Source organism: Sapajus apella, unplaced genomic scaffold, assembly GCF_009761245.1.
Source record: "Sapajus apella isolate SASKATOON/1434 unplaced genomic scaffold, GSC_monkey_1.0 scaffold98, whole genome shotgun sequence".
NCBI lineage: Eukaryota > Metazoa > Chordata > Mammalia > Primates > Cebidae > Sapajus > Sapajus apella.
The window spans coordinates 621,526-693,614 of record NW_022437038.1 but is presented as its reverse complement, the minus strand read 5'-3'; the positions used below and the strand labels follow the sequence as shown (position 1 = coordinate 693,614).

General features: G+C 36.3%; 1 protein-coding gene and 1 long non-coding RNA gene across 2 annotated transcripts; both read left to right on the top strand.

The window, feature by feature from the left end:
• Positions 1–33,047: 33,047 nt before the first annotated feature.
• Positions 33,048–53,408, top strand: LOC116536114. Its single transcript, XR_004262482.1, has 3 exons — positions 33,048–33,117; positions 36,400–36,406; positions 53,398–53,408. It is a non-coding gene; the product is annotated as an uncharacterized LOC116536114 (long non-coding RNA).
• Positions 47,605–48,783, top strand: LOC116536113 (histone H2A-Bbd type 2/3-like). Its single transcript, XM_032257765.1, has one exon. The coding sequence runs from the start codon at positions 48,364–48,366 to the stop codon at positions 48,709–48,711; it is 348 nt and encodes a 115-aa protein (XP_032113656.1). The 5' UTR covers positions 47,605–48,363; the 3' UTR covers positions 48,712–48,783.
• Positions 53,409–72,089: the final 18,681 nt, after the last annotated feature.

The window sequence follows — 72,089 nt, the reverse complement described above, 5'->3', positions numbered from 1 at the left end:
ATATATGATATTGTCACAATTAAATAGAATAATACTTGTAAAACAAGCATCAGTAATGCTGCAGAAATATTTGGCTTAGGGTGTGAATATAATTTCTGGTGCTACACATGTGCTAGCCTGTACAGATTTATGTCCTGTGAATGTATAAATTGAATAAATCAATTTTTTCCAGTTGCGTCGTATACAGGAAAACCAAATTAACATGATCTTCATGTTATAGCACATGCGACACTGCATGCTATGACACAGGATGAAGTCATTCTTTGTTCTACTACATAAATAGATAATACCCAGTAATATTGATTGATCATTTACTATATGCCAGGAACTGTTTTAAGAACTATGAATTAATTCAATGTTACAGCAATATTCTGATATAAAGCTTCTCTATCAAATGAATAAACAGAAACACAGAGAAGTTAAGAAATATGTCTAATATTAGTGAGAATAAGAGCTAGAATTTGAACTCTGGAAGTCTGACTTCAGAGCCAATGTTCTTAATTACATTCAATTGCATATCATTCAGAAAGGGTTTCTAAACCTACTTATACATTATGCAGTTTTACAGTGCATGACCAACCAATTAAAAATAACAAACAATTTAAGGTATTTATCCTATTAGCAAAAAAAGAAGGCCCAAAAGCAGATGCATTTTTAAAATCATGTATAAGTTCTATCTATTAATTACAACAAGGCCTCTATTTGTAAACAATAAAAAGAACTAAGTTAAATTGTTACATGAACTTAAAAGTATAATGCAAATTCACATATATGATGATTGCTTATCTGAAACTCTGGTTTAGTAAACTACTTTGTTTTGTATACCTAATAATTCAAACCATCTCTAACATCTCATTTAAATGTAAGATGTATTTTCTTTGAAGAAGTCCTAATGAGATCTTGTTAAATCCCCTTACACAAGGAGATGCTTTTATGTAAATTCAAAGAATGACACTTCCTCTGAGTGTTCTACATTTTCTTGCATGCAACTTGTGTCAATCTCAAGCCATTCCAGTTTCTGAGGATGCATTGTAATAACCACATTCCCTTAAAAATCCAATGTCGGGAGGGATGATCCAAGATGGCCGTTTAGGAACAGCTCAGGATCGCAGCTCCCAGTGAAAGCGCAGAGGGTGAATGGACGCCGCGTTTTTATTGCCCACAGACTAGGAAATTCCCGGGAAGAGGTGCTCCACGGTCGCCAGCACGGCTGTTTCGGCCAGCGCGGCTGTGCCGGTCAGCGCCACTGCTTTGCCCCGTGCGGCTGCTTTGTCCGCATCCCGGAGCCGCGGTTCTCCATACAAAATACACCAGTCCGGGTGCCCTTTTGGCTGGCGATTGGAGCCACGGGAAGTCGCCCATTTGCCAGTTCAAAAAGGGGACTGAGCAGAGAACCAGGACAGTAGATTCCAGGGCAAAAAAAAAAAAAAAAAAGCGCCACAAATCTCAGTGCCGCTGTTTAAGCCAGCGCAGTGAGTGGCCGCAGGGGAAAACAAACAGACCCCGGTGCCTCTTCAACAGGCGACTGGAACACAAACTTAAAAAAGGAGCTGAGGCAGGGAGCCAGGCGATCAGGCTCGGCTGGCCCCACCCCCACAAAAGAACAGCAACCAGAAACTCTGGATTGAGAGTTTCACAGCAAGCGCTGCTGAACCCAGGATGGTCCAGCTCTGTGGGGGAGGGGCGTCCGCCATTACCGAGGCAGCCCGCCGTTGCCAAGGCAACCCGCCATTGCTGAGGCAGCCCGCCATTGCCAAGGCAACCTGCCACAGCAGAGACTCCGCCCCAACAGAGGCGGGCCACCATCGCCAAAGCAGTTCTAACTACACCCATATAAACAGGACTGCAGGGAAGTTCACTCGGCAGCGGGGCAGAGCCCACAGCAGCTCAGCAAAGCTGCTATAGGCTGACAGTGACTAGGCGGCCTCCTTGCTGGGCTGGGCAGGTCTGAAGGAAAAAAAAAAAAAAAGAAGGTGGCAGCATAATGGAAACTCATAAATAAAGCCCTAAATCCCTGGGACACAGCACCTGGGAACAAAAAGCAGTTTATGAGTTCTGCTGCAGCAGACCTAAAAGTACCTGCCCAGCAGCTCTGAATGAACAAGAACAGAGCTCGCAGCTCACCATTTGAGCTCCTATAAAGAAGAGACCGTCTCCTCAAGCAGCTCCCTGACCCCTATATATCCAAAAAGACACCTCATAAAAGAGAGATCAGATTGACACTAGGCAGGTATCCTTCTGGGACAAAGATAGCAGAAGAAGAAAACAGGTAACAATCCTTGCTGTTCAGCAGCTGCTGCAGGTGAACCCCAGGCAAGCAGGGCCTGGAGTGAACCTCAGCAGTCCTACAGCAGAGGGGCCAGACTGTCAGAAGGAAAACCAAGAAACAGAAATAACCTCATCATCAACAAACAGAACGTCAATCTGAAAGATTTGAGACCCAATCTGAAAGCCAGCAACTACAAAGTCGACAGGTGGATAAATCCTTAAAGATGGGAAGAAACCAGCGAAAAAAGGATGAAAACACCTGAAACCAGAACACCTCTCCTCCTAAAAGGGATCACAACTCCTCACCAGCAAGGGAACAAGGTTGGATGGAGAACGAGTGTGATGAAATGACAGAATCAGAATTCAGAAGGTGGGTAGTAAGAAACTTCTGTGAACTTAAAGAACATGTTCTAACCAAATGCAAAGAAACTAAGAACCTTGAAAAAAGGTTTGACGAAATGCTAACAAGAATGGACAAAATAGAAAGGAATATAAGTGAATTGATGGAGCTGAAAAACGCAACACGAGAACTTCGTGAAGCATGCACAAGTATCAACAGCCAAATTGACCAAGCAGAAGAAAGGATATCAGAGGTCGAAGATCAACTCAATGAAATAAAACGGGAAGGCAAGACTGGAGAAAAAAGGGTAAAAAGGAATGAACAAAGTCTCCAAGAAATGTGGGACTATGTGAAAAGACCTAATCTACGTTTGATAGGCGTACCCGAATGCGACAAAGAGAATGAATCCAAGCTGGAAAATACTCTTCAGGATATTATCCAGGAAAACTTCCCCAACCTAGCAAGGCAGGCAAACATTCAAGTCCAGGAAATACAGAGAACACCACAAAGATATTCATCAAGAAGAGCAACCCCAAGGCACATAATTGTCAGATTCACCAGGGTCGAAATGAAGGAGAAAATACTAAGAGCAGCCAGAGAGAAAGGTCGGGTTACCCATAAAGGGAAGCCCATCAGACTCACAGCAGATCTCTCAGCAGAAACCCTACAAGCCAGAAGAGAATGGGGGCCAATATTCAACATCCTTAAAGAAAAGAACTTTCAACCCAGAATCTCCTATCCAGCCAAACTAAGCTTCATAAGTGAAGGAAAAATAAAATCCTTTGGGAACATGCAAGTACTCAGAGATTTCGTCACCACCAGGCCAGCTCTACAAGAGCTCCTGAAAGAGGCTCTACACATATAAAGGAACAACAAGTACCAGCTCAACTAAAGGGCAAAACAGCCAGCTAGCACCAAAATGGCAGTATCAAATTCACACATAACAATATTAACCCTAAATGTAAATGGACTAAATGCCCCAATCAAAAGACACAGACTGGCAAATTGGATAAAAATACAAAACCCATCAGTGTGCTGTATCCAGGAAACCCATCTCACATGCAAGGATACACAAAGGCTCAAAATAAAGGGATGGAGGAAGATTTACCAAGCAAATGGAGAGCAAAAAAAAGCAGGAGTTGCAATTCTCATCTCTGATAAATTAGACTTTAAAGCAACAAAGATCATAAGAGAAAAAGAGGGACATTACATAATGGTAAAAGGATCAATGCAACAAGAAGAGCTAACGATCCTAAATATATATGCACCCAATACAGGAGCACCCCAATATATAAGGCAAGTACTTAATGACTTACAAAGAGACTTAGACTCCCACACAATAATAGTGGGAGACTTTAACACCCCATTGTCAACATTAGACAGATCAACCAGACAGAAAATTAACAAGGATATCCAGGACTTGAACTCAGACCTGGGCCAAGCAAACCTAATAGACATTTACAGAACTCTCCACCCCAAATCCACAGAATATACATTCTTCTCAGCACCACATCGCACCTACTCTAAAATTGACCACATAATTGGGAGTAAATCACTCCTCAGCAAATGCAAAAGAACGGAAATCGTAACAAACAGTCTCTCAGACCACAGTGCAATCAAGTTAGAACTCAGAATTCAAAAACTAACTCAGAACCGCACAGCTTCATGGAAACTGAACAACTTGCTCTTGAATGTTGACTGGATAAACAATGAAATGAAGGCAGAAATAAAGATGTTCTTCGAAACCAATGAGAATGAAGACACAACATACCAGAATCTCTGGGACACATTTAAAGCAGTCTCTAGAGGAAAATATATAGCAATAAGTGCCCACATGAGAAGCAAGGAGAGATCAAAAATTGACACCCTATCGTCAAAACTGAAAGAGCTAGAGGAGCAAGATCAAAATAACTCAAAGTCTAGCAGAAGCCAAGAAATAGCTAAGATCAGAGCAGAACTGAAGGAAATAGAGACACAAAAAACCCTTCGAAAAATCAATAAATCCAGGAGCTGGTTTTTTGAAAAGATCAACAAAATAGACAGACCACTAGCCAGATTAATAAAAAAGAAAAGAGAGAATAACCAAATTGATGCAATAAAAAACGATAAAGGGGATATCACCACAGATTCCACAGAAATTCAAACCATCATCAGAAATTATTACAAACAACTCTATGCACACAAACTAATAAACCTGGAAGAAATGGATAAATTCCTGGACACTTGCCTCCTGCCAAGCCTAAACCAGGAAGAAGCCGAAACCCTGAACAGACCCATAACAAGGTCTGAAGTTGAGGCAGCAATTAAGAGCTTACCACCCAAAAAAAGCCCAGGTCCAGATGGGTTCACAGCTGAATTCTACCAGACATACAAAGAGGAGCTGGTACCATTTCTTCTGAAACTATTCCAAACAATACAAAAAGAGGGAATTCTTCCCAAATCATTTTATGAGACCAACATCATCCTGATTCCAAAACCCGGCAGAGACTCAACAAGAAAAGAAAACTTCAGGCCAATATCCATGATGAACATAGATGCAAAAATCTTCAATAAAATACTGACAAGCCGATTGCAACAGCACATCAAAAAGCTTATCCACCATGATCAAGTAGGCTTCATCCTGGGGATGCAAGGCTGGTTCAACATACGCAAGTCTATAAACGTAATTCACCACATAAACAGAACCAAAGACAAAAACCACATGATTATCTCAATTGATGCAGAGAAGGCCTTTGACAAAATTCAACAGCCCTTTATGCTAAAAACCCTCAATAAGCTAGGTATCCATGGAAGGTATCTCAAAATCATAAAAGCTATTTATGACAAACCAACAGCCAATATCATACTGAATGGGCAAAAACTGGAAGCATTCCCCTTGAAATGTGGCACCAGACAAGGATGCCCACTCTCACCACTGCTATTCAATATAGTATTAGAAGTTCTAGCCAGAGCAATCAGGCAAGAAAAAGAAATAAAGGGCATTCAAATAGGAAAGGAGGAAGTCAAATTGTCTCTATTTGCAGACAACATGATTGTATATCTAGAAGACCCCATCGTCTCAGCCCCAAACCTCCTGAAACTGATAAGCAAGTTCAGCAAAGTCTCAGGATACAAAATCAATGTGCAAAAATCACATGCATTCCTATACACCAATAACAGACTTAAAGAGAGCCAAATCAAGAACAAAATTCCATTCACAATTGCCACAAAGAGAATAAAATACCTAGGAATACAACTAACAAGGAATGTAAAGGACCTCTTCAAGGAGAACTACAAGCCACTGCTCAACGAAATAAGAGAGGACACAAACAGATGGAGAAAGATTCCATGTTCATGGTTAGGAAGAATCAATATCGTGAAAATGGCCATACTGCCCAAAGTAATTTACAGATTCAATGCTATCCCCATCAAGCTACCAATGACCTTCTTTGCAGAACTGGAAAAAACCACCTTAAACTTCATATGGAACCAAAAGAGAGCCCGCATAGCCAAGTCAATTCTAAGCAAAAAGAACAAAGCGGGGGGCATCACACTACCAGACTTCAAACTATACTACAAGGCTACAGTAATCAAAACAGCACGGTACTGGTACCAAAACAGAGATATAGACCAATGGAACAGAACAGAGGTCTCGGAGGCAACACAACATATCTACAACCACCTGATCTTTGACAAACCAGACAAAAACAAGCAATGGGGAAAGGATTCCCTGTTCAATAAATGGTGTTGGGAAAGCTGGCTAGCCATGTGCAGAAAGCAGAAACTGGACCCCTTCCTGACACCTTACACTAAAATTAACTCCAGATGGATTAAAGACTTAAACATAAGACCTAACACCATAAAAACCCTAGAAGAAAATCTAGGCAAAACCATTCAGGACGTAGGTGTAGGCAAGGACTTCACGACCAAAACACCAAAAGCATTGACAACGAAAGCCAAGATAGACAAATGGGACCTAATCAAACTCCACAGCTTCTTCACAGCAAAAGAAACAATCATTGGAGTGAATCGGCAACCAACAGATTGGGAAAAAATTTTTGCAGCTTACCCATCTGACAAAGGGCTGATATCCAGAATTTACAAAGAACTAAAACAGATTTACAAGAAAAAAACTAACAAGCCCATTCAAAAGTGGGCAAAGGATATGAACAGACACTTTACAAAAGAAGACATACGTGAGGCCAACAAACATATGAAAAAATGCTCATCATCACTGGTCATCAGAGAAATGCAAATCAAAACTACATTGAGATACCATCTCACGCCAGTTAGAATGGCGATCACTAAAAAATCTGGAGACAACAGATGCTGGAGAGGATGTGGAGAAATAGGAACACTTTTACACTGTTGGTGGGAGTGTAAATTAGTTCAACCATTGTGGAAGACAGTGTGGCGATTCCTCAAGGACATAGAAATAGAAATTCCATTTGACCCAGCAATCCCATTACTGGGTATATATCCAAAGGATTACAAATCGTTCTACTATAGGGACACGTGCACATGAATGTTCATTGCAGCACTGTTTACAATAGCAAAGACCTGGAACCAACCCAAATGCCCATCGACGATAGACTGGAGAGGGAAAATGTGGCACATATACACCATGGAATATTATGCAGCCATCAAAAACGATGAGTTTGTGTCCTTTGTAGGGACATGGATGAACTTGGAAACCATCATTCTCAGCAAACTGACAGAAGAGCAGAAGATCAAACACCGCATGTTCTCGCTCATAGGCGGGTGTTGAACAATGAGAACACATGGACACAGGGAGGGGAGCACTACACACTGGGGTCAGTTGGGGGGAAATAGGGGAGGGATGGTGGGGGGTGGGAAGCTGGGGAGGGATAGCAGGCGGAGAAATGCCAGATGTAGGTGATGGGGAGGAAGGGAGCAGATCACACTGCCACGTGTGTTCCTATGCAACAATTTTGCATGTTCTTCACATGTACCCCAAAACCTAAAATGCAATAAAATAAATAAATGGGAAAAAAAAATAAAATAAAATCCAATGTCTCCAAACCCAACAATTAGAATTTGAGAGGTTTTATCGTAACTCTAAATCTCTGAATCTACTTCTTCTCTACATTAACAGTACTCAAAATTGCAGTGAAGAGAGTGAAGAAAATGCTAACTTTGGGCTTTCAATTGTCAAAAATATGTATTTTCTTTATTTTCTATTGTAAACCTGTAATATCTTGGCTGTGAGTTTATTTGAGACTTTGGAGGTGTTATTAAACCTAATGTTCTGAAATAGTACAAGTGAAAAAATGTAAGTACATATATCTCTATTTGCATTGCCTTTTCCTTACTCCTGATTTCAGCCTGGTCTGGATTATTACTTCGAGGAGCAAAATAGTACTATCAGATTTTAGGGATTATCTTTAGTCTTTGATATTTCCTATCGTTATTTATATAATGTATTCCCCCTCTTAATAAGGCAGGCTGGTTAAATATACTGTACTCTTAAACTACATTTTTAAAAAGTTCAGTATTTGGAAGTTGTAGTTGTTATTAATCAAACCGAACACTGGATGGCACTCCTAACTTATAGTAGAAACAAATGGTATTGATAAAATAGGAAGAACTGAGTCAAAGTTAACACTAGGCAGTTTAAGTATCTTGCCAATTTTAACAGCTAAAAGTCAGCAAAGAACTTTGTACAAAGATGGTGACAGGATCAGAGTGTTAAAAATAGCGAGCTTGCTTGATATCACCATGAGTATGTGAAACTTGCTTTTAAATTCACTTGACAATGTTGTGCACCAGAATCAATTTCAGAAGTTTTACTCCAATTTTAAGATACTCAGTCTTAGACCACAAATTAGATTCACCTACTTTATTGTCATCTAAAACCTAGTTTGGGCTGGCAATATAGCTAGCATAATTATAGTCTGACTTGAATATTCCTCAAGAAGTTTTAAATATACTTGATCCCCAAAATGTAATCGTAGTGGTTTATTTTCTGCTTTCATATTCTTCTTCCAACTTTATAACCAAGATCCCTCAAATGGAAAAGAACATTTTAGTATATCTGATTTTTATGTCTGTGAGGAATGCCTTCTTTGGTAACTGAGGTAACAGACATTGAAATGCTTCAGATATTTCTATGCATGTTCATAGTATCGTGCTGCTGCATGGATATTGGAGTAAAATTGACCTGATCTTGAATCCCAACTTTGCCACTAATAAGCTAAATGAATGGAGTCAAGTTATTTAATGTCCTGGTCTTGTTTCCTTAACTACAATCAGATGAATATATAAAATAATACCTCTTCATAGATTTGGTGATGTTTTAAATAAAATTATGCATGCAAAGTATTTCAGATGATCTTGGACACATAGAATATGCTTAAGCAGTGTTAGCTATTATTGTTATCATTATTACCATTATCAGCTTCACTCATATCATATATTCATTTTTTATGAATATTTTATTAAATAATCTCTTAGTTAACTGAAGGTATCTGTTATTAATTTAAATTCTTAGTTAACTTAGATTGAATGGCAGTAACTATTAAATTGAGAGGCAATAACTTGGAAATCAAGGAATTGATAATAAAGAATACATTATATATTTTTTATTTTTTCCTCCATATGTTGTTAAATGAACACACTGAGTCAGCCTGTAAATTATGGGAGGATAAAATACTGTTATATTGTTGAAGAGCACATTCTTCCTCTTTAAAATAGGTCTGTTTCAGATACTTTTGTTAAAATTCTTGTTTTTAGGAGAAGCAGTGGGATGAAATACATTTTGTGTTGCTTACCATTAGAGCTTTCTGGATTGCAGAAGAGAAGCTTGGCAAATTCTCACTTATGGATTTACTTAATATCTAATCCAACATATAGAGAAACACAAATATCTTAAGGCTTTCATGAGCCATGCAAAACAATGTTATTAATATCTACTAAAATACTATTTCTGCTTAGAGTTGATATTAAGTTTACCAGATTAATGCATCAAATTACACCTTCTTTTCTGACTCAACTTTATCATTGCCTTTTTCATGAAGAAAATGTTTTCTTCACACTGTGAAAACTTTTGTGACAAGTAATTTTAGGGGATTGTTTTATAGTTCTGGAGTAATAAACCAAACATTTAATGATATTTTTAAACATCCCATTTAATCATAATTAGGTAAGGACTCTAGAAATCATGTGAACTTTTTTGTTCTAACATTCAAAATAAGAAACTAATACCCCTGCTTCCAGGTTCATGAGGAATTCATATATATACACACACATAATGAATGTATTTCCTGACAGCAAACATGTTAGTTCAAATATATAAATACATGAGATAATCATGAATAAAATAGACACAAATTTAACAGTCCTAGCTTAAATTGTATTAACAGTCTGGGAAGTTTATTTATTTTCCAGCTTATGGAAGTAGTGTGGGGTTAACCTAGATTCTAGTGCTGCCAACAAAAAGAAAAAAATAAAAAACAGAAATTTGAAATCTATAATCACAAACAGTGGGAAAAGGACATCCTATTAAACAAATGGTGCAGGGATAATTGACAAGCTACACGTAGAAGAATAAAATTGGATCCTCATCTGTCATCCTATACAAAAATCAAATCAAGTTGGATCAAAGACTTAAATCTAAAACCTGAAATCTTAAATATGCTACAAGATAATTTTGGAAAAGCTCTTCTAAACGTTGGTTTAGGCAAGGACTTCATGACCAAGAACCCAAAAGCAAATGCAACAAAAACAAAGATAAATAGATGAGACTTCATTAAACTAAAAAGTTTCTGCACAGCAAAAGAAATATCCACAGTGTCAACAGACAACTTACAGAGTGGGAGAAAATATTCACAATCTATACATCCTACAAAAAGACTAATATCCAGAATCTACAAAGAACTTAAATGAATCAGCAAGAAAGAAACAAAGGATCCCATCAAAAAGTGGGCTGTGAATATGAATAGACAATTCTTGAGATAATACAAATGGCCAAAAAGTATATGGAAAAATGCTCAACATCATTAACGATCAGGGAAATGCAAATAAAAACCACAATCTGATACCACCTCACTCCTGTGCGAATGGCCATAATCAAAAAGTAAAAAAATAATAGATGTTGGCCATGTTGCGGTGAAAAGGGAATACTGTGATGCTGTAGGTGGGAATGTAAGCTAGTACAACCACTTTAAAAACCGGTGTGGAGATTTTTTTGAAGAACTAAAAGTAGAACTACCATTTGATCCAGCAATCTCACCACTAGGTATCTACACAGAGGAAAAGGAGTCATTATATGAAAAAGATACTTACACACATGTATTTACAACAGCACAATTGGCAATTGCAAAAATATGGAACCAACAGAAATGCCCATCAGTGTGACACTGTCCACCACCTGCGGAAGTCTGGCCTGCAGGCCCTGACTTATTGATGGATAAATGAATGCACTCTCACACCATTACAGTGATATAAATGGGCTAGGGATGGCTACTGGCTGCTTTCAGAGGGTGAAATGCAACCAACTGACCAAGACTCCCTGTTCATCCACACTTTTATTCCACAGACTTTACAATAGAAGTTCTAAGTTAACGCAATTGTGGATAATTAACATGGGTAAGAGAATGGTTTTATGATTGATAAAAGCTTTAGGTTCTGGGCCCAGAGAAAACCCTATTAACAGGTAATTCCCCTTTGATCTCCCCCTGAGAGGACCACCCAGCACAAAATTTACATGAATAAACAGTTAGAGGGGAGACAAAGGGATGTGGAGTAAACAGACTGAAACTGGGAAGGCCTTTGATCGTCTCTATCTCTCTCTCATGCCAATGTAAATGAGGCAGCTGCCTTCAGCATGCCTAAATAAAATGTTTTGGCCTTCCAAAAGGTTTAAGATTACAAGTTCTAACTTTTGCTAGTATTTTGCCAGCCACCCTAAGTGAATGTCAACACTTCAGTCAATGACTGAATAAGTGAACAAAGAAAATGTGATGTGTAGAATACTACTGAGCCATTACAAAGGAACAAAATAATGGCATTCTCAGCAATCTGGATGGAACTGGAGACTATTATTCTAAGTGAAGAAACTCAGGAGTAGAAAATCAAGCACCACATGCTCTGACTCATACGTGGGAGCTAAACTATGATAACCGAAATGCATAAAAATGAGACATTGGAATTTTGGGACTCAGGGGAAAGGGTGGGGGGTAGCAAGGGATAAAAAACAACACATTGTGTATAATGTACATTGTTCAGGTGATGAGTGCAACAAAATCTCAGAAATTACCACTAAAGAACATATTCATGTAACAAACCACCACCTGTTTCCCCAAAACATATTGAAATAAAACATGTTAAAATAAAATGTGGTGAATACTACAGAATGCTACTCACCATATAAATGACTGAAAAAATGCATTTTGCAGCAACTTGGACAAAACTGGAGGCCATTATTCTAAGTGACGTAACACAAGAATTGAAAACCAAATATCTTTTGTTCTCACAAGTGGGAGCTAAGCTGTGGGTACGCAAAGTCATACGGAGTAGCATAATGATCATTGGAGACTCAGAAGGCAGAAAGGTAAGAGATGGCTAAGGAGAAAAATTACCTATTGAATACAAAGTACACTACTTGAGTGATGGGTGTGCTAAAATCCTAGACTTCTCTACTATATATTTCACCCATGTAGCCAAAATCCACTTGTACCTCTAAAGCTACTGAAATAAAAAACAAATTTAAAAAACAGTATTCCTATATGTGTTTGAATAAATGCTTTTTATCTTGTTGTAAAGTAGTAAATGGAATTTGAATTTCTTTTACAGTGTGTGTGCACACCTCTGTGTGTGTGTGTGTGTGTGTGTGTGTGTGTATGTGTGTGTGTGTGTGTAGGGAAGAGTAAATATACTCTATTAGGGGATATGACAAATGTTACATAGATACTACATATGTTTAAATGGCCTTTTTTAGTTACCTTTAAAATACCTATTACTATCATTTTTTGTTCTGAAGATTACATGAAATGAACATTCCAATGAAATTGGTCTCCAGGGAAAATCAGTCTTTTAAGATTTTAAGACGACAGAGCAGTTTTGCTACAATGTATTTGTTGGTTTTAATCCTCCCAGTTTTCAAGTATACTTATTTTATCTCAAATATTAAGGCTTTCGGAGTTTCCAACATACCAATAAGCAGAATTACTATAAAATATAGTGTCCAAAATGGGACATTTTTGGAGTAAAATAGACTCAATTAATCATAGTGGTAGAATAACATACAAAGGTGAGAACTGCCCCAAGCCAACTAGAAAATATGTTTACTATTACTAAAAGCTGACAATAATTAAATTAATGACTAGGGGAAAAGGTCCACTTTTTTCAAGTCCGTGACAAGCTAGATCACAAGCTTGGTTTGGATGGGAGTCAGGTTTTAAACTTTCTTTGTACTCATAGCCACTAAGTGAGTACTCATAGCCTCTAAGTGAGTAGGGCAAGAACTGAATAATAGCAATAATGACAAGTACTTGCTGTGGGTCAAGCAGTGTTCAAGGCACTTTATAAGTACAAATTTAAACCCTCTATAGTCCTATGAGTTACTAATGTTATCATCTCCACCTTAAAATAAATAAACTGAAAAAGAACTGTTAACTTGCCCACGCTTACCCAGCACAAGAACTCACACTCTCTCATCTCCTTTCTTGCTTATATTCTCTTCTCTTTATGCCCTTACTTGTCTCTATCTGCCTCTGTTTCTGCTTTCTTCCTCCCTTTTTTCTTCCGTTCTTGTATCTCTTCTGTCTTCCTTATTTATTTCTCCTTATCTTCTCTATTCACTTATGATTTTTGGTTTATGGTATAGCCCATTTTTTTTTCAAATTCCATGTAGCATTTGTTTTATTTCTATTAAGAGGAAATACATTTGAACAAGGAAGCTTTCATAGCACTGGCAGTTTTATATATATATATGTTATTCTAATATTTTTACTTGCTGGGCTTGGTAACTCTTCAACGGACACAGAAGCTATGACCTAGAGAGACTATAGAGTTGCTGGTAAGCACAGGCCCAAGGCCCTGGGCGTCCCCACTCACAGACGATGGTGTGTAGATGAACAGCTTAGACCTTGGGCAAAGCTTGTGCTGGTTGAGAGCTACAGGCCTGGGGCAGTGATCCCGGCTGCTCCCTGCTGCTTCTAGGCTCCTCTGTCTTACATTTAATGCCCAGGAAACTCAGTATTTTCATCAGCAGCAAATCTACAATCTCTCCTTCCTCCGACAGCTGATAGCATTTTTGCTCCTCACTGAAGGCCACCAGGATGACAGAGATAAACAAGAAAAGATACTCAAGAAAAGAAGAGTTGTGTAAACCATTGGATTTAATGTTCTCTGTGTTTTTAGTACTTAAATATTTCAACCAATATTATCTATAACTACTGTGTAGAAGAATCTCTTCTAAAACATAGCACTATAAAAAATGAGAATGAGTAGGAGATTCCCTTAGTTAGAGGAATGTGCAGTTTAATATAAGAATTAAACAGGCTGGGAGCAACGGCTCATGACTGTAATCCCGGAACTTTGGAAGGCCGAGGCAGGCACATCACGAGGTCAGGAGATGGAGACCGTCCTGGCCAACATGATGAAATTCCATCTGTACTAAAAACACGGAAAAAATTAGCTGGGCATGGTGGGTGCCTATAGTCCCAGCTACTCTGGAGGCTAAGGCAGGAGAATTGCGTGAACCCGGGAGGCGGAGACTGCAGTGAGCTGAGATCATGCCACTGCTGCACTCCAGCCTGGCAACAGAGCAAGACTCCATCTAAAAAAAAACAAAAACAAAAAAAGAGTAAGACAAAATATCTAAACAAAAAATACATTATTATTCTACAGAAAAGAGTTCACTCTTACAGAGATATTCCCTTCAGTTGAACTCTTGGTATATGCTTATTTATTTAAAATTATGTTTGGGGTATGTTTGGATTAGTTCCTACCAAAGCAAATTACTACCTAAGTAACTCTTATTTCCTTAGAGTATGGAAGTTACAAGTATACCCTGTTCTTTCCACCCTTCTTATTCTTGGCTAGTCTTCTATGATTCACCCAATAAATACTTAGTACCTTCTCTATATCAGGCATAATACTGGGATTCATAATATTTAGCAAGCTTTTTGAAATTGTGTGTTTACTCACTTTTCTCTCCCAGTAAGCCAGTTTTAATCCAGGAATGCCTGGATGGATGGGGCTATGTGATGAAACCTTGTGACATTATATGCAACATTTTATGTCTTCGAACATACAGTATGTTCATTTTTTGGACCGAGATTCAATATACTTCACCAGAATTTCAAAAGGAGCCATGTAACATAAGAAATACCTCCACCATATTTTGAATATTGAGCACCTCAGTGGTTAAGATCATAAATCATAGATTTAGCCCAATCACCTATAAAATGGGTGTTATATGGTAAATGACATAATTCTTTAGCTTGATTTTTCTCTCTGGTTTATTGTAAGGACTAAATGTAGTGATTTGTGTGAATCAGTTAATATAGTATCAGGCACTTAGTATGTACCTCATATACATTAAGAAAAAATACAGTGTTTTTCACGTAGTGAGCATTCAAATAACAAACACATGGCTGGGCACAGTGGCTCACGCCTGTAATCCTAGCACTTTGGGAGGCAAAGTCAGGTGGATCACCTGAGATCAGGAGTTTGAGACCAGCCTGACCAACATGGAGAAACACTGCCTCTACTAAAAGTACAAAATTAGCTGGGTGTGGTGGTACATGCCTGTAATCCCAGCTGCTCAGGAGGCTTAGGCAGAATCGCTTGAACCCAGGAGGCAGAGGTTGTGGTGAGCCAAGATTGCACCATTGCACTCCAGCCTGGGCAACAAGAGTGAAACTCCATCTCAAAAAAAGTAATACATAATGTGAGCATCTCCTTAAGGCAGAGTTCCACAACCTTGGTACTATTGACACTTTGATCAAGATAATTATTTGTTATGATGGGTAGTATCATAGGATGTTTAGTAGTATCGTTGACCTACTAGATGCCAGTAGCACTCCTCTCCCAGTTGTGGCTACCAAAATGTCTCCAGATATTGCCAAATATCCTCTGACAGAGAATCACCTCCTCCCATATAAAAACACATTAATAGAGTTGAGCAACAGGTTATAGTATAATTATTTTTATCTGTTTAATATATCACAGTCGGAGGTACCATATTGATCCAGTAAGTAGCAGATCACTTTTTGTGGAGGAGACTGATGTGATTTCCATTAGTGGACATTCCCCACAGAACTTCAATTACATCCTCCAGCAGTCCAGAAATCATAGGTAAGTTGAGGCATTTGCCAGTGTGAGGACACCTTGAAATATCCTCTATTGTTAGAGCATATCTAGGCACTTGCTAGGTAAAACTATGGCTCCCTCACCATCACAGAAAACCAGAATAAGCCAACAGACACAAAAAAGAACAAAAACAACAACCAAACTACTTGAATCTTATATACAATGTTTCTAAGGCGAAATTAGATCTCTCATTTACTTCACCAAAGAGGTATGCTCAAAATTTACTAATCTTTCACTCTATTAGATAAATTACCAAAAGATTATGGTGGAACATAAAGATGCTATGGAAATCTCTGAAATTTTGAAACATGAAACAAATTCTGGAATTTCTTAGTCCTAAAATTTTACCCAATGGCTTACAGGTAAGGTAGTATATGGGTAGATTAATATTTAACCTTAGGTATTGAAATGCATTTTTATGATTTGGTCACAATGAAATGCGAAAGTATTATATGTTATATTTTTGGTCCTTAGAAAGCATGAAGAAAAAAGTAGCTTTTCTTTTCAAGCCAGTCAGTGCACAATGCTAACATGATACAAATTCTATTTTATCATAAGATCTTACAAATATAATGAAACACTTCTGTTTAAGATACTTGTCTAAAAAGCCAATGGGTCTATTTGTAATTGTGAGAGGATTTAAACTGTTGCTTAATTTATATGAGAAAATATTTCACTGATGAGATAAAAATGTTAAACTCAAAGTTAAGCTGTTCGCCTACAAAATTTAGTGTCTCTATGTGTAAGAGCCCTTGATGACTAGGACTTCAAGGTCATATTGCAAAAGAGCAATTCGTGGAAGAAAATTGTTCTGATCTTTTTCAAATCTTCACTTATTCACTGCCATGAAATGCATTTTCATAGTTTACCATTAATATTTATTGGGTACTGAAAACTGATAGAAGATTTGGTGTCACATGCTATGCTCTGTACATGGGGATTTAAAATATAGGAATCTTGCTTTGATTTATGTGGATGATCAGATTTTTTATGTAATTATGAGCATAATGTATTTTCTTTTTATACATTTTTTATGAAAAATTCTGCAAAATTAAAAATTAAGTTTTAGCGAGTTTCTCCTTCATATGAGAAATATATATATATATATATATACACATACACACATATGCTTACGTATTGTGCTCATGAATCTTTCTTGGAGTAATATATGTTTATCATGAAGATGTGCAAGTGTGGGTAGAGTGCCTTTAGGAAATGAATGTATTCTGAGTGTAAAAATTATTGTGACTATGGAATGTACAAAATCAGTCTATATATTAAGTTATACTCTCACGACCTCTAGTATATTAGAATCACAGTTGACATTTCAGGATATTTATGCTTAGAAAATGTCCTACTTCAAAACACCATGTAGGAAAAGAGTTCATTTTGCTTCTGTGAAATATGGAAACTGCTCATATTTAATAGCATAAAGATTTTTTTCAATTTGCTATCTCAGAGGTGTGCAAACAATTTCAAATTGAGAAGTAGTATTCTATATTTCAATACTTTCCTCATCTTTGTGGTGTTTACATTCATTGTACAATCAAGCATATAACTTAATAAAGTCCAGCTAAACCTAAACAATGCTAATTATCTGGATGAAAGCCTGTAAAAGCAAGTGTGAAATTCATTTTACACATTTTACATGCATATATATGTGTGTATACACACACACACACACACACACACACACACACACATATATATATATATGTTAAAATAATGAAATGACAGAATTTCAGACATCAAAGTTTCCCTAGAGAACATTTAGGCAAACCCTCTCATTTTCCAGATAGAGAAACTGAGGCCTGGATGAAAGAAACAACTTTACCAGTATAAAAAATAATTATATACCCTAATCTTCAACTTGATATTGCACATAAGTAAGCCCCAGAAACTGACCATAAAAGCAATCAAAGGAGACAGTAATGACATAGCAATACTATTAAGATATTTAAACAGTGGACATTTTCAAGTGAAGATACAGAAAGCACTGGAGAGAAAGTGTTTATTTTCTGTGATATTTTTACTTTTCTTCTCTTATGAAAGCCAGGCTGATCCATCCACTGGGTTTTTTATTTTTTTTAATTGGAGATAGAGAGATAAGCATGCAATGAGAATAAGTTTAAGCTTTATTAGAAAAAGATGCAGCAAAAGGAGCAGAAGATCACAAGACAGCACTTACTACTAATACATAAATATATTAAAAATGTTTAAGGGAGGCAAGTGATAAAAAGCATCAGAAAAGTAGAAAGCAAGAGAAACACACCATTATGTTGTTCAGTATTAATAGCAAGTGGCACAAAAATAAGTAATAATAAAACTAGCTATACTTTAAAATATTGAGGAGGGAAGTGAGGCATTTTACAAATTTGGGGTAGAGACAGTTCTAGGGACAATAACTAGCAAGTTTAATCGACCCAGATAACTATAAGATTTTAAAATAGAGTTGTCAAAACAAAGAGAACAGAAAAATAGACTGACTTGGGTGGGTACCCAGAGTCATCTGGTAACTATGCTGGTGGTCATACAGGAGCTAACAAACAATCCACAATTGCCTCATGTGTACTCTGGTCCACTTGATAAAGCATAGATATACTAATCAGGGTTCTTCAGAAAAACAAGCACTAGGATGTTTGTACACATGGCTTCAGTTACCTGAAACTGCAGTAATTTATTTAAAAACAGGGATTTATTTTTCATACTTATGGAAGCTAAGAAGTCTAAATCAAGGGACCACCTTTGGTGAGGGTCTTCTTTCTGGTTGGGACTCCAAAGAGTCTCAAGTTGGTACAGAGCATCACCTTATAGGAGGGCTGAGCATGCTAGCTCAGGTATCTTATCTTCTTCTTGTAAAGCCACCACTTCTACTTCTGTGATAACCCATTAATCCATTAACCCATCAATCCTTCAGTTCATAAATGGATTAATAAATTCATGAGGGCAGAGAGCTCTCATGAGCCAATCACCTTTTAAAAGACTTACCTCTCAATACTGCCACACTGGGGATTAAATTTCAACATCATTTTTGGAAGAGACACATATTTAAATGATAGTATTCTTTCCCTGCGCCTCAGGAAGTGATGACTGTCTCAGATCCAAATACGCATAGTACCAATCTCATCATATATATTAGCACCAACTCAAAAGTTCAAAGTCCCATATGTAAAGTTAAAAGAAGTTATCTACTTCCAAGGTACAATGGTGGGACAGGTATAGGGTAGACATTCCCATTGTGAAAAGGAAAAATACCCCAAAAGAAAGGGATAACAAGCCCCAAGCAAGTCTGAAAACAGAGAGGGCTGATATTAAATCTTAAGGATGGAGAATAATTTCTCTTAATTCCATGCTCAGCATCCTGTGCACAGGATTCTCAGTCAATGCTTCAGCTCTCTCAAACTGGCATCGCACACACTGGTAGCTGTATGGTTCTGGGATCTTGGGCAGCCCCACCCCCACTTTACTAGGCACTGCCCTGTGGGGACTAAGGCAAATTCCACCCCACATTTCTGCTTAGCATTGTGGGAGCTTGTGGGAGCTTTTCGTGATGACTCTGTCCTTGCAACAAGTCTCTCCTGGACTCAAAAGCTGTTTGGTACATTCTTCGAAATGTAAGTGGAAGCTGCCATGCTTACATATGCACTGGCATTCTGTGGGCCTGCATAATTATCATATGGATGCCTTTAAGGTTTACAGCTTCATTCAGAGAGGCTGGTCAAGCTGCATCTGGGGCTACTTGAGCCATGGCTCCGGTGGCCAAGGAGTCTTAGACTGGAATGTAGGGCAGAGACATGAAGGGGACCTGGGCAGCAAGTCAATGGAGAGAAGCTTGGGTCTTTTCACAAAAACAATTATGCTCTCCTAGGTCTCTAAGACTGTGATGGGAGGGGAAAACTCAAAGATCTCTAAAAAGACTTCAGGGTCTTCTAACCATTCTCTTGATAATCCCTTCTCTCTGTACTAAACTCCTTAGCAAAAGGCCATTCAACTTTATCTTTTGTTTCCTCTCACAAACATGCTTTTTCACTCTACAAGACCAGGCTTACAGTTTTCCAAATCTTTCCACTTTGTTTTCCTTTTGATTACAAATTCTCTCTTTAAATTAATTTTTTCTTCTCACCACTTAATATAAGTTGCTAAAAGTAGCTATGTAGCAGCCCAAACACTTTGTTCCTTAAAAATTTCTTATGTCATATCCTAATTCGTTGTTCTTAAGTTCTGCATTCAGAAAGCCCTACATTGGATATAATGCAGCCAAGTAATTTGGCAGAGTATTAGTCCATTCTCACACTGCTAAGAAAGACATACCTGAAACTGGGTAATGGATAAAGAAAAGGAGGCTTAATGGACTCACAGTTCCACATGGCTGAGGAGGCCTGACAATCATTGTGGAAGGTGAAAGAGGAGCAAAGGCACTTCTTACACAGTGGCAGGCAAGAGAGCATGTGTAGGGAAACTTCCCTTTCTAAAACCATCAGATCTCATGAGACTTATTCACTATCACAAGAATAGCATGAGAAAAACCCACCCCATGATTCAATTACCTTCCACCAGGTGCCTCCCATGACACATGGGGATCATGGGAGCTATAATTCAAGATGAGATTTGGGTAGTGACACAGCCAAACCATATTATCCAGTTATAAATAAGAAGAATGGCCTTTATTCTAGTTTCTGATACCTTGCTGCTCAGTTCTATCTAAAACATCATCAGAATGGTCTTTACTGTCCAGATTTCTATCGGTATTCTTGACATAAACACTTAATCAATCTCTAAGAATTTCCAAACTTTTCCTAGTCTTCTTGTTGTCTAAGCCCTTATAAGAATCTTGGCTTTTTCTAGCCTGCTCCTCCAAATTCTTTCAGTCTCTTCCCAATACCTGGTTCCAAAGCAGCTTTCACATTTTCAGTTATTCATTGTTATCATTGATTATTCACTACCAATTTCCTGTCTTATTTCTTTTACTGCTACTTTTAACAGAATACCTGAAACTTCGTGATTTGTAAAGAAAATAAATTTATCTTTTTATTTTTACACATATGGAGGCTAACAAAGTCTAAGTTCAGGTGGCCACAACTGGTTAGCGCCTTCTTACTGGTGAAGATTCTGTGCAGAGAACTGGAGCAGTGCAGGGTATCACATGGTAAGGGAGCTGAGTATGCTAGCTCAGGTCTTTCTTCTTATAAAGCCAGGAGTTCCACTCACATGAGAACCTATTAATTCATTAAGGCGTAAATAGGATAATCCGTTTATGAAAGCAGTGGAGGTGGGCAAGTTCAAAATACACAGGGTGGAGTGGCAGGCTGGAAACCTGGAAGAAACAATATTTCAGTTCCAGTAGAAAAGTAACCTGCTGTGGATACAGGAAAAGCTGATATTGCAGATAAAGTCCAAAGAAAGTCTGCTAGAGATTTTTCTTTTGTTCTGGGATGATCCTTCTTTATTTGTTCTATTCAGGACTTCCACTGATTGAATTAGTCCCACTCACATTGTGGAAAACAATCTGCTTTACTTAAAGTTCATCTATTTAAATTATAATCTCATCCTAAACACCTTGAAAAAATACCCACAACAATGTTGAATTAAATACATGGGCAATCTTAGCCCAAGCCAGTTTGACTATTATTGTAGGGCTATGTAAGGACAGAACTTACCTGCATATACTTGCAACCTCCGATTGTGATTAATCTCTGTTTACTCGACTCTAAATGGGTAACCATACTAGACTTTCTCTTGGTGCTCATATGAGAAATACCCATATCCCTTCAATAGCTAAAGAATAAAGCTAAAGGAAGGAAAATTGATTTTTTAAAACTTTAACTATATCAATCTTATTTATGGAAATTAAGAGGTAGAATAAGTCCAATGAGACAAAAAGACTTAATGTAATAAATACAGAGCTCTAAATTTTTACTCCTTTGCAGCTTTCCACTCTGAACAGTAATTGCTAACCTGATTTTGCTGGTATCACTATGACTTGTTTGAGATGCTTAATATAGCTGTAAAGCATTTGCCCTGTATGTACTCTGTTATACTTCACCTATGGTTGCCTGTGCATTTTTCCCACCTGTAAAAGTAAACCCTTTGAGTTTGGATTATGCAAAATGACACTCATAAATAAACTCCTTTCATTGCTTTGTTTATTTTTTCCATGAAATTGAGAAAATTGCGTGCATTCTCATAGACTTGTTAATGATTGCATAGATAATATGTAATTTCTGAGAACAAATTTATGAATTATTTAAAGAGGGATAAACAAAATATTATAAAAATATGCAATTTTGTCCTTAGCAATAGAATTTTAACCATATTTTGACAAACTAATTATTTTCAAGAGGATAAGTTCTCCATTCTTTGTTTAAATTGCAGGCCTTCAGTTTCTGTTGCTTAATAACAATTTTTATATCCTCATTTCCTGGGGGGAGTGATGAAAAAACCTTTTGCTGCAAACTTCTGTTTAGCCATGAAATAATATTGAAAGCAGTGAAATTTCAAATAGCATTCTGTGACACTGTAAGTGATTTTATGATATATTTTGTATTTCAATTATAAAACCAACTTGGATAGTATCTAAATAGATTCTGCCTTACATAGGCCCCAGTCTATAACAAATTTTTGGTTAACAAAATTTCGGTATAATTACAACTATTTCATTAATCAGCCTTCTGCTAATTGTTGGACATTGAAAACATCTGATAATGTAACTAAATTATAATAAAAATTAGTTGCATAATGAGGTTGCAAATCTTGCAAAAGATGCAAACTTTCAAGAAAGTTATGTTGAAAAATCATGAATATTCTTGAAAAGCTTTTGACAAATGAGAAAAAAGTAGAATCTGGCCAAGTTATAAGAGAAAACCTATAAGGTATGACATGAGAGTTGCTACAAAAAAAAAGTTTCAGCTTCAACAGATTAAGAATTCCTTGAGAAAATGCATGTAGCATCAAATATTTTTGCAAGAGTATATTCTTCATGATTGGTTTTAATCTGAAAGTGAAATGAAGGTAAAAGCTGAAACATATTAGGTTATCAGACAATATTATCTGGAAAATTACACTAAAAATAAATTATAAAACTAATTATACCAAAGGTAATGTTAAGTAAACTTGTTTTTATAATTTCAGTTTTTTAAATCATTCTGACACATACCAACTGATTATCAACCCTGGGTATATGGTATGTTAGAGAAAGACGAGACTTGAATTGGTATGTCCACTCTCCTACAGATGAGTCCATTACTTACAACCCGTTTTTGTGTGGCTCTGTGTGAAAATGATAGTCAGATTTAACTTTCCTCAGTATGTATTATCACAAATTTTTAGAAGAAAGAAGCTACTCTGACCAATTATTGCTGTTTGAAGAAAGCACACTAAACTTTAAGGAGTTTCTTTTACTTTGTCAATTTTATATCCAGATCTTCAATACAACTTTTAGAAAGTTTCCTCTGTATCAGCCCCTAGAAATGTCTTTTTTTAGATCAGTTGTGAGAAATGATAATGTCTCTCTAAACATACTCACTACATACTGTTAAATAACTTAAAAAAGTTATAAAATATGAAATATCATTTGATCTAGATTTAAATGTGTGTATATAAGATATGTAAAAATCATGACTATAGGGGAAATTCAGTTGCTTGTGAATGTCAGCTTTGGTCAAGTTACAGTTTTATGTTTCTCTATAAATTCATAATTTTCTACAATAAACTGATTTTTATAATGAGAAATATTTTAATGAATTAGAAACTTCTCACTGAAGAAACTACAAAGAAATGTTGGTTTATATTTATGTCTGCCTGTATCTTTCTGTCATGTATGACTGTATCAAATATACCTCTGTGTGAGTGTGGGTGCGTGTCTGTGTGTAAAAATTTCCTAAACCTCAGCTTATCTCTATTTTTATTCTATTGGGAGGGGAGTGGAAATGTAGGATCGGAGGCATACCGTGGACTGGTTAGAATCTTCTTGGAACTGGAACCACAGAGACCCACTGCAAAAAAAAAAAATGAATATTTCACTTTTTTTACTGCAAGAGCATGGAAGAAATGCGATTGTAAAACTCCAACCTATAGACAAAGTATTGTGTTGACCAAGATCTTTTGAGTTGATGTTTGAAAAGAAGACATACCAAAGCTTTTGTGTGTAATAACTGTCTTAGTCCATTTTCTGTTGCTACAATATAATAATACAAACTGGATAGTTTATAATAAAATGTATTTGACCCATGATGCTGAAAGATTTGAAGTCCAACATCAAGGTTCTTCACTGGGGGAGGGCATTCTTGCTACATCATAACATGACAGATGACATCAAATGGCAAGGAAGCATGCTTAAGAGTTAGAGAGAGAATATTGGGCTGCATTAGGTCCTTACTGCATTGCCGGGAAAAAACAAAAAACAAAAACCTGAGACCAAGTAATTTATTTTAAAAAAGAAGTTTAATTGACTTAGGTTCTGCAGGCTGTAAAGGAGGTATGGTGTCAGCATCTGCTCAGCTTCTGGGGAGAGTGTTGGAAGTTTTCAATGACAGCAGAAGGCAAAGGGAGAGCTGGCATCTCACAAAGCAAGAACAGTAGCAAGAGGAGAAGAGAAGGAGGTATCAGACTTTTTAAAAAAAAAAATTTTTTGAGACAGAGTCTCGCTCTGTTGCCAGGCTGGAATGCAGTGATGCGATCTCGGCTCACTGCAGTCTCCGCTTCCCGGGTTCAAGTGATTCTCCTGCCTTAGCCTCCGGATGTAGCTGGGACTACATGTGCACACCACCATGTCTGGCTAATTTTTGTATTTTTAGTAGAGATGGAGTTTCATCATGTTGGCCAGGAATTTCTCGATCTCTTCACCTTGTGATCTTCCTGCCTCAGCCTCCAAAAGTGTTGGGATTACAGATATGAATCATTGTGCCTGGCCGAAGTGCCAGGTTTTTAGACAACCAGATCTTATGAGAACTCACTCTTGAGAAGACAGCACGAAGCTATGAAGGATCTGCCTACATGACTCAAACACCTTCCTTCCTTGGAAGCCTCACTTCCAACACTGGGGATTACGTTTCAACATGTGATATCAATGGGGACAAATATCCAAACTATTAGTGATACTGTGAATTTCTTTTTTGTTGTTCTTGTTTTGTTCTGAGATGGAGTCTTGCTCTGTCGCCCAGGCTGGAGTGCAGTGGCTCAATCTCGGCTCACTGCAACCTCTGTCTCCTGGGTTCAAGTGATTATCCTGTCTCAGCCTCCTGAATAGCTGGAATTACAGGCACCCACTACCACATCCAGCTAATTTTTGCATTTTTAGTAGCGACAACATTTCACCATGTTGGCCAGGCTGGTCTTGAACTCCTGACCTCAGGTAGTCTGCCCACCTGGGCCTCCCAAAGTGCAGGGATTACAGGCATGAGCCACCACACCCAGCCATGAATTTCTTTATATGCTTTTTGGCCACATACATTTGTATTTTGAAAAATGTCTATTTATCTGTTTATATCCTTTGCCCACTTTTTAAAGTTGGTTGTTTTTCGCTTGTTAATTTATTCCTTATAGATTCTGAATATTAGTCCTCTGTCAGATGCATATATTCTCTTATTGTTTGGGTTGTCTATTTACTCTGTTGATAGATTTTTTTTTTCCTGTGCAGCAGCTCTTTAGTTTAATTAGATACCATTTGTCAATTTCTGTTTTTGTTGGAATTAATTTGGGTTTCTTCATTATAAAAGTTTTACCAGGGCCTATGTCTAGAATATTATTTTCCAGAATTTTTTCAAAAACTTTTATAGCTTTAGGTTTTACATTTAAGTCTTTAATCTATTTTGAGTTTAGTATATGTTATAAGGAAGGGGTCCAGTTTCAATCTTCTGCATATAGCTAACCAGTTATCCTAGAACCATTTATTAAATAGGCAGTTTTTTCTCATTGCTTGTTTCTGTTGACTTTGTCAAAGATAAAATGGCTGTGTGTGTGTGATGTTATTTCTTGGCTCTCTATTTTTTTCCATTGGCCTATGTTTCTGTTTTTGTACCAGTACCATGCAATTTTGGTTACTGTAGTTTTGTAGCGCAGTTTGAATTTTGGTAATATGATGCCTCCAGCTTTGTTCTGTTTGTTTAGAATTAGTTTGGCTATTTGGGCTTTTCTTGTTGTTGTTCCATATAAATTTTAGAATTTTTTTAATTCTATAAAAAATGTTATTGGTAGTTTGATAGTAATAGAATTGAATCTGTAAATTGCTTTGTGCAGTATGGCCTTTTAACAATATTTATCCTTCCTATTCATCAGCACATGGAATGGTTTTTCATATGCTTTTGTCATCTCTTATTTTTTTCAGCAATGTTTTGTAATTCTCATTTTAGAGATCTTTCACCTCACTGTTTAGCTGTATTCCTAATCATTTTATTTTTTGGTGGCTATTGTAAACTCAGCTTGGACATTGTTGGTGTATAGAAATACTACTGATTCTTCTACATTTATTTTTTTATCCAGAAACTTTGTTGAAGCTGTTTATGAGATCTAGGAGCCTGTGTACCAAGACTATGCAGTTTTTTAGACATTAAATCATATAATTTGAAAACAGAGGTAGTTTGACTTTCACTTTTCCTATTTGGATGCATTTCATTTTTTTCTCTTGCCTGATTGCTCTGGATAAGACTTCCAGTAATATGTTCAATAGGAGAGGTAACAGTGGGCAACCTTGTCTTGTTTCACTTCTCAAGGAGAATGCCTTCAGCTTTGACACATTTAGTATGTTGCTGGCTATGGGTTTGTCACAGATGGCTCATTATTTTGAAGCATATTCCTTCAATGCCTAGTTTATTGAAAATTTTTGACATGAAAGGATGATGAATTTTATTGAAAACTCTTTCAGCATCTATTGAGATGATTATATGGTTTTTCATTTTAGTTCTGTTTATGTAATTAATCACATTTATTGATTTATGTACATGGAACCATTCATGCATCCCAAGGATAAAGCCTACTTGATCATGGTGGTTTTATTTTTTGATGTGCTGCTGCATTTGGTTTTCTGGTATTTTGTTAAAGGTATTTTCATCTATCTTTATCAAAGATATTGGCTTGAAGTTTCCTTTTTTATGTTTTGTCTTTTCCAGGATATAGTGTCAGTCAGAATGATGCTGGCCTCAGAGAATGAGTTAGGGAATATTGAAACTATTCCAATTTGTTTGGAATAGTTTCAGAAGAAATGATACCAGATCTTCTTTATACATCTGGTGGAATTAGGCTGTGAATCCATCAAGTTCTGGGCTTTTTCTGGATGGTAGGGATTTTTATTATTTATTCAATTTGGAAACTCATTATTGGTGTGCTCAGGGTTTGAATTTCTTTCTGGCTCAGTCTTGGTAGGTTGTATGTTTCCAGTAATTTCTCAGTTTCTTTTAGTTTTTCCAGAGGGTGTGCATAGAGGTCTTCATAATACTCTCTAATGTTTTTTCATGTATCTGTGGATTTGATGAAAATGTCCTGTTTTATGATATCTGATTGTGTTTACTTGGATCTTTCTTTTCCTTTATTAGTCTAGCTAGTGGTCTATCTATCTTATTTATTCTTTCAAAGAACCAAATTTTGTTTTTGTTGATCTTTTGTATGGTTTTTCACATCTCAATTTTATTCAGTTCAGTTCTGATTTTGCTTATTTCTTGACTTTTGATAGCTTTGGGTTTGGTTTGCTCTTGTTTTTCTCACTCCTCAAGGTGTGATATTAGGCTGTTAATTTGAGATGTTACCAACGTTTTTATGTGGGCATTTATATATATAATCTTTCCTTTTAATATTGCTTTAGCTGTGTCCTAGAGATTCTGGTATGTTGTAGTATTATTCTCATTAGTTTCAAATAACTTGATTTCTGCCTTAATTTCATCTTTATTCAGGTGAAGATTGCTTCATTTGTATGTAATTGTATGGTTTTGAGAGATATTCTTGGTATTGATTTCTATTTTTATTGCACTGTGGAGAGTGTGGTTAGTGTGATTTCATTTTTTTCTTCAAATTTGCTGAGTATTTTTTTTATGGCTGATTGGTTGATTTTAGAGCATGTGCTAAGTGCACATGAGAAGAATGTATATTCTATTTTCTTAGGGAAGAGATTTCTGTAGATGCTTGTGAGGTTTATTTGGTCAAGTGTCAAGTCTTGTCCTGAATATCTTTGTGTTTGGCCTCAAAGATCTGTCTAATACTGTCAGGTGGAGTGTTAAAGTCTCCCACTGTTTTGCTATGGTTATCTAAGTCACTTTGTATGCCACTTGGAACTTTGTGAATCTGGGTGCTCTTGTGTTGGGTGGACCTATATTTAGGATAGTTAAGTCTTGTTGAATTGAGCCATTTATTAAAATATAACGTCTTTCGTTGTCTCTTTTGATGGTCGTTGGTTTAGAGTTTCTTTTGTCTGAAATTAGAATAGTAACCCCTGCTTTTTCTTTTTGGTTTTTTTTTTTTTTTTTTTTTATTTTAATTTTTTCCCTTCTTTTTTTTTTTTTTTTTTTTTTTTTTTTTTTTTTTCTTTTCATTTTTGCAGTAGATTTTTCTCTGTTTCTTTACTTTGAGCCTATGGGTGTCATTGCATGTGAGGTGGGTCTCTTTATGACAGCATACTGTTGGTTCTTGTTTCTTACCCCTCTGTACCTTTTAAATGGGGCAGTTAGCCCATTTAAATTCAAGGCTAATATTGATCCTGCCTTTGTATTATAAGCTAGTTATTATGCAGACTTAATTCTGTAGTTGCTTATCATGTCAATGGTCTATGCATTTAATTGTGTTTTTGTGGTAGCCAGTAATTGTCTTTCATTTTCATGTTTAGGAGTCTCTTAAGGACCTCTTATAAGGTTGGCTTGGTGGTAAAAAATTCCTTTAGCATTTGCTTGTCTGAAAAGTATCTTATGTCTTCTTCACTTATCAAGCTTAGTTTGGCAAGATACGAAATTCCTGGTTGAAGTTTTTTTTTTTTTTTTTTTTTTAAGAATGCTGCATGTAGGTCCCCAGTTCCTTCTGTCTTTTAGGATTTCTGCTGAAAGTTTTAGCCTGATGGGGTTCCCCTTGTAGTTTGCTCGCCTCTTCTCTCCATCTGCCTTCTATATATTTCCTTTCATTTTGACCTTGGAAAATCTGATTACTATGTGTCTTGGAGATGTTCATTTTGTATAGCATCTCGCAGAAGTTGTCTGCATTTATTAAATTTGAATCTTGCCTCTCTAGTGAGGTTAATAAAATTTTCACGAACAATGTCCTCAAATATGTATCCAAAGTTGTTTGTTTTATCTCCCTCTCATTCAGAGATTCCAAAGAGTCTAGTTTTGGTCACTTTACATAATCCCATATTTCTAAGAGATTTTGTTCATTTTTTTCATTTTTTTTTTATGACTGTTGGTTCTGGAACCAGTCTTTGGTCTCTGTGGTTTTTCTTGAGCTTGTCTGTTCTGCTGTTAATACTTGAGATTGTATTATAAAATTATTCCAGTATGTTTTCAGCTCTATAAGATAAGTTTGGTTCTTTCTTAAATATATATATTTTTTTGTCTTTCATCTCCTGTATTATTTTCTGATAGGTTCTTTGCAGAACAGGTGTTGTTTTGTTACATATGTAAATTCTTTTGTGGTGACTTCTGAGACTTTGGTGCACCCATTACCTAAGCAGTGTGCACTGTACCCACTGTGTAGTCTTTTATTTCTCAGTGCCCTTCCCTGAGTCCCAAAAGTCCTCTGTATCATTCTTATTCCTTTGCGTTATAAGCTAGCTTAGTTTACAATTATGAATGAGAACATAAAATGTTTGGTTTTCCATTCCTGAGTTACTTCACTTAGAATGATAGTCCTCAACTCCATCCAGGTTGCTGCAAATGCCATTATTTTGTTCCTTTTTATGGCTGAGTAGTATTCTATGGTGGGTCTATGTATGTATATATATCACATTTCCTTTATCCACTCATTGATTGATGGGCATTTGGGCTTGCTCCACATTTTTGCAATTGCGACTTATGTTGTTATATGCATGTGTATGCAAGTGTCTTTTTAATATAATTATATAATAACCTCTTTTTTTCTGGCTGGACATCCTGGAATGGAATTGAATCAAATGGTAGATATACTTTTAGTCCTTCAGGGAATCTCCATACAGTTTTTTAATAGTGGTTGTACTAGTTTACAGTCCCAACAGCAGTGTAAAATTATTCCCATTTCACCACATCCATGCAAACATCTGTTATTATTTTTATTTTTTAATTATGGCCATTCTTGCAGGAGTAAAGTGCTATTGCATTGTGGTTTTAATTTGCATTTCTCTGATAATTAGTGATGTTGAGTCATTTTTCATATTTTTGGGGCAATGTGTATATCTTCTTTTGAGAATTGTCTATTCATGTCCTTAGCCCACATTTGATGGGATTATCATTACTATTACTACTATTATTATTATCATTACTTTGCTCATTTGTAAATTCTGGACATTAGTTCTTTGTAGGATGCATAGTTTGCAAAGACTTTCTTTCACTCTGTGGGTTATGTGTTTACTCTTCTGATTGTCTTTTGCTGTAAAGAAGCTTTTTGGTTTAATTAAGTCTCATCTACTTATCTTTGTTTTTGTTGCCTTTGCAACAAAGCTTGGTCTTGGTTCTTGGTCATAAAGTCTTTGGTTAAATTAATCTAGAAAAGTTTTTCTGATGTTATATTCTAGAATGTTTATGTTTTCAGGTCTTAGATTTAAGTCTTTGATACATGTTGAGTTGTATTTTGTAAGAGATGAGGATCCAGTTTCATTCTTCTACATGTAGCTTGCCAATTATTTCAGCACCATTTCTTGAATAAGGTGTCCTTTCCCCACTTTACATTTTTGTTTGCTTTGAGAAAAATCAGTGGACTGTAAGAATCTGAGTTTATTTTTGGGCTATCTATTCTGTTCCATTTGTGTATGTCCCTATTTTTATGCCAGTACCATGCTGTTTTGGTGATTATGGCCTTATAGTACAGTTTGAAGTCGAGTAAGGTGATGCTTCCAAAATTGTTCTTTTTGCTTAGTCTTGCTTTGGCTATGCGGGCTATTTTTTGGTTCCATATGAATTTTAGAATTGTTTTTCTGGTTATGTAAAAAATGATGATATTTTGATAGGATTTGTAGATTGCTTTTGGCAATATGATCATTTTCTCAATATTGATTCTAGCCATCCATGAGCATGAGATGTGTTTCCATTTGTTTGTGTCATCTATGATTTCTTTCAGCAGTTTTCCTTGTATAAGTCTGTCACATCTTTGATTCGGTATATTTCTAGGTATTTTATTTATTTATTTATTTTGCAGCTATTAGGGTTGAGAACTCAAAGGAGCTTGTTTTTTTATTTGATTATCAACTTGGTCACTGTTGATGTATGACAATGTTTCTGATGTGTATACATTGATTTCATATTCTGAAACTTTATTGAATTCATTTATCACATTACTGAATTCATTTATCAGATCTAGATGCTTTTTGGATACATTATTAAAGTTTTGTAGGTATACAATTATATCATCAGTTAACAGTGACAATTGGAATTTTTTTTAATGATTTGGATGCCCTTTATTTTTTTCTCTTGTCTGATTGCTCTGACTAAAACTTCCAGTACTATGTTGAATAGAGGTGGTGAGAGTGGGGATCCTTTACTTGTTTCAGTTCTCAGGTGGAATGCTTTTAACTTTTCCCTTTTGATATAATGATTGCTGCTGGTTTGTCATAGATAGCTCTTATTACCTTAATGTATGTCCCTTCTATGATGATTTTGCTGAGGGTTTTAATCATAAAGTGATATTGGATTTTGTCGAATGCTTTTTCTGCATCTATTTAAATAATCATGTGGTTTTTATTTCTAATTCTGTTTATGTGGTGTATCACATTTATTGACTATGTATGTTAAACCATCCCTGCATCCCCGGTATTAAACTCACTGGAGCATGGTGAATTATCTTTTTGATATACTGTTGGATTTGGTTAGCTTTTATTTTATTGAGAATTTTTACATTTATGCTCATCAGGGATATTGGTGTGTAGTCTTCTATTTTTTTTTTTTTTTTTTGCTATGTTCTTCCTTGGACCTAAATACAGCCAGTTGACTTCTTCAAAGGGCTGATGTTTTGTGCAGGGTCTTTAGCTGAATTCTGTAATTGAATTCTTGTCCTTTGTTTCAAGGGGGTTACAATAGCAAATATTTTTTGGTGTTGAAGTTTGGGTTGCGATCCAGTAGATGGTGCTTAAGTGTAATGGCCATTAGGTAGGCTCTTCCTCAGCCATGTGGCTCATTTCCTTGAATTTATTTCCTTGCATTTTCAGCTGTGCTCCCTGGCAATGCTCTGTGATTGTGGGCTCTTATCCGACTTGTGTGCTTGCTGCAAATCTTGGCTTGGCACTCCCAGGCTGCACTCTGCAGCCTTGGAGCAATTTCAGCCTTTATGTTTTCTCCCCACATTGAGGCCAGCAGGGGCAGGGACCTTGGTAGTAGCAACCGCAGAGTTTCTTTCACTTGTTTCCTGGGGCTCTACCCTATAGAAAGGCAAAGCAGTTACCAATCAGAGCAATCAGATAAGGGCAGGGTGCTGTGTTGTGGATGCAGCACTCAGCATCTTTGTTTCTTCCCCAGTCCAAGGGGAGCAGGGCTGTACCACTGTATTAGTAATGACAGAAAAGATTTCATTTGCCTTTGGGATCTCCACACGAGAAAAACACAGAGCTATTGCCAATGGAAATGTTCAGCGAGGGGGTAGGGCAGCATTGCTGCAGGCCCTGCTTGGTAAAGAGCAAAGGGTTGGGAGCTTACAAGGAAGAGAGACTGGCTTCCCCTCCACATGGTGACTGTGGCATGCTGGAGGTATGAATAACGCCCTTGGACTCTTTGTTCCTTTCCTAGTTCAAAAGCATCAAGGGTAGAACCACTGCAGTGGCAGTAGGTAGCAGAGAAACTTTTAGTTGCCTTTGAGAGCTCCACCCCAGAGAAACACAGAGCCACTGCCAGTGGGAATGCTCAGTCAGCAGTGGGGCAGCTTCTCTGCCATCCTGAGTCTGGGGCCATGCCTGGTGAAAAATGGGGGTGGGGACTCACAGGGAGGAAAGACTGAGCTTCTCTCTCTATTATGGCTGCGGTGTGCCTTTTGTTTCTCCCCATTCTGAGGTCAGTAAAGGTGGCATCACTGCAGCTGCAATGGGGAGTAGTTGTGGGTTGTCTCTGGTATGCCCTCTTCAGAGAAACACAGAACTACCATTGCATGAAGTGTTTATGCAGGGGCAGGATGATTATGCTGAGGATCTTAACAAAAGGCCCAGTGAAGAGTAACAAGGCAGGGACTCGCATGGAAAACTTTCTGGCCCTTTTCTGGTAAGGCAACTGCCTTGTGCGGTCTAAATAGGTCTTTAATCTCTCTGCTCCCTCCTGAGCCTGGAGGCAGCAGGGGTGGAGTCTACAAGGCAGAAAAAAATGGTGCCGACCTACCAATGGTGCTCATCTGCCAATGGTGGGCACACCATTTCGGGGAAGTGCAGAGTTGCTACTGGTCTGAGAACCCAGGCTGGGGAGTGGGATGGCTAGGGTGACAGGTCAGGAGGCCCTGCCCATTGAGAAGTAGCAAGGGCAGGGTCGCATGTGGAAAACAGTCTGCACTTTTCTGTAAGGCAGCTTTGCTGTGCTGGATGCTCTTGCTAGTTGTTAATCACTTTGCTTCCTCTTGAGCCTGAGGGCAGAAGGGGAGGGAGCTGAGGAGCAGCAAAACTGGTGGGCCTGCTTGATACCGTTAGGAGCTTCAACCCAGGGAAGTGCAGAGCTGCTAACCAGCCCAAGAGCTCAGGTGGGGCTGGGGTGATCACTCTAAGGTCCCAGGTCAGTGGCCTGGTCCAGCAAGGTACAGTGGAGGTGAAACCTACGGTCTGTCCACTGCTCAGCCCCATAGATTTGGCCTCTGTCCTGGGGGTATATGAGAGATCCTTTCCTTCCCCAGTTCCTGAATTGCTGCAGCTGGTGCCAGGGTGTCCAGGGGTTCAAGGCCCCCAGCCTCTGCATGTGTCTGAGAAGTGGCTGACTCCATATACCTCTCTGTGTCAGTCTGGAGACCCCAGTGAAGGATGGTCATGGTGGATATCCTGAACCCAGAGATGCAAAGGTCCATGGCAAAAATGTGGCTCCCCAAGGATTGTCACTTACTCATCATTTCCCAGCAGTAGGGAGCCTCCTTTAGTTCTGCACCAATTCTGGGTGGACAGCTTTTCTGTCTTCCTCTTCTCTGTTCTCCATAGGTTTCATTGCTCCCTTGATAAATACCAATGTACCCACATGGACAATCCAGTTGAAGAGCTAGTGTTCACTTGCCACTCTTTCTTCTCTCCGTGAGAGCAGCACACCTTAGCTGCTTCCAGTCAGTCATCTTGGCACTTCTCAGCTGTACTTTGCCTTAAAATATTTTGACATACGTCATGTAGAAGAGGAATTAGGCTTGCTCACCATGTCCTCAGTGAAACAAACTGAGACCAGTGATGGAGATTTCAGTCAGAAGAAACAGGGTTTGCATTCCAATACTGCTGCTTACTATATGAGCAACATTGGGATAGTAACTTAATTCTTTTGTCCTCAGTTTCCTTGGCTATAAAATAGGGAAATTCCTAATATCTGCTACATGGGCTTGTTTTGAGGATTAAAAGATATTGTGTATATAATTCCATTTGCATAGAGTCTTGAAAACAGTTAACATTCAATAAATATTAGCTAAGATAAGGAGGAGTAAAGGGCTATTTGAGAAGGTTATTCTGATGGTTATATTTATTTATTCAGTAAACAATCATTAGACATTATGTTATACTGAATATCTCCCCTACCCCAAATATGTCCATGACATTCCCAGAATCTGTGAATATGTCAAGTTAAAGGGGTCCTTGAAGATGTGATTAAATTAATGATTTTGAGATGAGATTATCTTAAATTATATGGGTGGTCCCAATGCAACCACAGCATCTTTATAAGAGGGAGGCAGGATCAGGGTCAGGTAAAAGAGGTATGATAATGAAGCGGAGGTTGGAATTATGTGCTTTGAAGAGTCTTGAGCCAAGGAATGCAGGTGCTGTCTTGAAGGGCCTCCAGAAGAAACTCAGCCCTTCCAATACCTTGATTTTAGCTCAGTTAGACTCATTTTAGACTTCTGATATCTAGAACTCTGTCATTGTAAGTTACTGAGTTTGCGGTGATCTGTTACAGCAGCAATAAGTAGCTAACATAGACACACAATAGATCTGTCAGAATACCAACAGGAAAGAATGGCACTCATGACTGGGTAATTCGAGAAGAGTTTAATAAAAAAATTTGTCAACAAAGGTATGAACAGAGTGTAGGAAAATTACAAGAGAGTGAAATACACAGGGGCTAGTAGTATTCAAGAGTTTATCTACACATGCCTTGTTCTGGCATCAAAGGACAACAAAAGTAATGAGATTCTTTGAGCAATGGAACATAAAGGAACAGAAAGTGGATGATAAATCAGGACTAGAAATGACCATTTCAGGGTCCTTTGGGAAAGAGGGCCTTGAGAGGATAAGCTCAGTAATTACTCTATACTCTACATTCCCTTAGTACTTAAATTAAGTTTGCAGTGGCTTCTTTGCTCCTGTGGATATAGTGATTTATCTCATTTAATTTCATGATGTTTGGTTCCAAAATAGTGTGTAAACTTTTTAGAACATGAAAATGTATTCTCTTTTAGATTTTGTTTTGGTGATGATGCATATGCTGGAGATGGAGATCTGCCTAGTGAGGTGCTAACTTGAGGTTTTTAATTAGAAATGTATTACTGGAGTCTTAAAGGCTAGAATGACTTCAATGTACAAATTAATTCGTTTGTCACATTTATTCTTAAAATAATAAAAACTCTTGACTGTGCTCCTTTTCAAGAAAAATTGTACATGACTTCACTAATTCAACTGTTTAGAAAACGTTGAAATTTGAAGTTATTCACAATCACAAAATGTGTCATTTGACCTGTAGAATTTACTCTTCTGTTGCTCAGCAGGGTATCCATGTTGCTAACATATGGACCCTTTAATCAGTATCTCCACTGTGCTGGAATACAACTTGAGAAAAAGATGTTGGTGTCCTGGGGTAATGAATGGTAAACACTCACAGTGGGCGTTTTGTTTTGTTTTGTGTTTTTGTTCACAGCATTAATTAGCAACATTTAAAACTCTACAAACATCTGAGGCAATGCTAGTTGTTGTCCTTGAAATCACTCGATTTAGAACATACAACAGCATCTCATCTTAGCAGTGGGGCATACTAACTCTTTAGATAATAAATAGAAAAAAAGAAGAGAAATTATCTGTTTAAATAAATATTAGTGAATATAGCCTACTTTATAAGGCTTAGGAGTGTTTATGCAACATTAGTCGCATTATTCAAGCAGGGATTTGGATGGCATCATTAAGATTGGCATTTGAACCTTAACCTGAAAATTTAATAAAGATAGACGTTTTTTAGGAAATTTGTGATTGCTATAGCACCATTTTCAGAACTAACTGAAGACCTTCTACTTTTTATAATTAATTTACATGATCATAATTTGAAATAAAAAATAGAATGATGTCTATTCTCCACATAATCATGATGTAATCTCCTTTCTCAAGCTGCGAATTCATCAGTTGAAATCATTAAATATATTCAAGACTTTAGTTTTTAGTATAATTTTTTCTCAAAAGTCATTACTTGATTTTGTTTCTGTACAAAATGTACAAAACATAAGGAAATAAAATAATTACTAGAATGGAGTCTAACACCCCTTTGTGATATGGCTGGCTGGTTGGTTGATCTGGTTTTGGAAACTAATAATATATTCAATAGAGAGAAATGATTTTGCTGACTCTGAACTGTTATATATAAAATCATTTGATGCAAGTAAAATATACAATAAGTGAATTTATTATTGAAGAGTTTGCCATTTTCCTACCTACTAACAAATAGCTGATCTTATATTCCATATAAACACCACAGAACTGGCTATAACGAAAACATTTTTGAAATTTGACTTTTTGCTCAGCATTAAGAAAGTTAATATTTATAAGCCAGGGTTCATGTGTATTTTCTATTTCAATTTTATGTTTATTTTCATTCATATAAATGAATGAGATTAAGTGGGAATACATCTTTTGATAACGTAATTTTTTTAAATGAAGCGGGTATATGTGCATGATAGTTACATGGGTTTATTGTGTAATGATGAAGATTGAGCTTCCAGTGTTCTCATCACATGAATAGTAAACATTGAACCCAATAGGTAATTTTTAAACCCGTAACCCCCTGTCACCTTCTCCCTTTTTGGAATCCCGGTGTCTGTTATTCACATCTTTACATTATATCAATTTTGAGTGTGATCTTCTCTTAACATATTTTGACTCACTGTGCCCCTTAGAAGAAACAAACAGAACTCACCATAATCAGATTATTTTTTTATTTGGTGGAAAATGTTGTGTTTCCAGAGAACAAACATGTTTGGGCTTTTCTTATTTTCTGGAGTTTATGGCAAATATAGCCAATAGCCCTGGAATTTAGTAGTTCACGGCTATTGTTTTTTCTCTGACATGCATGTACATAAGATTGTGTATATCATCGTGACATTACAAAGTAATTTTCACTGTACTAAATAATTCATTGCTCAATTCATTACATAAATTAAGAGTTGATATTCTATTTCATAATGTGCTTTTAGCTTGAACAAAAAGAAATGTAAGAAAAAGAACATTCACATGAAACCAAAGAATGAACAAAAATGGAATTGAAAGAAATTGACTTTTAAAAAAGTAGTTTATGTAAGTGATGCCACTTGTTCATTTAATCAAAATGGCAAACCGCAACCATGATTTCTAAATTCAAATGGTAAAGAATAAGTATAATTTTGACCACAGTTATCCAAGTTTAAGCCTTATTTTTAAGAGTATATTGGATTTTATCTTTTCAGAGTGCTACGTGAGTTTTGCTTCATAGCATAGCTGTTTAGAAAATAAACATTTGTGGTCCTATAATTAAAGTATTAAGTTTGTCAATGGTCTTTACTGTATTTCTACATTATGTATCATTTCAGAATAATACTTCACATTATGTGGAATGAACTGTACTCATTTAAAAAAGAAATAATATACTCCTCTGAGTGGCATAAAGATTGTGATATTGGACCAATAAAGAAGGAAATAGAATCCTATTACATTACTTACCTGTATTAGTCTGCTTTCATGCAGCTCATAAAGGCATAACAGAAAGTTGGAAATTTATGAAGGAAAGTGGTTGGAGGAAAGTGGATGCACAATCATGGCAGAAGGCAAAGAAGAGCAAGTCACATCTTACATGGATGGCAGCAGGCCAACAGAGAGCTTATGCAGGAGAACTCCTCTTTTTAAAATGATCAGATCTCATGAGACTTATTCATTATCATGAGAAAAGCATAGAAAAGACCTGCTCCCATGCTTCAGTGACCTCTCAACAGGTACCTCCCACAACACATGGGAATTCAAGATGAGATTTGGAGACACCACCAAACTATATCATTCCTCTCATGACCCTTCCCAAATTTCATGTCCTCATATTTCAAAACCAATCATGCTCTCCCAACTGTCCCCCATAGTCTCAACTCATTTCAGCATTAATTCAAAGTCCACAGTCCGAAGTCTCATCTGAAACAAGGCAAGTCCCTTTCACTAAGGAGCTTATAAAATCAAAAGCACGTTAGTTACTTCCAAGATACAATGGTAGGTACAAGCATTGGGTAAATACAGCCATTCAAAGTGAGAGAAATTGGCCAGAGCAAGGGGCTACAGTCCCTGTGATAGTCCAAAACCCAGCAGAGCAGTCAAATTTTAACATCCCAAGATGATCTCCTTTGACTCCATGTCTCACGTCTAGGTCATACTGATGTAAGAGGTAAGTTCCCATAGTCTTGGGCAGCTCCACCCCCTGTAGCTTTGCAGGGTACAACCTCAATACCAGTTGCCTTCATGGACTGCCATTGAGTGTCTGTGGCTTTTCCAGGCATGTGGTGCAAGCTGTCAGTGGATCTACCATTCTGGGGTCTGGAGGATGGTGGCCCTCTTCTTACAGCTTCACTAGGCAGTGTCCCAGTAGAGACTCTGTGTGGGTGCTCCAACCCCAAATTTCCCTTCTTCATTGCCCTAGCAGAGGTTCTCCATGAGAGCACCACTTACAGCAAACTTGGCATCCAGGTGGTTCCATACATCTTCTGAAGTCTAGGCAGAGGTTCCCAAACCCAATTCTTGACTTCTGTGTACTGGCGCACTCAACACCATGTGGAAGCTGCCAAGGCTTGAGGTTTGCACCTTCTGAAGCCATAGCTCAAGCTCTATATTGGCCTCCTTCAGCCACAGTTGAACAATAATTATAAATCTGTGGTATCATAAAGATTGTTATAAATATCTAACTAAGACTACAGATCAAAATGTAAATGATGTCAATATGAACATCAATATTAACAATGCCGAGTAAATTAGAGCTGACAGAAAAATGAGAGAAGCACTAGAGAGAAGATTAGGGCTCTAATATCCTGTCTTATATTGCGAGACATTAAGAGAACTATCTAAAGTTTGAAGAACAAGAAGCAAATATTTATTAAGAATTACATCAGTAACCAATAGAAGAAATACAAATAATTTAAAACTACCAAGAATTGGAAAGAAGAAAAGAGATGGGAATAGTGATATTGATTCTATTGATCTAAGTCTATTTTTCATAGCATGGTTTCAACAGATTGTGTCAAGGAATAATTACGAAAATACATGGAGAGTAGAGAGGTAATTCTCAAAAAACCTATAACCAGAATTGATTCAAGACAGTTTCCTTTGACAAGTGAGAATAGAAGTATAAAGTGATTTTCCTTTTCAAACTGATCTTTATTATGTATCATTTTACAACCTGCACGTATTATTTTGATAAAAATAAAAATAAAATAAAATATATAGAAAATAAAAGTTATCATAATAACTAACAAATATGGGAATAAAGTATATGGCAGATGGTTAAATATATTTGTGATTTAGTCCTTTCAGCAATAAATACTATGAGTTAGTTACCATTACTATCCTTATTTTTTATGTAAGGAAAACAAAGCTAACAGAAAAGAACATTTAAGAAATGACATAGTCAGGACTTAAACCTCCAAGGCTCATGACTATTAAACATTACATTATACTGCCTCCCTTCCATTACTGTCATGATGTATTTGCCAGCCCCTTGACTTATCCAGTGTGGTAGATAGAATTTTTAGCCCCTTGACCATAGTCCCTTGTGTTACTCCCATGGTTATGCTATGACCACATGACACAAAGGACTTTGAAGGTGTAAATTACCATTCAGTTGATTTTAAAACAGAGAGATTATTTTTTATTATCCAAGTGGGCCCAATTCAATCTCATGAGCCAATAAAAGCAGAATATGAGATCAAAAGAAATGCAACAGAAGGGGATATCAGAGAGATCTGAGGCATAAGAAAGACTCAACGTGTTATTACTGGCTTGCAGATGAAGAGGCTACATGGAAAGCATGCAAAGGAGATAAATTATGTCGACAACTAGTAAGCATAGAAGATGCTGAGCCCCATATGTGAACCACAACTCTGGCCCACACAATGATTTCAGCCTTATGAGACCTAAGTAGAGAATCTAGCCAGACTGGGTCAGACTTCTGACTTACAGAGCAATGAGCTAATATATGAGCGTTGTTTTAAACCACTAAATTACTAGGCAATTTGTTATGGCACTGATAGATCAGTAATATAGCTAGTTATCCTTTATCAGAATTTCAAATTACAAGAAATGTGTAATTGGATATTATACATAATTTGTTTCAGTCTTTTCACTCTTCACCTTTTTACCTTTATGCTCACCATAGTTTTAAGCAGCAGGCCAAACTGATAAGTTTACATCACTTTTTTTTTTTTTTTTTTGAGACGGAGTTTCACTCATGTTACCCAGGCTGGAGTGCAATGGCGCGATCTCGGCTCACCGCAACCTCCGCCTCCTGGGTTCAGGCAATTCTCCTGCCTCAGCCTCCTGAGTAGCTGGGACTACAGGCACGCGCCACCATGCCCAGCTAATTTTTTTGTATTTTTAGTAGAGACGGGGTTTCACCATGCTGACCAGGATGGTCTCGATCTCTTGACCTCGTGATCCACCCGCCTCGGCCTCCCAAAGTGCTGGGATTACAGGCTTGAGCCACCGCGCCCGGCCACTTTTTTTTTTTTTTAACTTTACATTGTTCTTAGATTCTTTTCTACTGAACCACATAGAAATTCTCAATCCCTTTAAGGGTTCTATAAGATAAAATGTTCCCTAGTCTTTAGTATTTATTTCATGCTTAATATGTTAGAAACTGTTGGAGGAAGCAGCAGCCATCACAAGACCTCCTGCCCTCTCCAGAATTGCCCCATAAGTGTCCTGGGCCTGGAATATTCCCCCATGTGGAAGCTGGGTGCAGACTTATTAACTGTCCCCAGATTATTCTTCTTTACTAGGAGAAACCCTTCCCCTTTTCTAGGTATGCAGTGAGCTTTCTTATAATCTTGGGCTTGCCATATGGCCCCTGGCCAGCCCCACCAGTGTATCTGCCTCCTCGAGGTAAAAGAATGGGGCTTTTGCCGAAAAGTAAAGGGCTGCATGCAGTTCACTGCTGGGGAGGGACCCACTGGCCACAAGAGACCAGTGAATACTGCAGATGCTGATCCCACTGCATCTCCATTCTGTGAGTAAAGCGTTGCTCCAACCAGTGCCTTCAGTATTGAGTCCTCCTTGACAACTCTGAACCCATAGAAGATGCAGTGAGTTGAGATCTGTGGTTGGTATTGTTATGATCTTTGAAGTCCTCCAGATGGTGGGAGTCCTCACTTAGGATTGGTGGTTGGATCATCAAGAAATTGTTTAAAAAGCTTTTTCCATTTGGTGGAAGATTAATGATCTACCTGAAAACCAATATCCTTGGGTAATAGTAATGCCATAAAAGAAAATGTATAAAAAGAAATGGAAAAGATTTGAACTGAGTTGACAATACAGTGAATTCAGTGCCATTTAAGACAACTAGGTATTTTCAAAAGAAAAATTCTAAAAAGTTTTGAAATATCCAACTATGAAAGGATGGATTTTACACAGGATTATTTTCTTGTTTATTAAATTAACAAATAGAAACTGAATATATTTATGGCATATAACATGATTTTTTTATATACTGTGGAATGGTTAAATCAAGCTATTTAACATATGCATTACCTCACATACTTATAACGTTTGTGGTGAGAACAGTTAAATCTCCTCTCAGCAATTTTTGAGTATACAACATATTGTTATTAACTATATTCATCATGATGTACAATAGAACCCTTGAATTTATTCCTCTTATCTAACTGAAATTTTGCATTTTTGACTAATAGCTTCCAAATCTTCTCACTCCCTGACCTATGGTAACTACCATTTTACTTTCTGTTTCTATGAATTATTTTCTGATTAAACTCTATCTAAGTATGGGTCAGAATGGCACAGTTTCTCTCACCAAACCTTGAACTGCCAACCTCATTCCAGCGGCCCCACCCAGAATTGATTCAGACCACAAGAGAACAGCTTTGACCCTCTATGATTTTATCTCCCCCCTAGCCAATCAGCAGCCAGCACCTGATACGTGGCCACTCCCACCACTTCCTCCAAACCATTTTTGAAAAACTTCTAATCTATGAGCTTTTGATGACACGATTTAAGTAAGAGCTCCATCTCCCACATGGTGTGGCTGGCCTTGTGTCTATTAAACTATTTCTCTACTACAATGCCATGGTAATTTTTTTTAATGCAGTGGGCAGGAAGAACCCTTCAGGCAGTTACAGATTCAAAAGGTCCTGGGTAAAGACTGATAGTCTGAATTTCAAACAACTTTCCATATGATGCTAATGCTGCTGGTCTCTTGATTACACTTTAAGTAGTAAAGCCCTCAGTCACTGTGTCTAGATTTCAGACATTAATGTTAATTGGCAGAACCTGGATTCCACCTATTGTTAGTTTCCCCTTCTTCATGTTTCCATGGGGTAGTGTCCATGTCCAGAAAAATGAGTATTACAAGGCATCATCTATCCTTCCTTTCAATCTCCTAATTTAGATTTTCTCAACAAAAAAAGGCGTGATTTATGTTATTGGTGAGATTGAAAAAAAAATCCACATATGCTTGCCTGTACTAAAATTTACTTGTCTTTCTGATTTGGAGTAGCCTGCCCTTGTGATCTGAGATTCTCATGTGTGTGATAAACACTGTAGCTCCTAGTAGCTATACAGATAAATTTAACTCTGATGCAAGGCTTAATTCCAGTCTCAACTTTATCCTCAAAACCAGCTTTATTAGTCATTGTTTATTTAATACTTTGATATTCCATCTGACTTTTGTATTTATATTTCTCAATTACTTGGAATTATTCCTTTTCCACAGAGACAGGAGTAAAGATTCCTGAGGTGAATCTGATGCATAAAATCATAGAAATACTTTAAGGAGCGCTTGATGAACTTGCTCTAATTGACCCAAAATAACCTTAGTAAATTTCTGAATTTCAAGAGGCTCGTTTAAGTGATAATTCTGAACTTTTAAACTCCTTTTTAAATTCAGCTAATAATCTTATTGTGTAGACATAATACTCATTCCATTTCACTTCCTTGAGGTCAAGCACAGTATCTTTCTTGAAGGATAATTTTAGCTATACAAGATAATAAGATCCCATCTCTTCGATGTTTTTTTCTACTTATTTTTCAGACATAGCAGGGATGTCTTGTTAGGGGGCTGCAGGTTCCCCCACAACCCCCAAGCGTAGAAATAAAGGAAAAATCTTAATTTCCTTCAGGGGAAATTTCAGGCACCTAGCTAGCCCTGAAAAGTAAATAAGCAACTTGATAAATAAGAAAGCATTAGTAGTTTCAAACAATAGCCAAGGAATCTAGCATTTTTAGCAGGGGTGAATCTATATGAGCCTGCATCAACATCAATTCTTTCCTCAGAAGAAATAATTTAACCAAGGGTCATAAGATACAGTGAGAGATCAAGGCAAGTTTTAGAGCAGGAATGCAAGTTTGTTAAAAAGTTTTAGAGAAGGAATGAAAGGAAGTAAAGTACACTTGGAAGATAGCCAAGCAGGTACTTGAAAGATTCAAATGTGCTGTTTGACCTTTGGCTTGGGGCTTTATACACTGGCTGCCATGTTTTCAAGGTTTGTGTTTCTTCTCCCCTGATGTTTCCTTGGACAGGTTGTCTGCATGCACAGTGTCCTACCAACACTTGGGAGGAGCCACATGCACATTGAGTTTATTGAAGTTGTGCACAAGCTCACTTGAGGTAACTCTCTTACCAGCTGAGCATTCCTAAAAGCAGGTCATATACCAGTAAAAGTCTGCCATTTTGCCTCTTAGGGCACATGCTTGAGCCCCCTCACCCAACTTTTGAAATCTTATTGGGAAGCTGCTGATCACCAGTTTCAACTGTTTTCTATCTACTAGGAGATTGTCTTTCCCTGGCTCTGGCTGTGGCCAATTATTACTCTAGAGAGACAGTTTAACAACCACCTGACCATCACCTGATGGTTGCCTGTCATTCTTGGTGAGGGACAGCAGCTCTCCTGCCCTGCTCATGTCTAACTACCTACTGTAACAGCATCACAATATGTTTGAATCACCTACAGAAATTAAAGATAACATCTTAAAATATGTCTCTGTGTTGTTTTAAAAAAAACCCAGAGCAACACCAAATCAATCCACTAGCACATAGACCTGAGATAAGGGGAACCTGAAGACTGAATTCTGACCGCCATTCATTGTTCTTAATTTCTTCTTGTGGGGTCTGGAGGGAGTCACACCCAGGAGCCAAAGCTAACATTGTTTTCTCTAGACCCCAAATCCTTAAACAGTTTTTCTTCCTTAACCAACTGCAAATCAGAAAATCTTTGAATCCACCTATGACCCCTGTGAGCCTCTGCTTCTAGATATTCTGCCCTGTTAAGCGAAAAGCAATATGTAACCTCTATGTATAGTTTACAATTTTGCCTATATCTTCTGCTTTCATGAAATTTAATTCTGCCTTTAAAAACTCTTACTTGCTAGAAATCAGAGAGGTTGGGACTTAAGCATTAGCTCTGCCTGATTCTCCTTGCTTTGTGTCCTGCATAGGAGGATCAGGCAGCTAGTGCTTAAGTCCCAGCCTCCCCAATGGCTTGGAGGTAACCTCAGTATAGATATCTGATCTTATTGCATTGGGCAGGCAGATTACAGTTCAATTTAATACCATTTGGATTGATATACACTTTTAAAATATATAACCCTTTACTTTTTAAATTATAATTTCAACTTAGTTTTAGAATAAATCAAGGTGTTCAAATGACTTTTCCAATTAACCATAGTATATTTTCCTAGTATATGTTGATAAATACCTCATGTTTTTTATTCATTTTAATTTTTCCAGATTAGTGATTTAACTCTTTCCTTTTGAGAGAGAAAAATAATGCTTCTTTCCATATAGATAATAAATGACTGTATGGCAAAATTTCCTAAGCTTTGTTCTGTGGGCTAGCAATATGTGTTTCCCAGAAAAAGAGAAACATATCATGATAGAGTTAAACAGTTCTTTTGCACAGGACTACTTAAGGCATTTAGGGTGTTTCTGAGTATTTTGCGGACAGCCGTAATACATGACATGGAATTCTTCTCTTATTTTCTTGGAAAATAAGTTAATATTTTGGGGAACACTAAAGTATCAGGAAATAGTCAGCTCATTACCAAGAAGTCATAAAGCAATATGTCTCTTTTTACTTTATTTAATATTTTAGTGTGTTTTTTATCTGTTTGGTTTACTTCTGGTTTTGGTACAAAGTCACTGATGATCTAAAATAACGTAGGAGAGTTCCAGTAAAATAGAACTGATATGGATCATTAATGCCCACTTTTTTTGGTTTGCTTAAGTCCTGGTAGTTTATCTATATACTTAGTTTTCTTACATTACCACAATTCTTTTAAAAAAAGTTTGGGAAAGGTCCAGGATATATGTGAAACAGTAGTAAATACATTAAACTTTACTACTAGGTAGATATAGTACCAATGTATAAGAGTCATAGCTTTAGAAATTACTCAGTTTCACTTAGAACTTAAAATCTAATGGACTAATTATTTTGCCAAAAGGAGGAGATTATACAGTGGTGGATTAATTAGTCGGAAATTCATACGAGTTGTGTTCTTACTTTAGCAGTCAGTAAATGTCTCCTTTGGGTGCTTTTATGGAACTACCTTTGATAGTCTTTTTGTATTCTCTCTTCTTTACATTTTCATTCAGAGAAATTTATTTTGAATGATTGCTGCTTCTGCTTTAAATTTTGTTTATGTGCTCATTTTAGTCTTTGAACATCTGTGAGAGATTTTTTTTTTTAATTCTATAATCATTTGGGTTTACAGCAACACTTCAAGTCACCTAATCTCATCCAAAGTTTATAGAAGAGAAATGTAAAATACTTGCTAGGCTAGGTCATGTGCCTACCACTTCCTCCACTGTCATCTTTTTTTTTTTTTTTTGGCAGGCAGTTAACTGTGATTGCTACTAAATTTATCTTTCCTGTTAACCTAAGTTTATGTTTCTTTTACAATAACCATTCTAAGGCATAATGTGCTGCATAAACATGTTCTAAAAAATAACACTTTGCTAGTATTGAAGTGTGGGGAGTGAGGTCTGATGCATACCTATGGTATCAAAATTTTTCAAATGTTCCATAAAAAGACTCAAAGAGTGTACTGCTGTCCCTACTATATACTTCTTATAAAAAATAAATTGTTAACCATTACATCAGAATAGTAATGATTTAAGTTGCTGAATTATTTAAAAAGCTGTTTTGACTATCTTTTTTATCTCAGCTGACATCTTTCTAAATCAAGAATGAACATAAAGGGTGAATTTAAAAGCTCTAAAATTATTAAAAATTCTTTATGATTTCTTCTAGAAGAATAAGCAAAAACATTTTTGGTGAAGTGAAAAAATGATACGGGACTTTATCTCAACAGATACCAAATCCTACTAGAAGAAAAGAAATCTATATATGTATGTTAAAATGTGACATAGAAAAAGAGAATGTCATCAAACTAAACAATAGGGTCCACCAGCTACTGGGAGGCTGAGGCAGAAGAATTACTTGAATCCAGGAGGCAGAGGTTGCAGTAAGCCGAGATTGCGCCATTGCACTCCAGCCTGGGTGACAAGAAGAGCAAAACTTCATCTCAAAAAAAAAAAAAAAAAATAGGGTCCAAAAACAGACCCATGTTTAAAAATGAGACAAACAGAAAAAAGTTTTGATGAGGATGTGAAGAAACTGGGACTCTCATGCACTACTGTTGGATGCGAAAAATTACAGCTGCTGTGGAAATCAGTGTGGTGGTTTCTCAATAAGTTAAACAGAATTACCATATGAGCCAGCAGTTTGACTCCTAGAAATAGGCCCAAAAGAACTGAAAACAGATATTCAACCAAAAGGTTGTAGAGAGATGCTCATGGCAGTGCTATTCACAATAGCCAGAGGCGGAAATAACTTGTCCATCAACTGATGTGTGGATAAACAAAATGTGGCCTATTTATACAACGCAATAATATTCAGTCATTCAAAGGAAGGAAGTACTGATTCATGCTTCTACATGGATGAACCCTGATGAAAACATTATGCTAAGTGAAAGCAGCCAGACACACAAGGCCTCACATTTGGTTGTATGATTCCATCTACAGGAAATCTCCAAAACAGGCAAATGTCTATGGACAGAAAGCAGATTGATTAGTGGTTGAGGGACTATTGAGGACTTGTGTATGTGGTGCGGTGGGGGTGGGGGTGCGGGGGTGGTAGCCGTGCTGTGGAAGGAGGAGTGTGGGAAGTGACTGCTTATAGGTACAAGGGTTTCGGTTTCTTTTCTGGGTGTTGAAAATGTTTTGGAACTAGGTGATTGTGATGGATGTGCAACATTGTGAACGAGCAGTACCGATCAACCTTCCCCCTGCTAGCCCATAGTGCTCCCACAGTGTTCTCATCCAGTAGTAAGGGAGAGTTCCCACTGGCAAAGAGAGGGTCATCAGCAGGATTTCCCATGCCCCGCTCCCCTCGACCTCTACCCCCACGGCCCTCCAGCCACTTCTGGGCCCAGGCCTGCTTCCTGGGGGCCAATGGGAAATCGATGAGGTCACCTGATGGGCGTGTCCCTGGTGAGGCTGTCATCACGTGCGCGCTAGGCCGTTACCACGTGATGATGTGGTGGCACGAGGATGTGCGTGCCCATTGGACTCGGCTCCCCAGCCAATGAGAGGCTTGGCCCTGGTCGCTAGGATACACAGTACCGGACTCCGTAACGGTCATCTTGAGAGGCACCTTGTGCTAGAACAAGCCGAGCTGAGATAGGGCACCCAATAGCCAGCATGTCGGAGAGGAGGAGCCACAGAGGGTCCTCTGGTGCCCGCCGCCGGGGGCATACCCGCTCTCGCACCGCCCGAGCGGAACTTCTATTTTCGGTTGGCCACATGGAGCGCAGTCTACGGGAAAGCCACTACGCCCAGTGCCTGAGTCACAACGCGCCAGTCTACCTCGCTGCGGTGATTGAGTATCTGACGACCAAGATCCTGGAGCTGGCGGTCAAGGAGGCCCAAAACAACGGCGAGAGGATCATCACTCCGCGGCTGTTGGACATGGCGGTTCATAATAACGGGCTGCTGAGCACCCTCTTTCATACAACAACCATCTCTCAAGTGGCTCCCGGCCCGAACTAGCTGCTGACAACGCCAGACTCCTGGGACCCGGCACGTCTGCTCATCCACCCACCTGGCCACAAAACCCCCAGCCCCAAACCTCTCCCCCGCCCCAAAACCACCACCCCTCTGCCCCAAACCACCAACCCCCTGCCCCCACCGGCCCTAAAGTCTTGGGCCTTCATTAATTCTGTCAATAAAGTGTTTATTGGAAGCAAAAAAAAAAAAAAAGCAGACTCATGTTTACTTAGTATTTAAATTTGGAAGCTTGCACCATTTAAAACAACTTCTTGATACATCTTAATATTCATTTGAGAAAGTAAATCAGATGCTTCCAGGTATATACTTAAAAACAATTCCAGGTGTTTTATTGTGTAGAGTTTTAAAAAGCTGCAACACATACACGCACACATTCACACAAAGCTCATGAGCTTCAAATAGTTCATGGAAAATGTACATTATGAAAAAGCTATGCATGGATTTCAATTTTCTTTGCACCAAAATAAACTTATATTAACTTGTTATAACATATCTGATCAATTATCTAGTGTGAGTCACTAGGAAGAATAAACATCAGCTTGAAAAGAGCTCCTATCAGAGCAACACAAATTCTGCTAAAACTGAAGGAAGAACAAACATCAAATTTATGCTGAAGGCTAGGCAAGGGAGCTCACAGCTGTAATCCAGCATTTTGGAGGCTGAATGGGAGGGATTATTTTGAACATTCTTATTCAAAGTTTTTTGGGACTACGTTTTCATTACTCCCAAGTAAATATCTAAAAGTGAAATTGCTGGATTATGTGGTACGTGACTGCTTAATTTCCTAATAAATAGTTTTACAAAGTAGTTTTACCATTTTATACTCCTAGTAACAATTCATGATAATTCTAGTTGTTCCACATCCTCACAAACATTTGAGACATGTGAAACATTTAAATTTCAGCTATTTTAATAATTGTATAGTGATATCTCATTATAATTTATTTTTAATTCCCCTTATAACTAATGTGTTGAACATTTTTATGTTTTTATTGACCATTAACATACTTTGTGTAGGATATATATTGAAGTTTTTATCTATCTTTTATTGCATTTTTTCTTAATTATTGAGTTGTATGCATACTTTATATATACTAGCTAAAACACTTGTCTAATATGTGCTTACAGATATTTTCTCCCATTCTGTGACTTGTCCTGGTATTTTTTAAAGGTCCCCATATTAGTCAAGGTTCTCTAGAGAAACACAACCTATAGAATATATATGAAAAAAATTATTATATATAAGAATAGATGAAAAGATTTATAATGAAGAATTTGCTTACACAGTTACGATAAATGAAAAGTTCCAAGATCTTCAGTCTGAAAGCCTGAGAACCAGAAGAGCCAATAAAGTCAGTTTTGGTCTCTGTTTGAAGGCCTGAGATTTAAGAAAGCCAAATGGTGTAAGTGTTGTTCCAAGTCTGACGACAAGAAAAGACTAATGTCCCAACTGGAAGATTTTCAGGTAGAGCAAACAAATTTACTCTTGCTCACTCTTGTTCTATTCAGGCCTTGAAAGGATTGGATGAGACCTACCCACATTGGGGAGGGAAATCTGTTTCACTCAGCATACCAATTCAAATGTTATTCTCATCCTGAAACACCCTCACTAATATGCCCAGAATATTTAACCAAATATTTGGGCACTCCATTATCCAGTCAAGTTAACAAATAAAATCATCGGAGCAGTTTTAGCTGAACACAAATTTTAAAAAGAAGATAAAGTCCAACTTATTTTTCTAAATAACGTAATTAATGCTGTACATGTGTTTTCTGAGAAATCTTTCTTTAATCCATGGTAATGGGGATATTGTTATAGATTCTTCTAGATACTTTATGTTTCCAACTTTTATGTTTATGTCTGAAACCCATCTTATATTAATATTGTGCATGATATTAGTTGGAGATTTTAGTTTACTAGGCCTGCGGTAGCAAATTAGCGCAATGAGATGCCGTGTCTCCAAACAACAGAAATGTAATCCCTCACAGTTTTAGAGACCAGAAGTTCCAAATCATGTTTTCAACATAACTATGCTCTCTGTAATGGCTGTAGTGGAAGAAACTTCCTTGCCTTGTTTTAATTTCTGTTGGTTGGCAGCAATCTTTGATTTTCCTTGGCTTGTAGTCACATCACTACAATCTCTCTCTTTATAGTCATATGGTATTCTCTCTGTGTGGCTATTTGTTTCCTCCTTTCTTTTTACAAGAACATTAGTCATATTGTATTTAGGTCACACTAATCCTAATCCAGTATGACCTTAACTCAAGTGATTATATCTTTAAACATTATATTTCTAAACAAAGTCACATTTTAAGGTTCTGAATAAACATAAATTTGAGAGGTACACTATTCAACACATTATAGAGCCCGATAATGGGCCCATGTTGTTTTTTTAATATGTTTATCCTATTGTTCCAACACTATTTATTGACAGGATTTTCTTCCCAACTGTCCCACGCCCATTTAATCATCATAATATCTTTGTCAAAAATGTTGGCTACATATGTGAAGGCTTATTATTGTTATCTCTATTATTTTTAAATCCATTTTCAAATCTTACATAAATATCACATTTTCTTGATTATGCCAGCTCTATACTAAGGTCCAAAATCAGTTAATATAAATCTTCCAACTTTTTTCTTTTTCTTTAGAAAAAAATACATTCTGAATTTTCTAGAGCTTTTAAATTTTAATACAAATTATAGGATTGTTTTGGCAATTCTGACCCCTTAAAAATAACTTGTTAGGACAATAATTGATAATGTCTTTAATCTATAGGATAATTTCAGGAGAATATTTTAATAAAGATGAATTTCCAAATCATGAACCTGGAATATCTCTCTAATTTTTACCTCAACAATACTTTGTAGTTTTCAATGTGAAGCTCTCACATAATTTTGCTAAGTTTATTTCTAAATATTTCCATTTTTAGTCTATTATTTATTGAAGTTTAAAATTTCATTTTCAAATTAGACTAGAAACTGTATAATGCAACAGATATTTGTGTATTGACCTGTTATCTTTCTTTCTTACAAATTCACTCATTAGGTGTATTAGGGTTTTGTATAATGGCACGTTCTAGGATTGCCAATGAAACATTCAACAAAACTTACTAGAGGAGAAATCTCTGTGTTTTTCCTGTTTCTAGGAGAGCATTCATTGAGTCTTTTAGAATTAAGTATGATAGTAGCTCTGTTTTCATGATGACACTTTATTACATTAAATAAGTTTCTTCTATTCCTAAGTTTTCTGAGAGATTTTATCATAATTGTAAGCTAAATTCTAACAAATACATCTCTATTTTATGAGATAATCATCTGATGTTACTCTTATTAATGTGATGAATAAAATTATTGATTTTCAAATATAAAATCATTATTGTATTCCTAATATAAAACCCACTTTTTTAAACCATCCTTCTTACATTTTGATGGATTTGGTTTACTAATATTCTATTAAGAATATTTGCATCACTGTTCATGAAGAATATTTATCTTTAAATTTTTTTTTTTTTGGTACTATATTTGTTGTCAGGTTTTGGTATCAGGATTACACTGACTTTATAATATGAGAGGACCAGTGTTACCTCCTTCTCTATTGCTGAAAATGTTTAAGATTAGTTGTATTTCTTACATGAATGTTTGATAAAATTCATAAGTGAAAATCTCTGGAAATGCAATTTGTTTTGTGGGAAACTTTTATTTCAAATAAAATGTATTTAATTGGTGATACGATTTGGCTCTGTCCCCACCCACATCTCATCTTGAATTCCTATGTTTTGTAGGAGGCACCTAGTGGGAGGTAACTGAATCATGGGGGCAGATCTTTCACATTCTGTTCTCATGATAGTGAGTTTGTTTCTCACTATCGATGAGATCTGATGATTCTATAAGGGGGATTTCCCCCGCAATCTCTCTTCTCTTGTCTGCTGCCATGTGAGATATGCCTTTCACCTTCTGCCATGATTGTGAGGGCCTCCTATGCATGTGGAACTGTAAGTCCATTAAATCTTTTTCTTTTGTGAAGTGCCCAGTCTCAGGTATGTACTTATCAGCAGTGTGAACATGAACTAATACAATTGGTATCATATTATTCTTAGTGTATTTTGATCTTGTGTCAACGTTGGTAAATTGTATTTTCTAAGAAAAGTACCCACTTAATCCAAGTTATTTAATTTATTAAAATATTTTCTTAATATTACATTAATTTATTGTACAATATGGTACTATACAATATGGGGTCATATTTATTTCATTCTTTATATTGATAATTTATATTTTTCACCCTTTATTGATAAATCTTGCTAAAGCTTATTAATTTTATTAGTGTTTTAAATAACCAAGCTTTGGATGTCATTTTTTTCTCTTACTGATTTTTAGTTCATTATATCTTTTCATTATTGTCTTTTTCTCCTATACTTTGTTTAATTTGCTCTTATTTTGCCAGTTTCTTAAGGTGGAAACTTAAGTAGATTTGAAATTAATCTTCTTTATAGGCATTTAAAGGTATACTTTTTTTCCTCCCTAAACTTTGATTTATCTGTATTCCACAAATTTTAACATGGAACCTTTAAATTTTCACTCAATATAGTTCCTAATTTTCCTTATGGCTTTCTACATGACTTATATATTTACAAGTCTACTGCTATAATGTCCAAATATCTGGAGTATTCTCAGAGTTGTATCATTATTTATTGCCAAATTAATATTGTAATTTTAGAGATCATACTCCCTACAATTTCAATCTTCTAAAATTAAGATTTGATTTATGGCATCTAATATGGTTTGGCTGTGTGCCCACTCAAATCTTATCTTGAATTGTAGTCCCCATAATCTCCACATATTGTAGAAAGAAACTGGTGGGAGACAATTAAATCATGGGAGCAGTTACTCTCATGTTTTCTCATGATAGTGAGTGAGTTATCAGGAGATCCGATGGTTTTATAAGGAGCTTTTCTCCTTTGCTCGGCACTTCTTCTTTCTGCCACCATGTAAAGAAGGGCATGTTTCCTTTCCTTTATGCCATGATTGTAAGTTTCCTGAGGCCTCCTCCACCCTGCAGAACTGTGAGTCAATTAAACCTCTTTCTTTTATAAGTCACCCAGTCGCAGGCAGTTCTTTGTAACAGGATAAGAATGGACTAATACAGTATCTTATTTAATTAACTTTGATGAACATTCCCTGTCTCCTAGAAAAGAATGCATATTCTTAAGTTTTCAGGTGAATTACTTTGTAAAGTCAACTAAAGCAGATTTGGGAATATTATTGTTGAGGTCTTCCAAATCCATACTGATTTATTATTTGCCCTGTCAATACTCAGAGAGAGTAGTAAAATACTCTAATTACAAAAGTGGATTTGTTTGTTTCTCCATTTAGTTCTATCAATTATTGCTTAATATATTTTAAAGCACTGTTAATAAGTTCATACACTTTAGGATGGTTTTGCCAACTTGATAAATTGACCCTTTTAGTACTGTGGAATGTGGCTCTTTATTCCTAGAAACGTTCCTTATTCTGAAGTTTACTTTGCTTGATATTGCAACAGTCATTTCAGCTTCCTTACAATTGTTAGTCTTTGCATGATATTTTCTCTTTTCTTATACTTTCAACTTTCCCATATTTTTTATGTTTAAAGTATATTCTTAGAGATGACAAATAGTTGTCTATAATATAGGTCTTTTATTTTACTTCGATACTATTTCCTTGGAGTTGTTAGCATATTTGTGGGATTATTGTTACAGGTTGGTTTAAGTCTATGATCTTATTCTTTGTCTTCTAGCTCTATTTTTGGTGTCCATGTTTTTCTTTTAGTGCTTCTTTTGAGTTTGTTGAATAGTTTTCAGTCTTACATTTTAAATATTTTGTGAGTGTTAAAAATACAAGCTTTTTAGTGGCTGCTCTAAAGATTATAAAGTGAATCCTCAAATTTCTATCTGTTTAGAGTTAGTATTAAATAACTTTATTTGAAATATGAAAGCTTTGAAACAATAAAATTCAATTTATTCCCAACATTTTTATTTTGTCATATATTTTAAATCTTCATATGTAACAGTCCTTATACTACAATGTTTTTGGCTTAAAATATTTCAAAAATATAAAGAAGAAGTCTTTCATGTGCCAAAATATCTACTATTTCTAGATAATTTCTACTGATCTGTCTACAAGTTCATTAAATCTTTCTTGCATAGTCTCTAATCTGCTGTTAATTCTCTACAGAAGTTTTTAAATAGTGGCATTATTAAAACATATTTCATATGTCATACAATTCACCCATTTAATGTGTACTATTTAATTTATTTTAGTATATTCAGAGTTGTACAAAAAATACCACACCAATTTTAGAACCGTCTCATTACCATAACAAAAGTACTAAACTAAACTGGACCTAAACTGAAGAAGTTGAGGCAAGATGGGATGTTGGGTAACCAGCCCAACCTAGTACATGGGTGCCCTTAGTCCTGGAGGTGATGAGGGATTGAGAAAAGGAAATAAAGACAGAGACACAAGAATAGAAGTTATAGCATGGGTCTAGGGGACCAGCGGAAGCGTGGGAAACACATTGGTTCTGAGCTCTGGGCTCTAAACATTTTTATTATGTGCATAATCTCCTTGATCTTATGGGCATGGAAGGGGAGGGTGAAGCCGTAGGTAAGATAGCCGGGTGGAGAGCACTTGAGATCCTTCTAGGACATGCTAAACTAGTGCTGTGAGTTTATCACTGATTGTTATTGGGGTGCGGGTGCAGCTGCATCAGAAGTATAGCGGATGAGGAGCCACAGGATCCGACCACACCCAATGCATCAAGGGGCTTTTAGCTCCAGAGCATTGAGGATATAGAGCAATTAATGGATCTTGTGAGCAGAGGTCACCTTCCTTCTCAGAGATCGGTGCATAAGCCCTCTTTTCAAGGCCCTCATGCAGTCTCCATATTGAGAAAGCATTTGTGGGACCAGAGGAGTATTGTCTGCTCTGTAACCACCCCGAGGTGTTCCCCAATGTTACTGTGCTCTCGGATGGTCTTTACCTTAGGCCTCCTGTTGCCGCTTGATTTCTAATTAACTGCACCAATAATATAGTTCAGTTCGGTGTATAAACTTCTCTAGATACTCTTTCCGCAGTGGTTCAGAGGGCTTTGCTCTTCCTTCCTGGATTATCTTGACTATGGATAGCTTATTTTCAAGAGTTCATTGCCATTTTAATCCTGGTCCAGATCACTTCTCAAAAATCTTTCCAAATCAATTCTATTTTGCTGCTTTCTTTAATTTTCTAAAAGCCATAGATTCTAGATTTTCAATCAGCACACACTCTCACCAGAAGTTGAACCAATACAGGTAGAAAAAGAAAGCTCCCTGAACAGTGTTTTTAACTAATGATATTTTTTTAAGCTTACCAATATAAGTATTTTTAAAGGTTATATTTTTAAAAGTCATAACAATGATTGTTCTTGTTTTCTCTCATAGTATAGATTGTCATGGGATAAATCGTGGACCCTAGCTTCTATTTTTCCAAATAAATAAGTAGAACATGTTATTGGGATTATATCATTTAATATAAATTTTCTTGAAGAAGAAAGAACTTTGTCTGCCAAAGTTTTATGTTAGTACTCAAACTGAGGCAGAAAACAGAAGCAAGTTTAACTTGGGTTGTGTTCCTGTAGGTTTGAAGTGGACCCTCCTGCCTTTTGATAGGGGAAACTGACTGTTTTGAACACATATCCTGGATTAGTTGGGTTGTTTTGTATTGAGGACCCAAAAGAATCTTGGAAGGAACTACTAGCCTCATTTGCCTGTCACCAATGTGAGCCCACAGGCTCACATAATTTTCCTGTCTGTTATTAATTTGTTCTGAGTTACTTTGGATTTTATAATTTAGCCAAATAAAGGCAATATGGTTTTACCCAAAAATAAAATAAATAAAATAAAAAATAAATACTTTCAAAAGAATATTTTTTCTTTTTTTATCAATACTATATTTTCTTTTATTTTTTATTTTTTATTTTTCCATAGTTTATTGGAGTACAGGTGGTGTTTGGTTACATGAGTAAGTTCTTCAATGGTGATAGTACAGTATAGTTTGAAATCAGGTAGTGTGATGCCTCCTGAATTTTTTTTTTTTTTTGCTTATTCTTGCTTTGGCTATGTGGGCTCTTTTTTAGTTCCATATGAACTTTAGAATTTTTTTTTCTAACTCTGTGAAGAATTATGGTGGTATTTTGATGGGGATTTTGTTGAATTTCTAGGTTGCTTTGGGCAGTATGGTCATTTTTGCAATAGTGATTCTAACCATCTGTGAACATGGGATGTGTTTTCATTTGTTTGTTTCTTTCATTTGTTTCTTTCAGCTGTGTTTTGTAGTTTTCTTTGTAGAGATCTTTTACCTCCTTGATTAGGTATATTCCTAAGCATTTTATCTTTTTTTTTTTTGCAGCTATTATAAAAGGGGTTGGGTTCTTGATTTGATTCTCTGCTTGGTTGCTGTTGGTGTAGAGAGAGCTATGACCTGTGTACATTAATCTTGTATCTAGAACCTTTGGTAAATTCTTTTTTTTTTAGTCAGAGTTTCACCCTTGTTGTTGCTCAGGCTGTACTGTAACGGCACTATCTCAGCTCACTGCAACCTCCACCTCCTGGGGTTCAAGCAATTCTCCTGCCTCAGCCTCCTGAATAGCTGGGATTACAGAAGCCCACCACCAGGCCTGGCTAATTTTTGTATTTTTAGTAGAGACAGCGTTTTATCACATTGGCCATGCTGTTTCTCAAACTCCTGACCTCAGGTGATCCACCCACATTGGTTTTCCAAAGTGCTGTGATTACAAGCCTGAGCCACCGTGAGCCACCGTGCCTGGCCTGCTGAATTCTTTTATCAGTTTTAGGAACTTTCTGGAGGAGTCTTTAGGGTTTTAGAGGTAAACAATCACATCATCAGTGAACAGTGACAGTTTGAACTTCCTCTTTATCGATTTGGATGCCTTTTATTTCTTTCACTTCTCTGATTGCTCTGGCGAAGATTTATTGTACTATGTTGAAGAGGAGTGGTGACAGTAGGCATACTTGTCTTGTTTCATTTCTCAGCAGGAATGCTTTCAAATTTTTCCCATTCAGTATTATGTTGGCTGTGGGTTTATCATTGAGGCATGTCCCTTGTATGTCGATTTTGCTGAGAATTTTAATAATAAAGAATGCTGAATTTTGTTAAATGCTTTTTCTGCATCTATTGAGATGATCATATGATTTTTGTTTTTAATTCTGTTTATGTTTATCACATTTATTGACTTGCGTATGTTAAATCATTCCTGCATCTCTGATATGAAACCCACTTGATCATGGTGGATTATCTTTTGGATATGTTGTTGGATTTGTTTAGCTAGTATTTTGTTACAGATTTTAGCTTCTATGTTCATCAGGGATATTGATCTGTAGTTTTCTTTTTTTGTCATATCTTTATCTGGTTTTGGTATTATTATAATGCTGGATTCATAGAAAGAATTAGGGAGGGTTCCCTCTTTCTATATCTTGTGGAATAGTGTCAACAGAATTGGTACCAATTCTTTTTTGAATGTCTGGTAGTATTCTGTTGTAAATTCATCTTGTCCTGGACTTTTTTTTTAGTTGGCAATTTTTAAATTACCATTTTAATCTTGTTGCTTGTTATTGGTCTGTTTAAAGTGTCTAATTCTTGATTTAAGCTAAGAGGGTTGTATGTTTCCAGGAATTTAGCCATCTCTTCTAGGTTTTCAAGTTTATATGTATAGAGGAGTTTATAGTAGCCTTGAATGATCTTTTGTGTTTCTGTGGTGTCAGTTATAATATCTCCCATTTATTTTCTTATTGAAGTTATTTGGGTTTCTCTCTTCTTTCTTTGGTTAATCTTGCTAATGATCTATCAATTTTATTTATCTTTTTAAAGAGCTATCTATTTGTTTCATTTATCTTTTGTATTGTTTTTTGTTTTAATTTCATTTAGTTCTGCTCTGATCTTGGTTATTTCCTTTCTTCTGCTGTGTTCGGGATTGGTTTGTTCTTGTTTCCTTTGTTCCTTGAAGTGTGACCTTAAAATGTCAGTTTGTGCTCTTTTAGTCTTTATGATGTAGGCATTTAGGACTATAAACTTTTCTCCTAGCATTGCCTTTGCTGTGTCCCAGAGGTTTTGATAGGTTCTGTCTCTATTGTCATTAAGTTCAAAAATTTTTTAAATTTTCATCTTGATTTTGTTTTTGACTCCATAATTATTCAAGAGAAGTTTATTTAATTTCCATGTATTTACACGGTCTTGAAGGTTCCTTTTGAAGTTGGTTTCTAATTTTATTCCACTGTGGTCTGAGAGAATGCTTGATATAATTTTAATTTCCTAAAATTTATTGACGTTAATTTTGTGGCCTATCATATGGTCTATCTTGGAGAAAGTTCCATTCACTGTTGAATAGAATGTGTATTCTGTGGTTATTGGATGAAATGTTCTGTATATATCTGTTGAGTCCCTTTCTTCCAAGGTATAGTTTAAATCCATTGTTTCTTTGTTGACTTTCTGTCTTGATGACCTGTTTAGTGCTGTCAGTGGAGTATTGAAGTCCCCCACTATTACTGTTTTGCTGTCTATCTCATTCCTTAGGTCTATTAGTAATAGTATTGTTTTATAATTTTGGGAGCCCTAGTGTTAGGTGCATATGTGTTCAGGATTGTGATATTTTCCTGTTAGACAAGACATTTTACCATTATTTAATGTCCCTTTTTATCTTTTTTAACTACTGTTGCTTTAAAGTATGTTTTGTCTGATATAAGAATAGCTACCCCTGCTCTCTTTTGGTGTAGATTTGCATTAAATATTTATTTCCACTCTTTAAGTTTATTTGAGTCCTTATGTGTTAGGTGAGTCTCTTGAAGGCAGCTGATGGTTGGTGAATTCTTATCCATTCTGCAGTTCTGTACCTTCTAAGAGGAGGATTTAGGCCATCTACAGCTAAGACTAGACAGACAGCTCAGAGTGCAGAGGCCCGCATTAGGAATTTTAGCTCCAGAACAACTTCAGAATAAATCAGGAATCCTGAGAGCACCCACAGACCTTCTGAAGGAAGTTAACTGCTCGTACAGGACCCAGGAGTACCCCAAATACTGTGAGTACACACGCTGTGGAAGTTGGAAAGAGAGATTCTCTGGCCCTGACTACATACCCTCACGGTGGAATCTGAAGGTCTAGTTTGTGGAGAAGATTCCGATTTTATCTGGAGCTGAGTCAGTTTAGAAAGCCAAGTAAAATACGGGGTTAGAGGAAGCAGTGGGAAAGGCTCTGGGAGCTTTCTCAGTCCCTAAGCAAGCCATTCTTGCCTGGAATCACAGGGATCCTTCAGGAGGGTGGCCAGCGGTGCAGGGAAAATGCCAGAGAGAAGGAAGTCACCACCTGAACTTTATAACAATTTGAATGATTGAGAAGCCTCTTGGCAAAAACTCGAGGGAGGGCTCAAATCCAGTGTGCAGACTCCACAGGTGGGAGAACTGAAGCCTTTGTTTTTGCAGCTAGGAGTTGGGAAACCTGGGGCAAGTTCTCAGCTCTGCTTGCCCACTGCCTGGAAAGAGACTTGGTACTTTTAGGCCCAGGGACTTTTCTCAGTCCCCAAGCAGGCCATTCTTGCTGGGTATCACAGGGATCCCTCAGGAGGATGGCCAGCAGTGCAGGGAAAATGCTGCAGGAAGAAGGAAGTCACCACCTGAACTTTTGTTGCAGCTGCCTGCACCTTGGTCTCCCACCACGTGGCAGCACAGTGGGTTGCTAACATTGAGAAGACAGAGAAAAAAGAGGAACCAATACAAGTCCCCCAGAGTTAGAGCATGCAGTGCAGGAGTTGGAGTGAAGCATTAGCACCCTTGAATTTTTCAAACACTAACCCAGTCAGCGGAATCCACCTTATACCACAATAAAACCCTCAAGGTCGTTAAATGGGATAAAAGAAGAAAAACAGAACTATTCAAGGGTCAGCAACCTCAAAGACTGACGGTAGATAAGCCCACAAAGATGTAAAAGAATCAATGCAAAAACCCTGAAAAGTCAAAAAAAAGAATGCCTTCTTTTCTTCAAAGGACATCACCTCACCAGCAAGAGTACTGAACCAGGCTGAGATGGCTAAAATAACAGAAATAGAATTCAGAATACAGATAGGAACAAAGATTGTTGAGCTACAGCAGTATGTTGTAACCCAATCCAAGGAAATTCAGAAACACAATAAAGTGATGCAGAAGCTGAGGAGAAAATACAAAGTATAGAAAAAAATATAACCAACCTGATAGAGCTGAAAATCATGCTAAAAGGATTTCATAATGCAATCACAAGCATTAATAGCAGAATAGACCAAATGAAGAAAACAGTCTCAAAGCTTGAAGACTGACCTTATGAAATAAGACACTCAGACAAAAATATAGAATAAAGAATGAAAAGAGAGAAACACAACCTCTGAGAAATACGAAATATGTAAAGAGATCAAATCTGTGACACATTGGCGTCCCTGAAAGAGATGGGAAGAGTGGAATGTACTTGGAAAACATATTTCAGGGTATTATCTATGAGAGCTTCACAAACCTGGCTATAGAGGCCAACATTCAAATTCAGAAAACGCAGAGAACCATGGTAAGATAATTTACAAGAAGATCATCCCCAAGGCACGTAATCATCAGATTCCCCAAGGCCTAAATGAAAGAAAAAATATTAAATGCAGCTAGAGAGAAAGGTCAGGTTACCTACAAAGGAATGACCATGAGACTAACAAGCCTCTCAACAGAAACCTTACAAGTCAGAGGAACTTGGGGGCCTATATTTAACATTCTTAAATAAAAGAAATTCCAAAGCAGAATCTCATATTTGGCCAAACAAAGCTTCATAATTGAAAAAGAAATAGCATCGTTTTTATACAAGCAAATGCTAAGAGAATTCACCCAAGCTACTTTGTAGGAGCTCCTGAAGAAGCACTAAATATGTAGAGGAAAAACCATTACCAGCCACTACAAGAACATACTGTACTACTAGAGACCTTCAAATATATTTAGATTCCCATACACTAATAGTGGGAGGCTTTAATACCCCACTGACAATAGTAATCAGATAATTGGTAAAAAAGTTAACAAAGATATTCAGGACCTGAACTCAGCACTAGACCCTATAAAACTGATAGATATCTATAGAACTGACCATCCAAAAACAGCAGAATATATATTCTTCTAATCACCACCACACATGCTCTAAGATTGATCACATAATCAGAAGTAGAATACTTCTCAGCAAATTCAGAGGAACTCATATAATAATCTTTCAGACCACAGTGCAATCAAATTTGAAATCAAGACTAAGAATTCACTCAAACCCATACAATTACATGAAAATTAAACAAACTGCTTCTGAATGACTTTTGGTTAAATAATGCAATTAAGGCAGAAATCAAGAAGCTGTTTGAAACTGACAAGAACAAAGATAAAACATACCAGAATATCTGGAACACAGCTAAAACAGTGTTAAGAGAGAAGTTTATAGCACTAAATGCCCACAACAAAAAGTTAGAGAGATCTCAAATTAACAACCTAACATCACAACTAAAAGAACTAGAGAACCAAGAGCAAGCAAAGACCAAAGCTAGCAGAAGACAAGAAATAACCAAAATCAGAGCTGAACTGAAGGAAATCGAGACAGAAAAAAAAAAAAACATTCAAAACATTCAGGAGCTAATTTTTTTGATAAATGAATAAAATAGATATATTGCTAACCAGATTAATTAAGAATAAAAAGAGAATTCAAATAAACACAATCAGAAATGACAAGGAATATTTTACCACTGACCGCACAGCAATACAAATAACAATCAGAGAATATCATGCACACCTCTATGCACATGAACTAGAAAATCTAGAAGAAAGAGGTAACTTCCTGGACACATACACCCTCCCAAAGCTAAAGCAGAAAAAAATAGAATCTGTGAACAGATCAACAATCAGCTCTGAAAATGAGGCAGTAATAAGTAGCCTACAAACAAAGACCAGGACCTGATGGATTCAAAGCTGAATTCTAACAGATGTACAAAAAAGAATTGGTACCATTCCTACTGAAACTATTCCAAGGAAATCAAAAAAGAAGGGACTCTCTGAAGCTCATTCTATGAGGCCAGCATCATACTGATGCCAAAAATTCGCTGAGATACAACCAAAAGATGAAACTTCAGGCCAATATCCTTTATGAACATCAGTGCAAAAATTGTCAACAAAATGCTGGAAAAGCAAATCCAGAAGCACATCAGAAAGTTTATCATCCATGAACAAAAATGCATTATCCTTGCGATGCAAGAGTGGTTCAACATAGGTAAATCAATGAATATGATTTATCATATAAATAGAACTAAAGACAAAAACACAATATTATTTCAATAGATGCAGAAAAGGCTTTGGATAAAATTCAACATTTCTTTATGCTAAAAACCCTCAATAAACTAGGTACCAAGGAAAATACCTCAAAATAATAAGAGCCATATATGACAAACCCACACCAAATATCATACAAAATGGGCAAAAGCTGATAGCAATTCCCTTGAAAACTGGCACAAAACAAGGAAGCCCATTCTCACCACCGTATTTAACATACTGTACTATAGAAAGTCCTGGAAAGGGAAATCAGGCAAAAGAAAGAAATATATGGCATCCAGATAGGAAGCGAGGAAGTCAAACTATTTCTGCTTGCAGATGACATAATTCTATATCTAGAAAAACCCTTTTTCTCAGCCCCAAACCTTCTTAAGCTGACAAACAACTTCAGCAAAGTCTCAGGATACAAAATCCATGTGCAAAAATTACTAACATTCTTGTAAACCAAAAAGTCCAGCCAAGTACCAAATCAGAAACACAATCCCCTTCACACTTGCCATAAAAATGAATAAAGAACCTAGGAATACAGCTAACCAGAGAGGTGAAATTTCTTTACAAGAAGAACTACAAAACAACAATCAAGAATATCAGAGATGATACAAACAAATGGAAAAATATTCCATGCTCATGAAAAGAAAGAATCAATATTGTTAAAATGGCCATTCTATCCCAAACAATTTATAAATTTAATGCTATTTGTATTAAACTACCATTGACATTCTTAATATTTATACAAAGCCTAAAAACAACTTGAATAGCCAAGACAATCCTAAACAACAAAACAAAGCTGTAGACATCACGCTACCCAACTTCAAACTGTACTACCAAGCTATAGTAACCAAAACAGCATGGTACTGCTACAAAGGCATACATATAGACCAATAGAACAGAATAGAGAGCCCAGAAATAAGGACACACATCTACAATTATCTGATCTTCAACAATACTGATAAAAGAAAGTACTGGGAAGGGATTCCCTATTTAATAAATGGTACTGAGATAACTGGCTAGCCATATGCAGAAAATTGAAACTGAACCCCTTATTACACCATATACAAATTTAACTCACGATGATTTAAAGATTTAAATGTAAAACCCTAAACTATAAAAACCCTGGAAGACAACCTAGGCTATACTATCCTGGACATAGGAATGGGCAAAGATTTCATGAGCAATTGTAATGACAGCAGAAAATAACAAATGGGATCTAATTAAACCAAAGAGCTTCTGCATAGCAAAAGGAACTATCAACAGAATATAAAGACAACCCACAGAATGGGAGAAAATATTTTCAAACTTTACATCTAACAAAGTTTTAATATTAAGAATCTATAAGGAAATTAAGCCAATTAACAAGCAAAAAAACCCAAAATAATCATTACAGAAATGCAAATCAAAACCACAATGAGATACCATGTCACATCAGTCAGAATGGCTATTACTAAAAAGTCAAAAAGATATCAGATGCTAGCAAGGTTGCAAAGAATGGGGAACACATATACACTGTTGGTGGGAGTGTAAATTAGTTCAACCATTGTGGAAAGCAGTGTGATGGTCCCTCAAAGAGCTAAAAGCAGAATTACCATTTGACCTAGAAATTCTATTACCAGGTTATACCCAAAAAAATATAAATCACTCTACCATAAAGGCACGTATGTGAATGTTCACTGAAACACTATTTCCAACAGCAAAGGCAGGAAATCAACCTATATGCTCATCAATGATAAATTGGATAAAGAAATTGAAAGAAATTGTGGTTCATGTACAGCATGAAATACCATGCAGTCATAAAAAATAATGAATTCATGTTTTTTGCAGGGACATGGATGGAGCTGGAGGCCATTATACTTAGCAAACTAATGCAGGAACAGAAAACCAAATACCGCATGTTCTCACTTATAAGTGGGAACTAGATGATGAGAACACATGGACACGGAGAGGGGAATAACACACACTTGGTGCCTAGGAGAGGGTGTAGGGTGGAAGGAAGGAGAGGATCAGGAAAAATAATTAATATGTACTAGACTTAATACCTGGGACATGAAATAATCTGTACCATAAAACCCCATGACACAAGTTTACCTATATAACAAACCTGTATATGTATTCCTGAACTTAACAGTTAAAAAAAGAATAAAATATACCATGTATTTTTCTTCAGGAATTTAAATATGTCTGTCTATTCTCATTTTATTACTGTTTATGTTAATTAAAGGAAAACATATAATGTATTAGATATGTGATATTTGAGAAAGTAATTTAAAATATTATTTCAATATAAGCAATATATATTCATTGATCAAAAATTTCAAACAGCATAGAAAGTTATAAAAGTTTTTTTTTTAAGTCCTTCCTATATTCCCAATCCAAATGTATCACTCTTTAAGGTGAAGATTGCTGGTAGATTGATGGATATGGTCAGATTATCTTTAGGGGAAAAATGTAAATTAGTCAAATGTTTTCACGCTATATACACTGTCCTACGCCTTGCTCTTTTTCTCCCTAAAGTATATTTTATAAATCTGTGATGTGACCTGGAATTTCATAAAATGAACCAGAAAGCTTTCTCTGGTTAATAGTTCAATGAACTAGCTGGGATTGCCTGCAGAGTGGAGGACATTCTCACAAACGGAGGAGCTAAACACAATCCATATACCAGTGTATAGCAGTGTTCTTGTTGTTGCTGTTGCTGTTGTTTTCTGTTTGGAAGTAAGGACCATTCTTGAATCCAGTCTCCTATAGACGTCCAAGGTGATTGGCAGATGACTCCCCAGATGACTCTAATAAAAACTTAGCATATTGCCAAGCAGCTTATTTGTTTCCTCATTAACAGAGATTGCTTTCATGTTTATGTTATACGGAGAAAACAACAGAGTGGCAGAATGCCTCTCCTGGAACATTGACATAAACTATGTCCAGAAGCAACACCTGGCCCTGGCATGCATCTTTGTGGGATATGGGAAGATTTGAGACCTATGCTTTCTCTTTCTGTATCCTTGGAATGTAAGTTTCCCAAAGCTACTGTTTGAATGTTTGTACCCACAAACCTCATACTGAAATTTGATCCCCAATGTTGGAGATGGGGCCTAATGAGAGGTGTTTGGGTCATATGGTTGAATCTTTTATGGATGCTGTTTTTGCAGTAATGAGCGAGTTCTCACTTTGTTAGTTCCTGTGAAAGCTGGTTGTTAAAAAGAGCAAGGCACGTCCCTCCACCTCTCTTTTGCTTTTGCTTTCTTTCTTGCCGTGTGATCTCTGCACATAGTGTCTCCCCTTCACCTTCTGCCATAAGTGGAAGCAGCCTGTGACATTCACCAGATGCATATGACCCATCTTGAACTTTTTCAGATATCAGAATTGTGAGACAAATAAACCTTTTTTTGTCATAAATTACCTGCCCTCTGGTACCCCTTAATAGTAACACAAACAGACCAAGACGAATATTAAACCCTTTTCAGTGAGCAGTAACACATGATGATCCAGAATTCATTCCAAGCCTTTTACCAGACAGATGACTACCATCATTCATGATAGGATTTTTCAATATCAGCAAAAATACACATCTTTTATTCTATTTAACAAGTATGTAGTGTTTCTCTCCCTCTTAATTTACTAACACTCATAAAAATATAACATTTTATAATGTTAAGGATAAGTTAGTATATCCCATATTGTAAGGGAAAAAGTACCAAACTAAAGTCAGCGGTTGTATATTTTAATACAAATTTTGCATAATCAAATAATTTTTGTAAACAAGCTTACCATTATCCACTTCTTGGAAATTAACAGTGGAAATTAGTGTCTTATGGGCTTTGAAAATTCCTACGATTCATCAAAATCTGATCAACTTTGTTTAACCTACATTTACCATTTTACCCTAAAATCTTTTATTCAAGAAAATAGGTGAATATACCAAGTATTTTGGGCAAAATATAAAAATGATTTTAAAAGTTCTGTGTAGTTATGACATTTTATTATTGGCTTACTTTTTCCCTGTTTAAAATAAAAACATCTCAAGATAGAGATTATATGAGTTTTCAAAGGTATTCAGTGATGAAGACATATTTAGACATTCTATACTAAATAAAGGCAATAGGTTTTTTCAATAATGAGAAGAAGAATGTGTTCTGGAAACACTTTATATTTGTTTTCAGATCAAATATCAAATAAAAATTTGTCTAGTTCTTGTTTAGGTTGACCCATGTAGTCCATGATGGGCTTATCTTTTAATGAGATAACTGTTCACATAATTCATCTATCACTAATCCTTTTTCTAGTAGTTAGCATAATTTCTGTTACAAATAACAGAAACTAATTTAATTTTTAAAAAGGGATATATTATTTTACATAACTGGGATATCCAGAAATAAAGCTAGAGCTCTGGATCTCAGTCTTTCTTGCTCTTTCTCCCTCTCTTTCCTTCTTTCTTTCTCTCTCCTTCCCTCTTCTCTTCTCATTTCTTTCTTATCTCTTTTTTTCTTTGCCACTCTCTCCAGAACAGTTCTCAAATTACCTCCACAAATGTCTTTAATTGTCTCTTATTTCTAAGTGTGTAACAATCAGTATTAATTTCATCATGTCTTATTGCACACAACTTTGAAGAATCCCTACAAGAGTCCTGAATCTCTTAATTAATTACATTACTAAACAATTAAGAGGCAAGAAGACTGCACCTCCAGTTCATTTTAATAATTCCCATGAAGAAATCTGTTTAACTTGATCATATTCTTAAGCTTGGTGCCATCCATCCATTATTATAAAGTAATATGACATTCCTGGCATGATACATGTGCTCATCGCATCAGCAAGAGAATCAGAATACTGTTTTGGCAGCCAAGTATGATTGAAGTAGAATTAGTTTGCCATAAGAAGTGAAGATGAATAATTTCTATTCTCAATTAATATTTAAAAAATCTGTTAAAGTTCTAAAAGATAATTAATATATAAAGTTTAACATGGAAAAGACATATTTGTATCTTCCCCTTAAGTCAAAGACATAAACATAAACACAGATTAGAAAATAAGATAATTTACTTTCTAAGCTTTGTTATGTTGGTATCACATTTGCTCTTGACTTACTTTTGACCTACCACATTCTTGTATTTTCACGACTCCTCTCAATACTATTGATAACTAAACTGATGATATGGACAGTTTAGATTATAACACATTTACTAATTCCTTACTGAGTATATAACAAAATTTAATTTGGGATTCCTTTGGAACTCTGGCTTTCTTAGCCAACTATTTGGAAATTTTTAAGTCTTAATTACTAATGAATCCTTTATCTTTGCTGAAAATATTCAATGAAGAAAATGAAAATAGTAATAAATTATGAATTTAAGTAGTAGATCCAATAGTATTATTATATTAATGTTCAATAATTTCCATATGTGTTTTATAATTATTTTGCCAGCAGAATTTTTAAAATACTCCATTTATTCAGATAATAAAAGATTAGCTCATCAAATACTTACTGAATCCAATTCCTTACTGTATTATGGAAAATGTAACAGAAATATGAAATAAGCCCTTTCAGAAAAGCTATTATATTTCCTTTGACAATGAACTGAACAAAAGTTGTAATATCAGAATAACTTTTTTGCAATGGATTTTATTTATAGATTTAAATATGTACAACAAATGTTGTCAATATTGTCTTAATTCATTTCTGGTTGTTGTAACAGAGTACCACATACTGGGTAGTTTACAATATAATTTATTTGGCTCATGATTCTGTAGGTTGGGAAATTCAAGAGCATGGCACCAGCATTTCGTGAGGGCCTTCATGCTGAATCATTCCATGGCTGAAGGTGGAAGGGGAAGAGACGGTGAGAGTAAGAGTGCAAGAGGTGGAGAATTTGCTTTTATAACAAATTCACTCATGTGATAATAACATTAATCCATTCATGAGGCCAGAGGCTTCATGAACTAATAATCAAAAATTATTAGGTCCCACCACCCAACACTGTTGCCCTGGGGATAAAGTGTTCAACACATAAACATTGAGGGACACATTCAAACCACAGCAAATCTTAACACACTGGTGATAGTTTTTAATTCAAATACCTTACTAATTATTTTATTTAATTTTTAATTTTTTTATTTCAATAGTTTCTAGGGTACCAGTGTTTTCTGGTTACATGGATGAATTTTATAGTGGTGAAGTCTGAGTTTTAGTGCACCTGTCACCAGAGTAGCATACATTGTTCCTAATATGTACTTTTTAATTCCACATCCCCTGCCATCCTCACCCTTTCTGAGTCTCCAAAGTCCATTTATCACTATATATGCCTTTGGATATCCATAGCCTAGCTCCCACTTATAAGTGAAAATATGCATTATTTGGTTTTAAATTCCTTAGTTACTTCATTCAGAATAATGGCCTCCAGTTCTATCCAAGTTCCTTAAAGAAACATTATTTCATTCCTTTTTACACTCTTGATCATTTTATCCAAAGTATTAAAAACATTACTAAGGTCACAATAAGTACCCACACACCACAGTTGAATAAGTTATAAATAATGCAAACGCAGGTTTATAACTAAACATATTCATTTCAAAAGGTATCTGTAAAACACATACATATATCTCTAAAAAAGGGAAAAAATTCTGTGTTCAGGAAATCGGAGCTATGTAAGATTTTGCTGCAAGTTAGTATGGCTACTCAAGAACAGGGAACTGCCAACAACTCTGATTAAAATGTCAAGTGTTAAATGAGTGTAATCAATCTTGAGGGTGATCACTGTGTATATGTCCCTGTGTGTCTTTGTGTGTGCACGTGTGTGTGTGTCTTGATTGCTTTTTATTTTATGCCAGAAAAGAATGAACATTTAATTTTCAAATTCTACACAAATGTTCACAAAACAAAGAAACATGCAAATAGAAAAGTTAAACATTTTTCCCTGTTACCTGTATTTTTTGAATAAATTTTCTAATCAGTACTGATTTACAACATTCCCGCAGAGTTACATAAAAGCCACCAAGGTGATTTTTTTTAATGCAGTCTTTGAAAACAACTCTCCCCAATCCTGATTCAGTGGATATAAACTAAGACCTAGAAGAAGGCATTTTTTAGAAGATATTCAGGTGACTCTAATGCAAGCTTTATTGGACTATACTTTAACATACAGTGTCCTAGCGTGATTAAATAATTATGACATGCTAAGTGAAAATGGAAAAAACTGAAGTTAGTCATTTATTCCTTCTTTCAACAGACATGGATGACACTTTGTTGGTCATTAAGAACAAATAAAACAAGGCCCTCAGGGAGTCTACACTCTAATGAACAAACTGCCTGAAACTCTGTCAGATATTATGGCTTATTAGTTAATCTATCTGAACATTATATTCAACAATAATTCTTATTTCACTCATTAAAAACTTGAAGGTTATGAGAGATGAATGTTTGCAGAACACTAAAGCAATCTGACCTGCATACTAACTTTATAAGATCCTTTCATATAAACCTTATTTATTCAGTTATGACTAACTCAGTTATCCCTAAATAACTCTCTATGTACAGACTGAAATAAATATGGTTGCTTTCATAAAGGAAAAGGCTGCATATTAAAAATGGTACTAAGATGAATACACATAGACCAATGCACATATATCCGAATACACAGATGACTAGTCTTTTCTCTTTAATTTTGTTTATTTTTCATGTTTTAGGCCTCTGTTATTCTTATCAAAATAAAATTGATAAGTGGAGCATCTACGAAAAATTTAAGTTTATTAAGCAGTTCAGCTATATATATGTATGTATATCAGATATAATATACATAAATATATAATATATATGTATATAATATATAATTATGTTATATATGATGCATAATATATATACTACAATGGTATGTAATATTAGTATGTATTATGTATGTCATATAATATATAATACATGTATATATAATATATATTTATGTATATAATACATAATATATATTAAATTACATTATACAATATATTAGATATAATATATATTCACAAATAAATAATTAAAGTACTACAAAGAGAAACAGTTAACATCCTATGCACCTGGGGTACCAACTACTTGAGTAAGCAAAATAAAAAGTTTAGTCAATAATTACACAAAGATAGATTTGCAGAGCTTAGAACTAAAAATATAGTTGTTGCTATGTATGATTCAAAACACTTTTATCTGTGCAAGTATATTCCTATTCAGAGGCTATGTTTTTTCAGCCAAATGGTATAAAATCAACTCAGCAAGTATTTATTGAATCCCAATATGTACTGAAATTCACAATAGACATATAAAACAAGGCTTTTCTCCCAGGAAAATTATAATAATTCTTTATGACACAGTTAAAATGTATATGCAAAGAGTTGATACATGACTGTGAAACTAGATGAAATCAACCAGGAAGAAAATGTAGATCCCATATTTTAGAAACAGGCAAAAAAAGACGAATCACTGACAAAAAACAATAAGTGCCCACTACATAGCTCAGTTATAGCAAGCGTATTATACTAATTTCCTTTTGTCTGACTTCTCAGTTACATTCTGAGCAACACTGGCAGGACATTTTGTTATTAGTAACCTCATTTATTGAGTGCTTTCCATATTCTGTTCTAAATGCTTCACATGCACTAATTAATTCATTTGTTTTTCATTAAAAATACATGAGTTAGGCACTATTATTACTCCTATTTTATCTGTGGGAAAACTGATTCAAAGACTCATTAAATAGTTTACCCAGTGTCAAAGTTACTGAATGCTAGAGTTGGCCTGTTGACCCAGGCAGTCTGATACAGGTATCCATGCCCTGAGCTACTTCACTGTACAGCCTCCCATCATATCTAGATTTGTATCCTCCAATACCCAGCATTATGCCTTACATATAGTAGTTATCTAGTAGATAGTTACTTAATGATAAAGAACAAATGAATAAATTGAGTTTTGGAAATTAAGGAAAGACTACTGTCATAGAAGCCAATGAAAGAAAT

Coding starts and splice junctions, on each gene's coding strand:
- LOC116536113 (XM_032257765.1), top strand. CDS start 48,364: ATGTCGGAGAGGAGGAGCCACAGAGGGTCCTCTGGTGCCCGCCGCCGG.